General features: G+C 44.2%; 1 pseudogene; it reads left to right on the top strand.

Moving 5' to 3' along the window:
* The first annotated feature begins 28907 nt into the window (after positions 1-28907).
* Positions 28908-45520, top strand: LOC120020608 (annotated as a pseudogene).
* Positions 45521-65833: the final 20313 nt, after the last annotated feature.

The raw sequence follows: 65833 nt of genomic DNA, 5'->3' as shown, positions 1-65833 counted from the left end.
CTAGTGTCACACCCCAGTACTGGTTACAAATGAAAATCCCTACTGTCACACTCCCAGTACCTGTATCAAATAAACATCCCACTACTGTCACACTCCCAGTACCTGGTATCAAATAAACATCCCCACTACTGTCACACTCCCAGTACCTGGTATCAAATAAACATCCCCACTACAGTGTCACACTCCCAGTACCTGGTATCAAAAACATCCCCACTACTGTCACACTCCCAGTACCTGGTATCAAAAACATCCACTACTGTCACACTCCCAGTACCTGCTGTATCAAATAAACATCCCACTACTGTCACACCCAGTACTGGTTGTCACAAAACATCCCCACTACTGTCACACTCCCAGTACCTGGTGTCAAATAAACATCCCACTACTGTCACACCCACCAGTACCTGGTATCACAAAACATCCCCACTACTGTCACACTCCCAGTACCTGGTATCAAATAAACATCCCACTACTGTCACACTCCAGTACCTGGTATGCAAATAAACATCCCCACTACTGTCACACTCCCAGTACCTGGTATCAAATAAACATCCCCACTACTGTCACACTCTCCAGTATGGTTCAAAAAACATCCCCACTACTGTCCAATCCCAGTACCTGGTATCAAATAAACATCCCCACTACTGTCACACTCCCAGTACCTGGTATCAAAACATCCCCACTACTGTACACTCCAGTACCTGGTACACAATAAACATCCCCACCTACTTACTCCAGTACCTGGTATCAAATAAACATCCCCACTACTGTCACACTCCCAGTACCTGGTATCAAATAAACATCCCCACTACTGTCACACTCCTCAGTACCTGGTATCAAATAAACATCCCCACTACTGTCACACTCCCAGTCACCTGGTATCAAATAAACATCCCCACTACTGTCACACTCCCAGTACCTGGTATCAAATAAACATCCCCACTACTGTCACACTCCCAGTACCTGGTATCAAATAAACATCCCCACTACTGTCACCTACCCCAGTACCTGGTATAAATAAACATCCCCACTACTGTCACACTCCCAGTACCTGGATAATAAACAATCGCTCACACGAACATCCCCACTGTCACACTCCAGTACCTGGTGTCAAATAAACATCCCACTACTGTCACACTCCCAGTACTGGTATCAAATAAACATCCCCACTACTGTCACACTCCCAGTACCTGGTATCAAATAAACATCCCCACTACTGTCACACCCCAGTACCTGGTATCAAATAAACATCCCACTACTACTGTCACACTCCCAGTACCTGGTATCAAAAACATCCCCACTACTGTCCACCCCCAGTACCTGGTATCAAATAAACATCCCACTACTGTCACACTCCCAGTACACCTGTATCAATACCTTAAACACATATCCACATGTACAAGTACACGCCAATAAACCCACTGTATCCACCAAATAACACCCACACGTCCCACTACAGTACTGGTACACAATCACATCCACCCAGTACCTAGGTATCAAATAAACAATCCCCACTACTGTCACACTCCCAGTACCTGGTGTCACAGAATAAACATCCCCACACTGTCACACTCCCAGTACCTGGTATACAAAACCTCCACTACTGTCACACTCCATCAGTACTGGTATGTCAATAAACATCATCCCCATACTGGTCACACAACAGTAAACACATGGTAATCAAATAAACATCCCCACTACTGTCACACTCCCAGTACCTGGTATCAAATAAACATCCCCACTACTGTCCACTCCCAGTACCGGTATCAAATAAACATCCCCACTAACTGTCACACTCCCAGTACCTGGTATCAAATAAACATCCCCACTACTGTCACACTCCCAGTACCTGGTCAATAAACATCCCCACTACTGTCACACTCCCAGTACCTGGTATCAAATAAACATCCCCACTACTGTCCACACTCCCAGTACTGGTATCAAATAAACATCCCACTACTGTCACACTCCCAGTACCTGGTATCAATAAACATCCCCACTACTGTCACACTCCCAGTACTGGTATCAAATAAACATCCCACTACTGTCACACTCCCAGTACCTGGTGTCAAATAAACATCCCCACTACTGTCACACTCCCAGTACCTGGTACAAAATCAATCCCACTACTGTCACACTCCCAGTACCTGGTGATCAAATAAACATCCCCTACTGTCACACTCCCAGTACCTGGTATCAATAAACATCCCACTACTGTCACACTCCCAGTACCTGGTTCAAATAAACATCCCCACTACTGTCACACTCCCAGTACCTGGTATCAAATAAACCCCACTACTGTCACACTCCCAGTACCTGGTATCAAATAAACATCCCCTACTGTCCACTCCCAGTACCTGGTATCAATAAACATCCCCACTACTGTCACACTCCCAGTACCTGGTATCAAATAACATCCCACTACTGTCACACTCCCAGTACCTGGTATCAAATAAACATCCCCACTACTGTCACACCCCAGTACCTGGTATCAAATAACATCCCCACTACTGCACACTCCCAGTACCTGGTCACAAAACATCCCCACTACTGTCACAATCCCAGTACCTGGTATCAAAAACATCCCCACTACTGTCACACTCCCAGTACCTGGTATCAAATAAACATCCCCACTACTGTCACACTCCAGTACCTGGTATCAAATAAACATCCACTACTGTCACACTCCCAGTACCTGGTATCAAATAAACTCCCACTACTGTCACACTCCCAGTAACCTGGTGTCACAGAAAACATCCCCACTGTCCACACTCCCAGTACCTGGTATCAAAACATCCCCACTACTGTCACACTCCAGTACCTGGTATCAAATAAACATCCCCACTACTGTCACACTCCCAGTACCTGGTATCAAATAAACATCCCCACTACTGTCACACTCCCAGTACCTGGTATCAATAAACATCCCCACTACTGTCACACTCCCAGTACCTGGTATCAAATAAAATCCCCATACTGTCACACTCCCGTACCTGGTTCAAATAAACATCCCCACACTGCTCACTCCCAGTACCTGGTATCAAATAAACATCCCCACTACTGTCACACTCCAGTACCTGGTATCAAATAAACATCCCACTACTGTCACACTCCCAGTACCTGGTATCAATAAACATCCCACTACTGTCACAACTCCCAGTACCTGTATCAAATAAAATCCCACTACTGTCAACCCAGTACCTGGTATCAAATAAACATCCCCACTACTGTCACACTCCCAGTACCTGGTATCAAATAAACATCCCACTACTGTCACACTCCCAGTACCTGGTATCAAAACATCCCCACTACTGTCACACTCCCAGTACCTGGTTCAAAAACATCCCCATGTATACACTCCAGTACCTGGTATCAAATAAACATCCCCATACTGTCACACTCCAGTACCTGGTTCAAATAAACATCCCCACTACTGTCACACTCCCAGTACCTGGTATCACAATAAACATCCCCACTACTGTCACACTCTCCAGTACCTGGTATCAAAATAAACATCCCCACTACTGTCACACCTCCAGTACCCGGTATCAAATAACATCCCACTACGTCACACTCCCAGTACTGGTGTATCAAATAAACATCCCCATACTGTCACACTCGTCCCTAGTACCTGGTATCAAATAAACATCCCCACTACTGTCACACTCCCAGTACCTGGTATCAAATAAAACATCCCACCTACTGTCACACTTCAACCCTAGTTACCTGGGTCACAAAAACATCCCACTGTCACACTCCAGTAATGGTTATCAAGAAACATCCCCACTACTGTCCACACTCCCAGTACTGGTATCACAGAAACATCCCCACTACTGTCACACTCCCAGTACCTGGTATCAATAAACACCCCACTACTGTACACTCACCAGTACCCTCGGTGATCAAATAAACATCACTATCAACTCACAGTCTACACACCCCCAGTACTTCCCTGTGTATCAAATAAACATCCCCACTACTGTCACACTCCCAGTACCTGGTATCAAATAAACATCCCATACACTGTCACACTCCAGTACCTGGTATTAATAAACATACCCCTACTCTGTCACACTCCCGTACCTGGTATCAAATAAACATCCCCACTACTGTCACACCCCCAGTACCTGGTATCACAATAAAAACATCCCCAACTGTCACACTCCAGTACCCTGGTATCGTGTAAAAAACATCCCCACTACTACCACTCCCAGTACTGGTATCAAATAAAAACATCCCAATACTGTCACATCCCAGTACCTGGTTCAAAATAACATCCCCACTACTGTCACACTCCCAGTACCTGTATCAAATAAACATCCCACTACGTCACACCCAGTACCTGGTATCAAATAAAACATCCCCACTACTGTCACACCACTCAGTAACCTGGTGTAACAAAACATCCCACTACTGTCACATCCCAGTACTGCTGGTTCCAAACAAACTATCCCCAATACTGTCACATCACCAGCGACTCTCTGGTCGTGTCACAGAAACATCCCCAGTACTGTTCAACACTACACCAGTACCTGGTCAATTCAATAAACTCCCCACTGTCACACCCCCAGTACTGGTATCACAGAAAAACATCCCCACTACTGTCACCACTCCCAGTACCTGGTATCAAATAAACATCCCCACTGTCACACTCCCAGTACCTGGTATCAAATAAACATCCCCACTACTGTCACATCCCAGTACCTGGTATTCAAATAAACATCCCCACTACTGTCACACTCCCAGTACCTGGTGTCACAGAAACATCCCTACTGTCACACTCCCAGTACACTGGTATCAAATAAAACATCCCCACTACGTCACACTCCCAGTACCTGGTGTCAAATAAACATCCCCACTGTCACACTCCAGTACACTGGTATCAAATAAACATCCCCACTACTGTCACACTCCCAGTACCTGGTATCAAAAACATCCCACTACTGTCACACTCCCAGTACCTGGTATCAAATAAACATCCCCACTACTGTCACACTCCAGTACCTGTATCAAATAAACATCCCCACTACTGTCACACTCCCAGTACCTGGTTCAAATAAACATCCCCACTACTACACTCCCAGTACCTGGTTCAAAAACATCCCACTACTGTCTACACCTCCCAGTACCTGGTATCAAATAAAACATCCCCACTACGTCACACTCCCAGGACCTGGTGTACAAATAAACATCCCCAAACTGTCACACTCCCAGTACCTGGTTCTCAAAAACATCTCCACTACGCACACTCCAGTACACTGTGTATCAAAAAACATCCCCCACTGTCACACTCCCAGTACCTGGTATCAAATAAACATCCCCACTACTGTCACACTCCAGTACTGTGTCAAATAAACATCCCACTACTGTCACACTCCCAGTACTGGTTCAAAAACATCCCATACTGTCACACTCCCAGTACCTGGTATCAAATAAACATCCCCACTACTGTCCCACTCCAGTACCTGGTTCACAATAAACATCCCCACTGTCACACTCCCAGTACCTGGTAAAAATAAACATCCCCACTGTCACATCCCAGTACCTGGTATCAAATAAACATCCACTACTGTCACACTCCCAGTACCTGGTATCAAATAAACATCCCCACTACTGTCACACTCCCAGTACCTGGTATCAAATAAAACTCCCCAATACTGTCACACTCCCAGTACCTGGTATCAAATAAACATCCCCACTACTGTCACACTCCCAGTACCTGGTATCAAATAAACACCCCACTATGTCACACTCCCAGTACCTGGTATCAAATAAAACATCCCCCTACTGTCACACTCCCAGTACCTGGTTCAAAAACATCCCATACTGTCACACTCCAGTACTGGTGTCACAAAACATCCCCACTACTGTCACACTCCCAGTACCTGGTATCAAATAAACATCCCATACTGTCACACTCCCAGTACCTGGTATCACAAAAAACATCCCACTATGTCACACTCCCATACCTGGTATCAAATAAACATCCCCACTACTGTCACACTCCCAGTACCTGGTATCAAATAAACATCCCCACTACTGTCACACTCCCAGTACCTGGGTCAAATAAACATCCCACTACTGTCACACTCCAGTACCTGGGTTACAAAACATCCCCATACTGTCACACTCCCAGTACCTGGTATGCAATAAACATCCCCACTACTGTCACACTCCCAGTACCTGTTCACAAAAACATCCCCACTGTCACACTCCAGTACCTGGTATCAAATAAACATCCCCACACTGTCACACTCCCAGACCTGGTATCAAATAAACATCCCACTACTGTCACACTCCCAGTACTGGTATCACAAAACATCCCCACTACTGTCACACTCCCAGTACTGGTATCAAATAAAACATCCCACTGTCACACTCCCAGTACTGGTATCAAATAAACATCCCCACTACTGTCACACTCCCAGTACCTGGTGTCAAATAAACATCCCCACTACTGTCACACTCCCAGTACTGGTGTCAAAAACACCCCACTGTCACACTCCCAGTACCTGGTATCAAATAAACATCCCCACTACTGTCACACATCCCAGTACCTGGTCAAAAACATCCACCACTGTCACACTCCCAGTACCTGGTATCAAATAAAATCCCACTACTGTCACACTCCCAGTACTGGTATCAAAATAAACATCCCCACTACTGTCACACCCCCAGTACCTGGTATCAAATAAACATCCATACTGTCACAATCCAGTACTGTATCAAATAAAAATCCCCACTACTGTCACACTCCAGTACCTGGTATCAAATAAACATCCCCACTACTGTCACACTCCCAGTACCTGGTATCAAATAAACATCCCCACTACTGTCACACTCCAGTACCTGGTATCAAATAACATCCCACTACTGTCACACTCCCAGTACCTGGTTTCAAAAACATCCCACTACTGTCACACTCCAGTACCTGGATGTCAAATAAACATCCCCACTACTGTCACACTCCCAGACGTTCACAGAAACATCCACTGTCACACTCCCAGTACTGGTCAAATAAACATCCCCACTACTGTCACACTCCCAGTACCTGGTATCACAAAACATCCCCACATACTGTCACACACTCCCAGTACCTGGTATCAAATAAAAATCCCCACTGTCTCACTCCCAGTACCTGGTATCAAATAAACATCCCCACTACTGTCACACTCCCAGTACCTGGATCAAATAAACATCCCCACTACTGTCACACTCCCAAGTACTGGTTCAAAAAACATCCCCTACTGTCACACTCCCAGTAACTGGTATCAATAAACATCCCCACTACTGTCACACTCCCAGTACATGGTGTCACAAAACATCCCACACTGTCACACTCCCAGTACCTGGGTCAAAATAAACATCCCCTACTGTCACACTCCCGTACCTGGTATCAAATAAACATCCCCACTACTGTCACACTCCCAGTACCTGGTATCAAATAAACATCCCCACTACTGTCACACTCCCAGTACCTGGTATCAAATAAACATCCCCACTACTGTCACACACTCCAGTACCTGGTATCAAATAAACATCCCATACTGTCACACTCCCAGTACCTGGTATCAAATAAACATCCCCACTACTGTCACACTCCCAGTACCTGGTATCAAATAAACATCCCCACTACTGTCACACTCCCAGTACCTGGTTCAAATAAAACATCCCCAATACTGTCACACTCCAGTACCTGGTATCAAAAAACATCCCACTACTGTACACTCCCAGTACCTGGTATCAAATAAACATCCCACTACTGTCACACTCCCAGTACCTGGTATCAAATAAACATCCCCACTACTGTCACACTCCAGTACACTGGTTCAAATAAACATCCCCACTACTGTCACACTCCCAGTACCTGGTATCAAATAAACATCCCATACTGTCACATCCAGTACCTGGTATCAAAAAACATCCCCCATACTGTCACACTCCCCAGTACTGGTATCAAATAAACATCCCCAATACTGTCACACTCCCAGTACCTGGTATCAAATAAACATCCCCACTACTGTCACACTCCCAGTACCTGGTATCAAATAAACATCCCCACTACGTCACACTACCAGTACCTGGTGTCAAATAACATCCCCACTACTGTCACACTCCCAGTACTTGGTGTCACAGAAAACATCCCCACTGTCACACTCCCAGTACCTGGTATCAAATAAAACATCCCCCTACTGTCACACTCCCAGTACCTGGTGTCACAGAAAACATCCCCACTGTCACACTCCCAGTACCTGGTGTCAATAAACACTCCCCACTGTCACACTCCCAGTACCTGGTATCAAATAAACATCCCCACTACTGTCACCTCCCAGTACCTGTATCAAATAAACATCCCCACTACTGTCACACTCCCAGTACCTGGTATCAAATAAACATCCCCACTACTGTCACACTCCCAGTACCTGGTATCAAATAAACATCCCCACTACTGTCACACTCCCAGTACCTGGTATCAAATAAACATCCCCACTACTGTCACACTCCCAGTACCTGGTATCAAATAAACATCCCCACTACTGTCACACTCCCAGTACCTGGTGTCAAATAAACATCCCCACTACTGTCACACTCCCAGTACTTGGTGTCACAGAAACATCCCCACTACTGTCACACTCCCAGTACCTGGTGTCAAATAAACATCCCCACTGTCACACCCCCAGTACCTGGTATCACAGAAACATCCCCACTACTGTCACACTCCCAGTACCTGGTATCAAATAAACATCCCCACTACTGTCACACTCCCAGTACCTGGTATCAATAAACATCCCCACTACTGTCACACTCCCAGTACCTGGTATCAAATAAACATCCCCACTACTGTCACACTCCCAGTACCTGGTGTCAAATAAACATCCCCACTACTGTCACACTCCCAGTACCTGGTGTCAAATAAACATCCCCACTACTGTCACACTCCCAGTACCTGGTGTCACAGAAACATCCCCACTGTCACACTCCCAGTACCTGGTGTCAAATAAACATCCCCACTACTGTCACACTCCCAGTACCTGGTGTCAAATAAACATCCCCACTGTCACACCCCCAGTACCTGGTATCACAGAAACATCCCCACTACTGTCACACTCCCAGTACCTGGTATCAAATAAACATCCCCACTGTCACACTCCCAGTACCTGGTATCAAATAAACATCCCCACTACTGTCACACTCCCAGTACCTGGTGTCAAATAAACATCCCCACTACTGTCACACTCCCAGTACTTGGTGTCACAGAAACATCCCCACTGTCACACTCCCAGTACCTGGTATCAAATAAACATCCCCACTACTGTCACACTCCCAGTACCTGGTGTCACAGAAACATCCCCACTGTCACACTCCCAGTACCTGGTATCAAATAAACATCCCCACTACTGTCACACTCCCAGTACCTGGTATCAAATAAACATCCCCACTACTGTCACACTCCCCAGTACCTGGTATCAAATAAACATCCCCACTACTGTCACACTCCCCAGTACCTGGTATCAAATAAACATCCCCACTACTGTCACACTCCCAGTACCTGGTATCAAATAAACATCCCCACTACTGTCACACTCCCAGTACCTGGTATCAAATAAACATCCCCACTACTGTCACACTCCCAGTACCTGGTATCAAATAAACATCCCCACTACTGTCACACTCCTAGTACCTGGTGTCACAGAAACATCTCCACTACTGTCACACTCCCAGTACCTGATGTCAAATAAACATCCCCACTACTGTCACACTCCCAGGACTTGGTGTCACAGAAACATCCCCAGTACTGTCACACTCCCAGTACCTGGTGTCAAATAAACATCCCCACTACTGTCACACTCACCATTCCCAGTACCTGGTATCAAATAAACATCCCCACTACTGTCACACTCCCAGTACCTGGTATCAAATAAACATCCCCACTACTGTCACACTCCCAGTACCTGGTATCAAATAAACATCCCCACTACTGTCACACTCCCAGTACTGGTATCAAATAAACATCCCACTACTGTCACACTCCCAGTACCTGGTATCAAATAAACATCCCCACTACTGTCACACTCCCAGTACCTGGTATCAAATAAACATCCCCACTACTGTCACACTCCCAGTACCTGGTATCAAATAAACATCCCCACTACTGTCACACTCCCAGTACCTGGTATCAAATAAACATCCCCACTACTGTCACACTCCCAGTACCTGGTATCAAATAAACATCCCCACTACTGTCACACTCCCAGTACCTGGTATCAAATAAACATCCCCACTACTGTCACACTCCCAGTACCTGTATCACATAACATCCCCACTGTCACACTCCAGTACCTGGTATCAAATAAACATCCCCACTACTGTCACACTCCCAGTACCTGGTATCAAATAAACATCCCCACTACTGTCACACTCCCAGTACCTGGTGTCAAATAAACATCCCCACTACTGTCACACTCCCAGTACCTGGTATCAAATAAACATCCCCACTACTGTCACACTCCCAGTACCTGGTGTCAAATAAACATCCCCACTACTGTCACACTCCCAGTACCTGGTATCAAATAAACATCCCCACTACTGTCACACTCCCAGTACCTGGTATCAAATAAACATCCCCACTACTGTCACACCCCCAGTACCTGGTATCAAATAAACATCCCCACTACTGTCACACTCCCAGTACCTGGTATCAAATAAACATCCCCACTACTGTCACACTCCCAGTACCTGGTATCAAATAAACATCCCCACTACTGTCACACTCCCAGTACCTGGTATCAAATAAACATCCCCCACTACTGTCACACTCCCAGTACCTGGTGTCACAGAAACATCCCCACTGTCACACTCCCAGTACCTGGTATCACAGAAACATCCCCACTACTGTCACACTCCCAGTACCTGGTATCAAATAAACATCCCCACTGTCACACTCCCAGTACCTGGTATCAAATAAACATCCCCACTACTGTCACACTCCCAGTACCTGGTATCAAATAAACATCCCCACTACTGTCACACTCCCAGTACCTGGTATCAAATAAACATCCCCACTACTGTCACACTCCAGTACCTGGTATCAAATAAACATCCCCACTACTGTCACACTCCCAGTACCTGGTATCAAATAAACATCCCCACTACTGTCACACTCCCAGTACCTGGTATCAAATAAACATCCCCACTACTGTCACACTCCCAGTACCTGGTATCAAATAAACATCCCCACTACTGTCACACTCCCAGTACCTGGTATCAAATAAACATCCCCACTACTGTCACACTCCCAGTACCTGGTATCAAATAAACATCCCCACTACTGTCACACTCCCAGTACCTGGTATCAAATAAACATCCCCACTACTGTCACACTCCCAGTACCTGGTGTCAAATAAACATCCCCACTACTGTCACACTCCCAGTACCTGGTGTCACAGAAACATCCCCACTGTCACACTCCCAGTACCTGGTGTCAAATAAACATCCCCACTGTCACACTCCCAGTACCTGGTATCAAATAAACATCCCCACTACTGTCACACTCCCAGTACCTGGTGTCAAATAAACATCCCCACTACTGTCACACTCCCAGTACCTGGTATCAAATAAACATCCCCACTACTGTCACACTCCCAGTACCTGGTATCAAATAAACATCCCCACTACTGTCACACCCCCAGTACCTGGTATCAAATAAACATCCCCACTACTGTCACACTCCCAGTACCTGGTATCAAATAAACATCCCCACTACTGTCACACTCCCAGTACCTGGTATCAAATAAACATCCCCACTACTGTCACACTCCCAGTACCTGGTATCAAATAAACATCCCCACTACTGTCACACTCCCAGTACCTGGTGTCACAGAAACATCCCCACTGTCACACTCCCAGTACCTGGTATCACAGAAACATCCCCACTACTGTCACACTCCCAGTACCTGGTATCAAATAAACATCCCCACTACTGTCACACTCCCAGTACCTGGTATCAAATAAACATCCCCACTACTGTCACACTCCCAGTACCTGGTATCAAATAAACATCCCCACTACTGTCACACTCCCAGTACCTGGTATCAAATAAACATCCCCACTACTGTCACACTCCCAGTACCTGGTATCAAATAAACATCCCCACTACTGTCACACTCCCAGTACCTGGTATCAAATAAACATCCCCACTACTGTCACACTCCCAGTACCTGGTATCAAATAAACATCCCCACTACTGTCACACTCCCAGTACCTGGTATCAAATAAACATCCCCACTACTGTCACACTCCCAGTACCTGGTATCACAGAAACATCCCCACTACTGTCACACTCCCAGTACCTGGTATCAAATAAACATCCCCACTACTGTCACACTCCCAGTACCTGGTGTCACAGAAACATCCCCACTACTGTCACACTCCCAGTACCTGGTGTCACAGAAACATCCCCACTGTCACACCCCCAGTACCTGGTGTCACAGAAACATCCCCACTTGTTTCTTTTTCCTGTGTGTCCAGTGGCAGTATGCCTGTGTCCGGAGCGTCTTCAAATGTCTCCTGTGTCCTCAAAAGGTTTTGTCTATTGCGCCGATACACATCCCCATCTTCTGTCCTGATTGTATATGACCGAGGCACAACCTCCTCCAAGACAGTAGCCTTTCTATCCCATGAATCCGGACCCCGAATTCGAACCACATCCTGAGCTGCCAATGGTGGCAACACTCTACCAATTTTGTCAGTACTATCACACTCCCAGTACCTGCTGTCTCAGAAACATCCCCACTGTCACACCCCCAGTACCTGGTGTCACAGAAACATCCCCACTACTGTCACACTCCCAGTACCTGGTGTCACAGAAACATCCCCACTACTGTCACACTCCCAGTACCTGGTGTCAAATAAACATCCCCACTACTGTCACACCCCCAGTACCTGGTGTCACAGAAACACTCTACCAATTTTGTCAAAGTAGCGTTTTTGTCTTTCCTTCAACTACAGGGCCCTGTCCTGCACAGCTGATGGGCAGTCATTCCTGCAGAGAACAGGCAACCTGGAACGCAACTTGCATCCCATTAGGATTTCTGTAGGTGACCAGCCATACTTAGATCAGTCCCACTGTGTGCTGCCTTTTTAAAGAGTCTTTTCACAATTTGCACACCTTTTTCAGCCTTATCATTACTTTTAGGATATAGTGGACTAGAGGTTATATGTCTGATCTCATAATGCTCTGCAAAAATCTTAAACTCACTGCAAGCAAATTGGGATGCATTATCAGAAACCACCACTAGGGAGAGCCCATGCCTAGCAAAACATTATTTCAAATGCAAAATGACAGTCGTTGCTGTAGTGCTGGACAGGAGTGCAATTTCCGGGTAATTTGAGAAGGAGTCGATAGTTAACAAATAGTCCTTATCATTGCAGTGAAACAGGTCGACTCCATCCTTCTCCCAGGCTGTAGTGGGTACCTTTCCCACAACCATGGATTCCTTGGGCTGTCTATAATTACATTTGAGACGTGTCACAATTTCCCACCATTTGCTCAATGTCCAAATTTATATTTGGCCAATAAAGGAAATCTGGCCCTTATCTTACATTTCTTAGCTCCCAGATGTCCTTCATGCACTCTCTGTAGCATCTCCTGATGCGTTGAAGTGGGTATCACCATTCTGTTTGTCTTCAACAGCACACCGTCGACCACTGACAGCTCTGCGCTTAGTGGGAAGTACTGCCAGCCATTTTCCAGATTCTGGATCACCTTGCAAAGATTGGGGTCTTTTGTGGTCTCTTCAGCTATTTTCCTTAGTTGCTGCTCAGAAACAGGAAATGACCATGACCATATCCACCATGACCATATCCACCTGCAAGGCAACCTCCTCCATAGACTCCTGACTGATGCTGATTTGGGTCACCACTGGTGGAGCCCTTGAGAGGGCATCTGCTACCACTAAAGTTGACCCAGGCACATAGGTTAGAACAAAATCATAGCGTTGCAACCTCATCATCATCCTTTGAATATGAGGAGGCGGGTCATTCAGATTCTTTAAAGGGATTGGAATAAGTGGTTTATGGTCTGTTTGTAGAATCAGCTTTGGTAAGCCATGAATGTAACAGTAAAACTTCTCACAGCCAACAACCAATCCTAGGCACTCCTTTTGTATTTGAGCATAATGCTGTTCAGCATCAGTCGGAGAACGGGCTTCCACATATCTTGATGCTCCTGTATCAGCACTGCTCCAATGCCATCTTTGGAGACATCCGTGGACACTTTCGTAGGCCTGTCAGGTTCTAAAGAAGTTAGCACTGTCTCTTCAGCTAAAATGTTCTTTACTATCTTTCCACAATCTTTCATGTTCTCTGTTCCATGAGAACTCTGTCTTGTCCTGAAGGAGTGTCCTTAAGTTCACTGTTTTAGCTGACAGGTTAGGTACAAACTTCTCCAAATAATTGACCATGCCCAAAACACACTGACTGCCTTTCCTATCAGTGGGGTTTGCCATCTCCCTCACAGCTTTGACATTGGCATTATCAGGCTGCACACCCTCAGAGGACAGCTTATCCCCATGAAATGTAATCTCCTTCACACAGAACTGGCATTTAGCCTGGTTTAGCTTCAAACCATGCTCCTGAACCCTGAGCAGAGTATTTTCCAGCCGCTCAATGTGTTCCTGAATGGAGGACCCCAGACCACAAAATCATCCATATACACTCGGACTCCCTCTAATCCCTCAATGACACTTTCCTTGGCCTTGTGAAAGAGCTCAGGGGCAGAGTTTATGCCAAAAGGTAACGTCTTAAAGGAATATCTTCCAAAGGGGGTATTGACTGTACAATGTTTGGTGCTGGCTACATCCATCCTCACCTTCCAGAATCCATTTGAAGCATCCAACTTGGAGAATTAGTATGCACCAGCCATTTCACATACCATATAGATTCCTCCCACTTAGGAATCTGAAAATGCTCCCTTTTGATACATTTATTAAGGTCCTTGAATCCCATACAGACTCTCAGATCTCCATTCCTTTTACGAACATACAGTTGAAGTCAGAAGTTTACATACACTTAGGTTGGAGTCATTAAAACTTGTTTTTCAACCACTCCACACATTTCTTGTTAACAAACTATAGTTTTGGCAAGTCGGTTAGGACATCTACTTTGTGCATGACACAAGTCATTTTTCCAACAATTGTTTACAGACAGATGATTTCACTTATAATTCACTGTATCACAATTCCAGTGGGTCAGAAGTTTACATACACTAAGTTGCCTGTGCCTTTAATAAACAGCTTGGAAAATTCCATAAAATTATGTCATTGTTTTAGAAGCTTCTGATAGGCTAATTGACATAATTTGAGTGAATTAGAGGTGTACCTGTGGATGTATTTCAAGGTCTACCTTCAAACTCAGTGCTTGATCTTTGCTTGATATCATGGGAAAATCAAAAGAAATCAGCCAAGACCTCAGAAAAAAAATTGTAGACCTCCACAAGTCTGGTTCATCCTTGAGAGCAATTTCCAAACGCCTGAAGGTACCACATTCATCTGTACAAACAATAGTACGCAAGTATAAACACCATGGGACCACACAGCCGTCATACCGCTCAGGAAGGAGACGTGTTCGGTCTCCTAGAGATGAACGTACTTTGGTGCGAAAAGAGCAAATCAATCCCAGAACAAGAGCAAAGGACCTCGTGAAGATGCTGGAGGAAACAGGTACAAAAGTATCTGTATCCACAGTAAAACGAGTCCAATATCGACATAACCTGAAAGGCCGCTCAGCAAGGAAGAAGCCACTGCTCCAAAACCGCCATAAAAAAGCCAGACTATGGTTTGCAACTGCACATGGGGACAAAGATCATACGTTTTGGAGAAATGTCCTCTGGTCTGATGAAACTAAAATAGAACCTTTTGGCCATAATGACCATCATTATGTCTGGAGGAAAAAGGGGGACGCTTGCAAGCCGAAGAACACCTTCCCAACCGTGAAGCACAGGGGTGGCAGCATCATGTTATGGGGGTGCTTTGCTGCAGGAGGGACTGGTGCACTTCACAAAATAGATGGCATCATGAGAAAGAAAAATGATGTGGATATATTGAAGCAACATCTCAAGACATCGGTCAGGAAGTTAAAGCTTGGTCGCAAATGGGTCTTCCAAATGGACAATGATCACAAGCATACTTCCAAAGTTGTTACAAAATGGCTTAAGGACAACAAAGTCACGGTATTGGACTGGCCATCACAAAGCACTGACCTCAATCCCATAGAAAATGTGTGGGCAGAACTGAAAAAGTGTGTGTGAGCAAGGAGGCCTACAAACCTGACTCAGTTACACCAGCTCTGTCAGGAGGAATGTGCAAAATTCACCCAACTTGTAATTACAATATACCAATTAAACACTGGAGTGATTGATGTGCAGAAGATGAATGTGCAAGTAGAGATACTGGGGTGCAAAGGAGCAAGATAAATAAATATATACAGTATGGGGATGAGGTAGTTGGATGGGCTATTTACAGATGAGCTATGTATAGGTGCAGTGTTTGAGCTGCTCTGACAACTGGTGCTTAAAGCTAGTGAGGGAGATATGACTCTCCAGCTTCAGTGATTTTTGCAGTTAGTCCCAGCAGAGAACTGGAAGGAAAGGCGGCCAAAGGAGGAATTGGCTTTGGGGGTGACTATTGTGATATACCTGCTGGTGTGCGTGCTACGGGTGGGTGCTGCTATGGTGACCAGTGAGCTGAGATAAGGCGGGGCTTTACCTAGCAGAAACTTGTAGATGACCTGGAGCCAGTGGGTTTGGCGACGAGTATGAAGCGAGGGCCAGCCAACGAGAGCGTACAGGTCGCAATGGTGGGTAGTATATGGGGCTTTGGTGACAAAACGGATGGCACTGTGATAGACTGCATCCAATTTGTTCAGTAGAGTGTTGGAGGCTATTTTGTAAATGACTTCGCCGAAGTCGAGGATCGGTAGGATGGTCAGTTTTACGAGGGTATGTTAGGCAGCATGAGTGAAGGATGCTTTGTTGCGAAATAGGAAGCCAATTTTAGATTTCATTTTGGATTGGAGATGCTTAATGTGAGCCTGGATGGAGAGTTTACAGTCTAACCAGACACCTAGGTATTTGGAGTTGTCCACATATTTTAAGTCAGAACCGTCCAGAGTAGTGATGCTGGAAGGGCGAGCAGGTGCTGGCAGCGATCGGTTGAAGAGCATGCATTTAGTTTTACTTGCATTTAAGAGCAGTTGGAGGCAACGGAAGGAGAGTTGTATGGCTTTGAAGCTCGTCTGGAGGTTAGTTAACACAGTGTCCAAAGAAGGGCCAGAAGTATACAGAATGGTGTCGTCTGCGTAGAGGTGGATCAGAGACTCACCGGCAGCAAGATCGACATCATTGATGTATACAGAGAAGAGAGTCGGCCCGAGAATTGAACCCTGTGGTACCCCATAGAGACTGCCAGAGGTCCAGACAACAGGCCCTCCGATTTGACACACTGAACTCTATCAGAGAAGTAGTTGGTGAACCAGGCGAGGCAGTCATTTTAGAAACCAAGGCTGTTTAGTCTGCCGATAAGAATGCTTGTGGTGCCTTTTTTCATAGTGCCCCCTTGTGTCCTTGTCAACAAAATCTACTGCTGCACTTTCCACCTCCATAGCAGTGTTTGTTGGTATGGAGCTAAATATTTTAATATGCAACTGTGCCATCTCATTCGCAGCAATCTTTCTCTAATTTTGGAGTCATTTACACCAAACACCATCTGATCTCTAAGCATTGATGAGGTTAGGTCTACAAAATTGCATGTCTATGCTTTTAATTTCAAGTCCGTAAGAAAGACATCTAACTTCTCACCTTGCCGTTGAACACGACAACGAAACCCAAAACGTTCATGTGTCTCGTTCTTCTTAGGTGAACGATATGCGTCAAAATAATTCAGTACCAATGCGAACTGTCTCATTTGCAAGCGTGAAGGTATCGAATATGTCGAATGCCTGCGGTCTCGCTTTGGTGAGCAAGAGAGCAACTTTATGTTAATCTGGCTCCTTTTGTAACTCCAATGGCAGACACATAGAGCAAAAACCGGTGCCAAAATGTTTTCCAATTCGCGTCCACATTCCCATCCATGATCAATGACTCTGGTGGCTTGATTACATCCATTGCATTTCCATAAACTCCAACATTCACAGAAACAACAAGATTTTCACTCCTGGTACCGTGTATTACTTTGTTGGTTACAGCGAGCAAAGACGACCGTCAATCATAGTTAACACGTTTTCTATGTTGTTCCGACAGTTGCCACACGTACACAACAGGTATAGGAAAAGAGTGTTGTAAAACATCACTCAAACCCACATCAATGCTGCGGTATATCTCTGAGTTCTGTGCTCAGCTCTTTTGCCGCCAGTTGCTCTCGTTGTATCATACAATGCGTCCATATGGCAGAGGGAGACACATTCATAACTAGAGTGCAGAGGCCTGACCTCTGTCCCGTGATAGATGGAGCCCCATCTGTGCAAAAGCCCACCATTCAGTCCCATGGATTCTGTTTTTCGTCAATATAGCCATGCAGCACACTGAACATCCCCTGTGCCGTTTCATGCTCGGGAATCGTGAGACAGAACAATATGTCCTTGTGAATAACATCCCCCAACATGTATAGTGAACAAAAGTCAATGCATGGGCATCTCGGCTTTCACAGCTAACGTCTATTTAGAGAGCATGAGATGGGGAGTTTTTGAGTCTTTCAGTGAGTGTTTGCTCTTGATTGCTAGCAATAGCATACATCATTTGTTTAACAGTGTTATCTGACAGAGGTATTGATGTGAGTTGCTGTGCTTCTGCCTCCCCACACCTTGTTTTCACCATATCAATTGCGGCCAGTAATATCAAAGTCTCTGCCACAATGTGTGGTTTCATAGCGTAGCGGGCCTAGTCATTCACCTTGGGAATTGTGCAATGGTCAAGTGCAGCCTTTTCCAATGATCTAAGGGTGCTCTCTTTTTAAGGTTAACCATATTACAATGATTTTGAGATACAAAGACAATATTAAAATATATATACACTACCGTTCAAAAGTTTGATGTCACTTAGAAATGTCCTTGTTTTTGAAAGAAAAGCAAATTTTTTGTCCATTAAAATAACATAAAATTGATCAGGAATACAACGTTGTTAATGTTGTAAATGACTATTGTAGCTGGAAACGGCTGATTTTTTATGGAATATCTACATAGGCGTACAGAGACCCATTATCAGCAACCATCATGTGTTCCAATGGCACGTTGTGTTAGCTAATCCAAGTTTAGCATTTTAAAAGGCTAATTGATCATTAGAAAACCCTTTTGCAGTTATGTTAACACAGCTGAAAACTGTTGTGCTAATTAAAGAAGAAATATAATTAGCCTTCTTTAGACTAGTTGAGTATCATTAGCATTTGTGGGTTCGATTACAGGCTCAAAATGGCCAGAAACAAAGCACTTTCTTCTGAAACTCGTCAGTCTATTCTTGTTCTGAGAAATGAAGGCTATTCCATGTGAGAATTTATTTATTTATTTAACCTTTATTTAACTAGGCAAGTCAGTTAAGAACAAATTCTTATTTTCAATGACTGCCTTGTTCAGGGGCAGAACAACAGATTTAGTACCTTGTCAGCTCGGGGATTCGATCTTGCAACCTTTGTGTTACTAGTCCAACGCTCTAACCACTAGGCTATGCTGCCGCCCCAAGCTGCCAAGAAACTGAAGATCTTGTACAACGCTGTGTACTAATCCTTTCACAGAACAGCGCAAACTGGATCTAACCAGAATAGAAAGAGGAGTGGGAGGCCCCGGTGCACAACTGAGCAAGAAGACAAGTACATTAGAGTGTCTAGTTTGAGAAACAGACGCCTCACGAGTCCTCAACTGGCAGCTTCATTAAATATTACACGCAAAACACCAGTCTCAATGTCAACAGTGAAGAGGTGACTCCGGGATGCTGGCCTTCTAAGCAGAGTTGCAAAGAAAAAGCCATATCTCAGACTGGCCAATAAAAAGAAAAGATGAAGATGGGCAAAAGAACTCAGACACTGGACAGAGGAACTCACTAGCCCCTAGTTTAGGAACCCGCTGATCTAACCTAATTTAGCAGGCGTAAAAGTGTATCCATCCAGAGATCTGTATATAATGACGAGATGCTCATGTCGCCACCCTAACAATGGGAGGGTTAGGGTTAACCCTAACCCAAAGGCTGGAAGGCAGGCTTGCCTCTTCCTCTCTGACCCTGTCCGAGCTGAGAAAAAATGGCGCCCATTGTAGTTAGTTACCACGTTTATGCGCTGAACTAAGTTTAATATTTGTTTAATGAAAACTACAACTCCCTTCAGCTCAGCGTCCCAAACAGTTCAAAAAATGTATTTCTCTGGTGAATGATTTGATTTCTCTCTAGAAAAACGGCGCGTTGAGACCACAAAAAAACGAACTAAATTGAACTGACATCGGTCTAAATGCTGTGATTTAGCTAGCTAGCTAACGGGTAGCTCGCTAGTTAGCTAAGTAAACGTTGACGTTAGCTAGCTGGCCAGTAAACTAACGTTATTGCAGAACTGACTGGCTGGCTTGTTGCCTGATGACACCGACCCTACCATTACGCTTGTTTACACTGAGCTGCACTGCAGTTGAAAAGCAATCATGGTTACATTAAAGCTGCAACTTTTTGGGCAACCCGACCAAATTCACATAGAAATATGTGTCCTAGATCTGTCATTCTCATTGAAAGCAAGTCTACTAAACGTATTATCTGTTCTATTTCTATGCTTCCTGTTCTTACTTTCGTTTTTGCATCTTTTTCTTTCGGTTTTGTACACTAGCTTCAAACAGCTGAAAATACAATATTTTTGGTTATGGAAAATATATTTCACAGCGGTTTAGATGGTACAATGTTTCTTTACACTATACTTGCGTGTTTTGTCACATAAACAAAAATCAGGCGAACTATTCGAATTTTAGCAGCCAGGAAATGGTGAAGCAATTTCTGTATAGTGTATCTTTAAGACACTGTGGAGCCAGAGATATGGGTCAGAAAACGTACCTCAGTGCAAGGATAAAATGTGCCACTGTACTCCAAACTAGCCACACTTCTCCATCAAGAAGATTTAAATACTGCTTGTTTTTTGGAAAACTGCCCTTTTCATCCTCATGCTAGCTAGCGGTTGCCACCGCAGCCATTTTGCAATGGCAATGTCAGCCAATGAGCTACTTTGTTGTTCAATGCGACATGCCATTCCATAATGGCTGCTGTGGCTACTGGTAAGTAGGCGGACTGGTAAATAGGTTTTCGGAGATACGGGATGTCACATTCAGCGATGGGAGACCAATCCAATGTACAGGTGTGCTTGCATACTCCCTTAAAAGACCTTTGCTTGAAAAATTTGAAAATAGTACTGTTTGTCCATCTTGAGACGCCGTAGCTAGTATAGAATATACCACAGGAGATTGGTGGCACCTTAATTGGGGAGAATGGGCTCATGGTAATGGCTGGAGCGGAATTAGTGGAATGGTATCAAATACATCAAACACACAGTTTCCATGAAAACGAGTCGTCTATGGTTGAATGAAGACAAATTAGGGCAGACCCCATTTAGTCGACTGTTTTTTTGTTTGGTCGATAAGCTGTTGATCGACCAGGATTTTTTTTTTTTTTGAGCAGTCGCAAGTAGATATTTATTTTTCATGGCACATGAGACACCTATCTGATTTGCACCTCTCTCAGTGGACTAATCCATTGAGGAGGCCTCGGGATGCCATGTTGCAAGAAGGAGGGTGTGGCTAAGATGCACAAGGCACTTCTCTCTCCAGAATGCGCTCTTTGCCGCCATTTTGTTCGCATTCATTGTTTCATAACGTCATTGTGTGAATTGTTTGCCCTGTGATTGTTAGTGTCTATCAAGTCCCCATTAAATATATCACCATTAGTAGTCTGCATTTACCGTTAATTCCCATAATTACAAATATACAATGTTTGTTTGCTTACGGTCATTTCTATTAATGTATTCAATATATATCATCGCAGTAGTTTACCGTTCTCATTGTCGGGATGGACACGTTGTTTGCAGAGCTCACAACCTATGCTACACTTCTGAGAAACATGTTTTGGTTTATTTCATTCCATTTATGAGTTTTGTCAATTTATTCTCCTGTCAATGTTGAGTAAAGACAAGCACCTGATTACGCATATAAACTCAGCAAAAAAAAGAAATGTCCCTTTTTCAGGACCCTGTCTTTCTAAGATAATTTGTAAAAATCCAAATAACTTCACAGATCTTCATTGTAAAGGGTTTAAACACTGTTTCCTATGCTTGTTCAATGAACCATAAACAATTAATGAACATGCACCTGTGGAACGGTCATTAAGACACTAGACAATTAAGGTCACAGTTATGAAAACTTAGGACACTAAAGAGTCCTTTCTACTGACTCTGAAAAACACCAAAAGAAAGATGCCCAGGGTCCCTGCTCATCTGCGTGAATGTGCCTTAGGCATGCTGCAAGTAGGCATGAGGACTACACATGCGCTGCGTATGTATAACAGTTAGGCTCTACACCTGTTGTAAAGTGGATTAATGTGCTTAATTTTAAGAAGTTATTTGGCCACTTTAGTGATACAAACCTTGCCAAAACATATAGGCCTATGGGATATGCTACATTAGGTGTGCGACTATAATTTGAAAAAGTCACAAAAAAAAGACTTGCACTGTTTCTTGCCTTACTGCAAACAAGCTGGGCATCATTCACAAGTGATAATATATCATTCACAAGTGATAGGCTAATATAGTCACCCATCAGACTATTCTTGATTTAATCCTGTCTTTACATATACTAAATAATATTTGTGTGAAATTTGTTTTGATTTAGAATGGATCATTATCATGCACCTGTCTTGAAACAGGTGCAGGGTAAAAAAGAAAAGTATTCTATGCACTTAAATAGCGAATGGAGGATGCTTTTTCGTGGTTCATTTTCATGCCATTCAGGTAGGGTATACTCATGTGGTAAAGAGAAGCAATGTGCTTAATATTACGAAAGTTGAGAAATATATATAGTAAGCATATAGAAAGCTGATGGGATCCTCCTCTTTTTAATAGAGGCCATCACGCAATTGCATAGCCTATTGAAATGTTGCGCAACATGAGGTCATGAAGTGTTTGATTATATTTTTGATAATATTTGCATTGATCTCAGAGTGATTAGAGGGACAATAGAGTACTGAGTACCAGGCAGTTAGAACGTTTGGTAGGCTACTAATGACCATCAGCAGCATCAGAGCTTGGAGAAGCCTAATTACCTAACTATCAGGATAAGGTAAGACCCAGATGTAGATGTGTTGAAGTAACAATGTTTATTACAGCAACAGGGGCAAAGATACAGGCAGTCAGGCTCAGGGTCAGGTCAGGCAGAGGTTGGTAATCCAGAGACGTGGCAAAGGTACAGGATGGCAGACAGGGTCAGGTCAGGCAAGGGTCAAAACCAGGAGGACGAGAAAAGGGAGACTGCGGAAAAGCAGGAGCTGATACAAAAACGCTGGCTGACTTGACAAGCAAGATGAACTGGCAACAGACAAACAGAGAACACCGGTTTAAATACACAGGGCATAATGGGAAAGTTGGGCGACACCTGGAGGGGGGTGGAGACAATCACAAAGACAGGTGAAACAGATCAGGGTGTGACACCTAACCAATTGTGCTATTTAGTGTTTTTTTTGTTGCATTGTTTGTAACTTGTTTTGTACATAATGTTTCTGCCACCGTCTCTTTTGACCGAAAATAGCTTCTGGATATCAGAACATCTATTACTCACCTCGAGCTGTACGAAGATGTTTTATTTAATGAGCCGGACGCGAAGGATTTACTCCAGATACCGGACCAGGCCCAAATCCCCGTCATTCACTTGATGAAAAGACGCCGATACAGGGGACGCAGGTCCAGGTGCCTTGTTAGAATTCGTTGGCGAGTGGGTAACCCGCCTCTACCAGCCGTGCTATTGGCCAAAGTGCAATCATTGAAGAATAAACTGGATGACCTCCGTTCAAGACTATCCTACCAAAGGGACATAAAGAAGAAAAAACTGTTTCACCGAGTCGTGGCTGAACGACCACATGGATAATATACACTTGGCTGGTTTTTGCGTGCATCGGCAAGACAGAACAGCTGCCTCCGGTAAGACAAGGGGTGGCATTCTGTGTCTATTTGTCAATAACAGCTGGTGCACAAAATCAAATATTAAGGAAGTCTCAAGGTTTTGCTCGCCTGAGGTAGAGTATCTCATGATAAGCTGTAGACCACACTATTTACCAAGAGAGTTTTCATCTATATTTTTCGTAGCTGTCTATTTACCACCACAAACCGATGCTGGCACTAAGACCGCACTCAAAGAGCTGTATAAAGCCATAAGAAAACAAGAGAATGCTCAACCAGAGAAAGCGCTCCTAGTGGCCGGAGATTTGAATGCAGGGAAACTTAAATCCGTTTTAACCTAATTTCTACCAGACTGTGAGATGTAGCGATTCACCAATATGTCGTTCCCAGCACTGGGCGAAAAGGGTCAATATCAGGGGATATATTTATCTATATACTGTATATCTGTATATCGGACATTTTATTAGACATAAGGAGTTGACATGTTCCAGATTCAGATGTTAAAGATACATGTGCATTGGTCTGCGGACCCCAAACCGATCTAGCATGCATCGGTCAAAAAAACGTTCAAAAGTTTCTACCTTCCGAAAATATCTAATATTTTGTGACAACTGCTTTGACAGTCATTGATCTGCAAGTCATTTGGCATGCCAAACAACCACAGGCAATATTAGCAGGCTAGTCAAATTGCGCACTGAGCCCAGCTTCATGCGCTGACCAACGGGAGGTAGGCAGCCTGTTCCTAATCTGCGTGGCACATTCAGAATTAAAATGCTACAATGGCTTTCCAGATATTAGGATTTATTCAGTGAGTGAAAATCTGTCATTTGCTAGGTTATTGCTATCTATGCGCTGTTGGAAATTGTGTTTTACCAGAATAAAAGTAAGCTACTGGAGATATACCTGCTGAATGGGGCTTATAATAGATTTTATTTTGATTGTTCAGGTTCACCATCAGTAATAGTTTTGGTAGTTTTGCTTTAAACAATCAGTGTATATGGTAATTTGTTGATATACAGGGTAAAATGTATAATTTCATAATGGGGACAGCAATCACATTTGCGAGATGCACTGCATGACCGAATCAAGAAGAGAAGATCACTCTGTAAAAACTTTTAAATGCTCAAAACCATTCGATCTTGAGATGGGGGGTGAAATCCAAAATTGTGCTATTATAACCGGTGTGAAATGGCCAGTGTTGCCAACTAATTTTCAGGGTACGTTGCTAGAGCAGGTTGATTTGTTGCTAAAAGTTGCTAAATTACGTTGTGATGTCATTGTGTGATAACGTAAAACTGCGTCATTATGTAGAATACACAATAACGTTACTCAAATTGACTGGCCATCTCAGCAAAAAATATGATTTCACATTTGTTCAGGTACAGACTCCCACTCTTTTCTGTACTTCTGGCTGTACAATTTTGATTGAGACATGTTGATTGATGTTGTAAGTTCTGTTCAAGATCAAACATTCGTGACCAACTATATTCATTGGGTTTGGCTTGTCGAACCCGTAATACTACTGCTGCAGTCAGCCAACAATGATTTGCAATTTGCTGAAATTGCTGCTTACCGCTGCTGCCTGTGCACGAGCTGAGCGCCTGCTGCTGACGTCATTCACAATGCACTTTTGCAGCCACGCACGTGTGTTGTGACTGAGTGTGTGACAGAGAAAATTGTGTTTGTGTCATTTAGAAGTGGGGTGCGCACTAATAGCGTTTAAATCGGTGACGTCACTGAGACCTTGAAGAAGTTGTTCCACTTGCTTTGCAAGGGCCGTGGCTTTTGTGGAGCGATGGGTAACGGTGCTTCGTGGGTGACTGTTGTTGATGTGTGCAGAGGGTCACTGGTTCGAGCCCAGGTAGGGTCGAGGAGAGGGACGGAAGAAAAACTGTTACATTGATGCTATTGACCCGGATCACTGGTTGCTGCGGAAAAGGGGGTGGTGATACAAGAAGTCCGCTCAGACAGATCCACCTCAGAGAGGCCCAGCCCATGAGCTCCATCAGCAGCAGATGAATGGACAATGAACGTGTGTGCAACAAATCGAGAGCATCGATTCGTTCTCTAATCAAACCGAGTTGCACCGACATTTTTTAAACTATCGTTCCTGTATCGTATCGGAGCCCATGTATCTAGATATGTATCGAATCGTCTTGAAGGGGAAAGATGCGCGTCCCTAACACACATGTAACAGTATAACTTTAAACCGTCCCCTCGCCCCGACACGGGCGCGAACCAGGGACCCTCTGCACACATCAACAACAGTCACCCACGAAGCGTCGTTACCCATCGCTCCACAAAAGCCACGGCCCTTGCAGAGCAAGGTGCAACACTACTTCTGGGTTTCAGAGCAAGTGACGTAACTGATTGAAACGCTAGTAGCGCGTACCCGCTAACTAGCTAGCCATTTCACATCCGTTACACACACAACTGATGCAGCTGCTAACACACTGAACTGAAACCCCTTGTCAAAACCCACCCCAACAAAGATGAGAATTACTGCCTCCCCAGAGCACTGAAATGAACAGTACCAGTACTCTAACTGTACTTTTGGACACACCTTTATGTACCAGTGTTATTGTATGACAATCCAAAGGTGTTTATTGTAATTGCATTTGATGGAATGAAGAATAAACTGAAAGCTACTGACATTGTGTGGGTTTACGGTCTGCAATTGTAAGCTACATTACAGCACACACGTATTATACAACTCAATAATGACAGTTACGCGCTATAATGAAAGAGCTATTCTATGACAGTGTTGCTGCAATATCTTTACTCTGTGTGTAACATAATGTATCTTCATTATCCATTTTGGAACGGAAATCCTTTTTGCTCCTCAGTAGGCTACCCATCCCGACACCATTTAGTGGACAAACATGCCCAATGAAATTACGAGTTGATTTCGCACAGACTGGATTTCTGTTATTCTATATGAGCATGTCAACCGCAAGAGGAGAGAGAGAGAGAAGGATGCTCCAATGACATGCTTGACAGACTCTCCTACGTGAATGACGCAGCCGCGGCTGTCATGCAACGCTGCTAGGTTTATAATGCGCGAGACGAGCAGTTGCCTAGGTTATAGCGGTAGTATATCCGACAAGGCATCACCAATAGGCGATTGTTTGTATTAATGGGCGTACAATTACCACGATGAAAATAAGACTGGTGTTGAAGAAATGTCGATGAGGCCACGTATTTAGCCTATTCAACGTGATGTCAGAGTTTCCTGTAGGCTACATTTCGCATTTGCCCTTGCATCAACAAAGGACATTATATCGCGACGCTTATCCTGGAATTGTAAATGGATGAGACTGCGACAGCGGGGGAGGCCGGGGGAGGCATGCCCACATCGGGGGCGGGTAGATCGGACCAGATGGATACGGCCGGCCTCTCTCTCAAGCTGGATTCTGGAGACATGGGTTCGTATGGCTGTGCTTTATTATGAGACTAGTTTAATTGACTAAATACATTTGCATGAGAGATTGTTCAGATGAGCTAAACCTGTCAGGAGAGCGCTGGCACCGTTCATTCAGGTTTGGTCCAGCTGTCAATTATGGTTTGTCTCAGTAGACTAAATTATCTGTCAGTTTCCAGACCTAAGAAATTATTTATGGTAATAGGCTTATAACCAACCAAGATGGTCATCCTGCTATTTCTAAAGACCAGGACAAGCTGCCAGCAACATTAATTAATGCAGACATTGAGCATACAGAAGCTGACCTAGTCCTGATTAAAATGTACAGCATGCATTAGTTGGTAGGCAATGTCCAGGGCCTGACTATGTGAAACAGGTCAAGACAAACTGTCTAGTTCCGCTCGGAACCCAATTAAAGGTCATGTCTGCCAGTCTGTGGCATCAGATCACGGTCAATTTCTATCAAAAGGAGAGGGAATCGGGCCTCCACCGTCAAGCTCATGATTGTTAGTGATTTGCAGAGAGTGAGAGAGTGTCTGTCTGTCTGTCTGTCTGTCTGTCTGTCTGTCTGTCTGTCTGTCTGTCTGTCTGTCTGTCTGTCTGTCTGTGTGACTGTGTGACTGTGTGACTGTGTGTGTAACAGACTATCTATATGATTCTTTGATCGTCATCTTCACTGTCTTATTTAATTGTGGGATGTGGATTAACGCAGCCCGCCTCACCTCTGATTCAGAGGGGTTGGGCTAAATGTGGAAGACACATTTCAGTTGGATGCATTCAGTAGTACAACTGATTCCCTTTAGAGATCAAACTAGGCCAATGTCTTTGTCACATAAAAGTGTTACAATTAAAGATGAAACACCAGGAAGCAGATAGAAACGTAATACATGGCGTTGAATTATAAATGAACAAAAATGCCCTGAGCCTCTCTGCCTCTGCTTTACCAGAGTGTACACTGAATGACCAGGAAACAGACTATGTAGAGTGTATAGGCAACAGCGCAACAGTTTAGCCTATATTACAATAATCCTAGGTAGCCTTGAATATAGGAAGAACACCTTGTACCAGATATGTATGTAAGTGAACGCGCAATTGTAATGGAAGAACAGAAAACTGTCTTAGTTCTGCATTGTATTCTAGTCTGTAACAGGGTGTCTATTACAGAACCCAGAACCAAATCTCTCACGTGCGCTGGCCAGCTACTCAATTTTGTTTCTGTCACAATAGACTATTGCATAGTTCCACTGCTATTACTCTGGTATAACAGCAGTATAATGTAACCAGTCTTTATTTAAAGATGATAAGACGAGTCCGAGATGAACTGGAAGCACTATGTATGTATTACAGATTGATGGTTTGGTTCATGTTAACCAAACCATCAAGCTCTACTCCGTCTTCTGTGCTTCCTCTCCGTGAAGCTGTTCAAGCAGAGTTGAACACTGCACATACACACACTTGTGCTTTTCTCCTTTTTCAAACCAAGTATGACGGAATGAACAGTACGGAGTAGGAGTGAATGAATTTCAATACCATGGCAGATTCCCTATTGCACACGGAGTACATGGGAATTGAATGGGCAACAGGGGTATTTGTGTTTGTAGTTGACACGTACATTTGATTTGTACAACATAATTTACTGGTTTTCTTAGCAGCTCTTCTTGCAGTCATTTCCCTATTGCATTTTTACAGTTTCCCATCTGTAGAGAAGCAGCAACTCCCCCAACGCACACACACACACACACACGCACACACGCACACACACACACAGTAGCAGACCATTATCTGCTGTAATCTGCTTATCAGCAGCACTTAGACTAGTGATGGCGCTAGAGACTGGCATCTGGTACAATCCTCATCCAGCAGACCTCTAGCCCCTCTCTCTTCCTCTCTCACTCTCTCTCCTCTTTCGCTTTCTCTTCTATTTTTAGTCGCTTTTCTCTTTCTCTCCTCTTTTCTCTCGCTATAAACCCTCCCACCCCTTTGCCCTCAGAACAGCGCTCAGAACAGCCCTCAGAACAGCCCACAGAACAGCCCACAGAACAGCCCTCAGAACAGCCCACAGAACAGCCCACAGAACAGCCCACAGAACAGCCCACAGAACAGCCCTCAGAACAGCCCACAGAACAGCCCTCAGAACAGCTCTCAGAACAGCCCACAGAACAGCCCACAGAACAGCCCACAGAACAGCCCTCAGAACAGCCCACAGAACAGCCCACAGAACAGCCCTCAGAACAGCCCACAGAACAGCCCTCAGAACAGCTCTCAGAACAGCTCTCAGATCGGCCCTCAGAACAGCCCTCAGAACAGCCCACAGAACAGCCCACAGAACAGCTCTCAGAACAGCCCTCAGAACAGCTCTCAGAACAGCTCTCAGATCGGCCCTCAGAACGGCCCTCAGAACGGCCCTCAGAACAGCCCACAGAACAGCCCACAGAACAGCCCTCAGAACAGCCCTCAGAACAGCCCTCAGAACAGCTCTCAGAACAGCTCTCAGATCGGCCCTCAGAACGGCCCTCAGAACGGCCCTCAGAACAGCCCACAGAACAGCCCACAGAACAGCCCACAGAACAGCCCACAGAACAGCCCACAGAACAGCCCACAGAACAGCTCACAGAACAGCCCACAGAACAGCCCACAGAACAGCGCTCAGAACAGCGCTCAGAACAGCCCTCAGAACAGCCCACAGAACAGCCCACAGAACAGCCCACAGAACAGCCCACAGAACAGCTCACAGAACAGCCCACAGAACAGCCCACAGAACAGCCCACAGAACAGCCCACAGAACAGCCCACAGAACAGCCCACAGAACAGCCCACAGAACAGCCCACAGAACAGCCCACAGAACAGCTCACAGAACAGCCCACAGAACAGCCCACAGAACAGCCCACAGAACAGCCCACAGAACAGCCCACAGAACAGCCCACAGAACAGCCCACAGAACAGCCATCAGATCAGCCCTCAGAACAGCCCACAGAACAGCCCTCAGAACAGCCTCCATTCGTTGGGGCTTGGACTTTACAAGATGTTGAAAGCGTTCCACAGGGATGCTGGCCCATGTTAACTCCAATGCTTCCCACAGTTGTGTCAAGTTGTCTGGATGTCCTTTGGGTGGTGGACCATTCTTGATACACACGGGAAACTGTTGAGCGTGGAAAAACCCAGCAGCATTGCAGTTCTTGACACAAACCGGTGTGGCTGGCACCTACTACCATACCCCGTTCAAAGGCACTTAAATATTTTGTCTTTCCCATTCACCCTCTGAATTGCACACACAATGCATGTCTCAATTGTCTCAAGGCTTAAAAGTCCTTCTTTAACCTGTCTCCTCCCCTTCATCTACACTGATTGAAGTGGATTTAACAAGTGACCCCAATAAGGCATCAGAGCTTTCACCTGGATTCACCTGGTCAGTCTGTAATGGAAAGAGCAGGTGTTTTTAAGGTTGTGTATACTCAGTTTACATTGCTATCTGAGCAGTCTGATTTCTCTTACTAAGTGTTGGCACCAGCCCAAAACTGCACCTGCTCAAGCCTGAGGGAATTGTCTCAAATCGCCTACGTAGGAAATGGGGGATGTGTGTGTGCCTGTGAGCACACTTGTGTGTACAGCATCGCGTGCTTCGTGCGCGTGTGTGCACGCTTGCATGTAACAGCTCTATCCCCTAGTCCGGCAGTGTTGTGCTATTAGACGATTCCCACCTCTACGCAGACGACACCATTCTGTATACTTCTGGCCTTTCCTTGGACACTGTGTTAACTAACCTCCAAACGAGCTTCAATGCCATACAACACTCCTTCCGTGGCCTCCAACTGCTCTTAAACGCTAGTAAAAACCAAATGCATGCTTTTGCATCACTAGCATCACCACCCTGGACGGTTCCGACCTAGAATATGTGGACATCTATAAATACCTAGGTGTCTGGCTAGACTGTAAACTCTCCTTCCAGACTCATATTAAACATCTCCAATCCAAAATCAAATCAAGAATCGTCTTTCTATTTCGCAACAAAGCCTCCTTCACTCACGCCGCCAAACTTACCCTAGTAAAACTGACTATCCTACCGATCCTCGACTTCGGCGATGTCATCTACAAAATAGCTTCCAATACTCTACTCAGTAAACTAGATGCAGTTTATCATAGTGCCATCCGTTTTGTTACTAAAACACCTTATACCACCCACCACTGCGACCTGTATGCTCTAGTCGGCTGGCCCTCGCTACATATTCGTCGCCAGACCCACTGGCTCCAGGTCATCTATAAGTCCATGCTAGGTAAAGCTCCGCCTTATCTCAGTTCACTGGTCACGATAACAACACCCACCCGTAGCACGCGCTCCATCAGGTATATTTCTCACTGATCATCCCAAAAGCCAACACCTCATTTGGCTGCCTTTCCTTCCAGTTCTCTGCTGCCTGTGAATGGAACGAATTGCAAAAATCGCTGAAGTTGGAGACTTTTATTTCCCTCACCAACTTTAAACATCTGCTATCTGAGCAGCTAACCGATCGCTGCAGCTGTACATAGTCCATCTGTAAACAGCCCACCCAATTTACCTACCTCATCCCCTTACTGTTTTTATTTATTTACTTTTCTGCTCTTTTGCACACCAGTATCTCTACTTGCACATGATCATCTGATGACTTATCACTCCAGTGTTAATCTGCTAAATTGTAATTATTCGCTCCTATGGCCTATTTATTGCCTACCTCCTCATGCCTTTTGCACACAATGTATATAGACTAATTTTATTATATATATATATTTTTTTTCCTACTGTGTTATTGACTTGTTTATTGTTTACTCCATGTATAACTCTGTGTTGTTGTCTGTTCACACTGCTATGCTTTATCTTGGCCAGGTCGCAGTTGTAAATGAGAACTTGTTCTCAACTAGCCTACCTGGTTAAATAAAGGTGAAATAAAAAATAAAATAAATTTTAAAAAAACAGTCCTACGCAACTCTTGTTTACGTCTCAATAACACTCGTCATCAGTCAGCCGTCTTCTGAGCTGGCCAGTGAGAGGCCTAATCCTCTTTATACCATAAAACCCACACGCCAAACAGTCTAATGCCTACAAATTCCAACGCAGTCCCTGGAAATGTAGATACTTCTGGAAACCCAATCAGTCATTGTATGATCTGAAACCTTCTGTCTTTTCAGTCTATATTGCACAAAAGAACCGTTGAGCGTATAAGGATGCCAGTGTCTTAGGCACTGACCCACATTTCTCACTTTGCTCCGGAATAACCGAGTGAGGAAGGAGACTTGGAAGCATGGCAACGCGAGACTATGTTGACTCTGATACACTAGTAGTGTACTGTGTAGTAATAGTTGTCCTTTGAGGACAGCTCCTCAGCGTATTACGACTGGCCTCGATCCTACAGCACAGAGTTACCTTGCTACCTGAGTGTTCGATTCTGAAGGTTTCGTTCGAGTGTTCGATTCTGTTTGTGTTCCATCCGAGTGCTCCTCCATCTGAGCGTTCCGTCTTCCCATCAGTTCCGTCCGTGTGCTCTTTCTCCGTTTTCTGTCTCGGGATCGTTCTGAGAGTTATGTCTGTCTGAGTGTTTCCGTCTTGAGTGTTTTTTTCCCCCTTCAGTGTCCCGTACATGTTTCGTGTCCGAGTGTTCTGTCTTTCTCAGTGTTCTGTCTGTTGAGTGTTCTGTCTTTCTCAGTGTTCTGTCTGTTGAGTGTTCTGTCTTTCTCAGTGTTCTGTCTGTTGAGTGTTTTGTCTTTCTCAGTGTTCTGTCTGTTGAGTGTTCTGTCTTTCTCAGTGTTCTGTCTGTTGAGTGTTCTGTCTTTCTCAGTGTTCTGTCTGTTGAGTGTTTTGTCTTTCTCAGTGTTCTGTCTGTTGAGTGTTTTGTCTGTCTGGATTTGAGTCTGTGTGTTCTATCTTTCTGAATGTTCGTCATATATAATTATGAATTAGAACTCTGCGTGACTGGCAAAGTCCTGCCAAAAAGACCCTGCTAGCAAGACGACCTTCCAGAAGCTGATCTGTAGTCTGAAGGTCATTAGCCCAGTGTCATTGCTAGACCTTTAGGTCGATGACTAACGAGATTGGGTCGGCTCTAGTGTGTCCCATTGTTTCGTCTCTGGTGTGTGTGTCTCTCTGTCCTTCTCTCTCACTCATCTGTAAGTCTCTCTCTTTCTTTTCACGGGCCAACTTCCTGGCGCTGACTGTTCCGACGGCTGGCACCCCTCTTAATCCTGTACTATGATTGGCCGCTCACTGCTCAGGGCATCCGGTCTCCTGGGAGACGGTGGTGGTGTCAACCAATGACAGGGAGTTCAGATTAGAGAGCCCGTCGATCCTAAAGAGTCACCTTCCCAGGACAGAGCTGCTCTAGAGATAGATTATATCTACATCAACCGCGGACACCAACTACCGTCAGGTCTGAGTTTTGGGGTGTTTTGGTATTTTGGGGTGTTTTTGGTGGCTCTAACTGGAGTACCGTTTCACGTTCAGGCTTGAGTGACAAAGAGTTGGGTGAGACGTTCAAAAGTCTTCAGGGTAGATATGTTTACGCATACTCAGGGTGTTAAAGATATGAATACATGTAGAAGCAGAATTGTTTCCTGGGTTGTGTCTGGCAGTGCTTGTGTACATATCCATGAAGGATTAGCCTTCATCTACTACTAGTGGATATCCTGATTGAATTTGTCATTTTAATTCTGGGCATCAGTGTTAGTTAACTACACTCTGCTGCATTGTTTTTCTACGCCTGTAAGGATATTTGAGCCTAGAACCAGGTGTAAAGAATCCAAGCGCAGCGTAAGGCATTTGATGGATAGGTCCGTGTGTGTGTTTGTCCAACATGGTGATAGTAGACAAGCTCCGGTTGGGCCATCTTCACTACGCCACTGATACTTTCCAGAGGGAAAACACCTTTTAATAGTCGTGTAGATACAGTGCATGAACACTGATGTGTGTAGCTTTGGTTTCAGTCTTTTAGTACACTGCTGGCAATAGCAGGTGCATACTTTGTACTGGAACCATTTTCCCTGGTTCCTGCATGTATCTAACAGGCCTAAGTCATACATTGATGTTCTCAACTTCTGTCTTCTCTGTTATTCAACAGAAGACGCTGGTCCTAGGAGGTCTACAATAACTAGCGAGGTAAGGGCTAGTTACACACACACACACACACACACACACACACACACACACACACACACACACACACACACACACACACAGACACACAGACACACACACACACACACACACACACACACACAGACACACAGACACACACACACAGACACACACACACACACACACACACACACACACACACACACACACACACACACACACACACACACACACACACACACACACACAGAGCTTTGTTTTCCTTAAATGTCAAATCAAATCAAATTGTATTAGTCACATGCACCAAATACAGTGAAATGCTTCCTTACAAGCCCCTAACCAACAATGCAGTTAAAAAACTATGAAAAATAATAAGAAATAAAAGGAACAAGTAAGTATAGGGCAGCAGCAATGCAAATAGTCCGGGTAGCCATTTGATTAGATGATCAGGAGTCTTATGGCTTGGGGTTGGTAACTGTTTAGAAGCCTCTTGGACCTAGACTTGGCACTCCAGTACCACTTGCCGTGTGGTAGCAGAGAGAACAGTCTATGACTAGGGTGGCTGGAGTCTTTGACAACCTAAAATGACATGTTTTGTGCAGTAAAGCGTGCACTGCCGTGTAAGTAACCCACAAATAAAACGAGTCCCCCCTTTTCTCCCTCAGATGCCGTCCCCCACAGCTCAGGGTCTAGGCCCAGGTCAGGAGAAGAAGATTGGCCACAGGAGAGTAGACGCCTCTGGAGAGACCACGTACAAGAAGGTACACTACTCCTTTCCTCTTCTGCATCCCTTTCTCTCCTTCCTCCCTCATCTTCCCATTCTTCTTCTCTTCTCTTTCTGCTCTCTCCTTCGTTTTATACCTGTTTTCCCTCTCTTCTTGTCTTACCTCTCTGTTTTCTTCCTTCCACTTTCCCCTGACCTTTCTGTACTTCTTTTACTTCTCCTATCTCACTTGTCCTCCTTTCAACCTCTTCCTCCCTCATATTCGTCTTCATGGCTCTATTTAAGTGACTTGGGGTTTGTAACCTGACTGCCTGTGCCCTACAGACCACGTCCTCTGCCCTGAAAGGTGCCATCCAGCTGGGCATCGGCTACACGGTGGGCAACCTGAGCTCCAAGCCAGAGAGAGATGTCCTCATGCAGGACTTCTATGTGGTGGAGAGCATTTTCTTCCCCAGGTGTGTATGATTGTGTATGGATGGCAGATGTGTTTTTAAATGGGGAGGGGGGGGGGTTGTTTGTGTGTGTATGTGTGTGTGTGTGTGTGTGTGTGTGTGTGTGTGTGTGTGTGTGTGTGTGTGTGTGTGTGTGTGTGTGTGTGTGTGTGTGCATAGACACGTAAAACACCTCCAATGTGAAGTGCTCTCTAGTACGATGCCCCGTTCTCCCTCCTGTCTTTCTCTCTTTCTGGCTCCCACCCACTCCCGTATTCTCTCCCTCATCTCACCAGTGAGGGTAGTAACCTGACTCCTGCACACCACTACCCAGACTTCAGGTTTAAGACCTACGCCCCAGTGGCCTTCCGCTACTTCAGAGAGCTGTTTGGGATCCGACCCGATGACTACCTGGTGAGAGACAGTAACCATAGTAAAAACACTACAGATAGTCCTGTTAATATCTAGGTTAAATGTAGTATCCTACATCAGGTGATCATTTGCGCAACATGACATCATTTGGATTTTTCAAGGAAGCATATGCTCCCATATGCCCCTGGCCACACACACTGGAATGCATATTTAATTGGGACCTTGATTTAACTAGGCAAGTCAGTTAAGAGCAGGAGAGATATGCACAGATTGATTAACACACAGGCGGACACACATGCACCCTGACACACATACTGTAAAGACGTGCACATGCACACGTGCACACACACAGTCACTCCAATAACCTCACACTACCTGCACCAGATGGAGATTAGCGTACTAAGACGTTCTTTGTAAAGCTCCAAGCTGATAACAGTAGACACTCCGTTATAGTCTAGGCCAACTCAGAAACAAAGTTGGAGTGTCTGTTTCTATGGGTTTCTATGTACATGCGTGGTTTCACAATTGCAGGAAAATAGAATATTTGACTCACTGTATTAATCCAGCATGAGGAATCCATTCCGCGACATTCTTAGTTGTTCTCAGAAAAAGAGAGAGTGCGTGGGTATGTAATTATCCTCAGTGTGTAGAGACAGAGGATCTTCAATCTCTCCCCTTAAGCCTGTTCCAGCCCCTGTGTTTATCTGGCCTTCCAGACTCCACTTCAGGGAGCTGTAGAAACCCTATAAAGTGTCTAATGAAGGATCATCTAAAGCACCCTATAAAGTGCCTAATGAAGGACCATCTAAAGCACCCTATAAAGTGTCTAATGAAGGACCATCTGAAGAACCATATAAAGTGTCTTATGAAGGACCATCTAAAGCACACTATAAAGTGTCTAATGAAGGACCATCTAAAGCACACTATAAAGTGTCTAATGAAGGACCATCTAAAGCACACTATAAAGTGTCTAATGAAGGACCATCTAAAGAACACTATAAAGTGTCTAATGAAGGACCACCTAAAGCACACTATAAAGTGTCTAATGAAGGACCATCTAAAGCACACTATAAAGTGTCTAATGAAGGACCATCTAAAGCACCCTATAAAGTGTCTAATGAAGGACCATCTAAAGCACACTATAAAGTGTCTAATGAAGGACCATCTAAAGCACACTATAAAGTGTCTAATGAAGGACCATCTAAAGCACACTATAAAGTGTCTAATGAAGGACCATCTAAAGCACACTATAAAGTGTCTAATGAAGGATCATCTAAAGCACCCTATAAAGTGTCTAATGAAGGACCATCTAAAGCACCCTATATAGTGCCCTATATAGTGCCCTATGTGAACCTCTCTCCAGTGTTGGTGCCATTTTATATGTTATCTCTACGGCCCACTGATGTATCCTGTGTGTATATATGTGCTTTCTCTTCAGTACTCTCTATGTAATGAGCCCCTAATCGAGCTGTCCAATCCCGGTGCCAGCGGCTCCATATTCTACGTAACCAGGGACGACGAGTTCATCATCAAAACAGTCAATGCCAAGGAGGCGGAGTTTCTGCAGAAACTACTTCCTGGATACTACATGGTCAGTATGTCACAAGCCCCTCCTTCATTCCAATTAATGTGTGTGTGCGTGTGTGATGGTCACATCTTAGCCCCTGGGGTTAACCTATGTTCAGCTATGACACCAGTAGGGACTGCCGTGGGCTAAGCACATCACAAAGAAACGTCACACGCCTTAAGCGCACACGTCTTAGTAGACACACGGCCAGAGGTTTTATGTCCAACCGACTCACGTCTGTCAGGTGTCTTGGACAGGAGCCGGGAGTCAGGGTCACTGCAGGCAGAATCTGCAAAGGCATGCCTTCTAAATGGTATTATAATAACGTTTTTATAACGTATAGCAAGTTAATCAATAAAGCTTTTGTACAGTATTCTTGTTTTTGTATCAATGTATGGCTTAATGAACATTCATTTCCCAGGCATTTATTAGTTCTACAAATGTTTTAAGGGGAAATATTTAACTAGTCGAACTGACATAACTAAAATCCACTGGATTGTTAGCAATTGATGTAATTCTTCAATATCACAAACTCCAAAAGCAAATCAAGGGGAGAAAAATAGGTTTATTTGAGAAGGACAAATCAAGATGTTATGCTGGGAGGTAGATGTTCAGTCTCCCCTGTCCTCAGCTTTTCTCCCCGGATGCCATTTATAACCCCCCACCCTAGCCTGGGGTTGACCAATCAGATGTCCTTGCAGTACAACTTGGCCAATGGCCAAATAACAAGTATCCTGCTCCCGACTCAATATACAGACCAATGAAAACGTGGCACACGTAGCTCTGAGTTCAGGAGTGACATTCCACAGATTCTAAACAGATGTTGAACTGAAAACCAACTCCTATTGATCGTTAACTCTAGTCCTCTCGTCCTCTCCTCTGCGTTGTGTATTTATCTTCAAAATATTCTTATATACTCAATATGATGGCACCATATCATTTCCCATTGTTGCATGTAAAGAACACTACAATAGGCACAGAATTATATTTTTCTCAGTCTCCTCCTTCCTCTTCTCCCCTCTTCCCCTCCTCCTCTCTCTAGAATCTGAATCAGAACCCGAGGACCCTGCTTCCTAAGTTCTTTGGTCTCTACTGCGTCCAGTCTGGGGGTAAAAACATCCGTATCGTGGCCATGAACAATGTGTTGCCGCGCGCCGTACGCATGCACCTCAAGTTCGACCTGAAGGGCTCCACGTATAAACGGCGTGCGTCGAAGAAAGAGAGGGAGAAATCGAATCCCACCTTTAAAGATCTGGACTTTATATCAGATGTACCGGAAGGACTGACCCTGGACCAGGATACATACAGCGCCCTGCTAAAGACCCTACAGAGAGACTGTCTGGTAAGAGAGGGAGGAGAGGATGAGGAGCAGGGATATGAGGAGAGAGTGGGGGGATAATACATACAGAGCTTTGGTCAAGACCCTCCCTGTCTGGTGAGAGAGGGAGGAGAGGAGGAGAAGGGGAGGGAGGGAGGAGAGGGGAAGGAGAGTAGGGTGGTTTAGGATGGGCTTACAGGGGAAAAGCCAAAAGAGAGATTGGCTTAGAGATGAGGAGAGATTAGACGTGGAAGGAAGGGGAGGATGAAAGCCATTATGACCTGTGTGTCTGTGCTGTCTGGTAGATCCTCCGATCATTCATTCTGACCTTCATTCTCTGTCTGTGGTACTCCAGGTGCTAGAGAGCTTTAAGATCATGGACTACAGTCTATTGCTGGGGGTCCATAACCTGGGCCTGGCTGTGAGAGAGTCCCAGGGCTCACCAGCAGGGGGCGATGAAAAGAAGCCTCAGGCCCAGAGAGCCCTCTACTCCACTGCCATGGAGTCTATACAGGGAGGGAAGGCTTGTAGAGACACATTAGACCACGATGCTACGTGAGTTACCGAGCTAACACACACACACACACACACACACACACACACACACACACACACACACACACACACACACACACACACACACACACACACACACACACACACACACACACACACACACACTCAGTGTCTTGGAGTCCTCTCCCACTAAATGAGACTCTCTCTCTCTCCAGGATGGGTGGTATTCCTGCTGTGGATGGTAAAGGAGAACAACTCCTTCTCTTTATTGGAATCATCGACATCCTGCAGTCCTACAGGTCAATTCCACCAAATCACTCATTGAGTTACTACTGATGTTCTGCTAATCAAAAGGACCAGTACTAATTTAATGATGTATGAATTACTGAGTTATTTTTCTTGTCCTGCAGGCTAATCAAGAAACTGGAGCACTCGTGGAAGTCTCTGATCAGTGACGGGGTGAGTCCAGTTGCAGGTTGTCGTTTATTGTCATGAGTCTTACCTTGGAGGCAGAACTGAGCGATTTCTGTTAGATGGGCCAGCTGCAAAGTCAAAATTGTCTATATCGAGAAAAAACTAATCATAAAAACAAAAATGAGCTTTTCTTTTCTTAATTTAAGGCATTAGGGTAAGCAGTGTGGTTAAGGTTAGGGTTAGGTTTAAAATCGGATTTTATGACATTGTGGCTGTGCCAGCTGGTGACTACTCTACAGAGGTGCCTCCAGGGCAAGATTTATGACAATAAATGCCAACCTGCAGTCTAGTCCTCAGACTTCGGCACCTTTCCTAGGCTTACACAGGCCCGGTAACGAGCTGCTCTACTTACAGCTGCATAATGCAACACAGACAGTCAACAGCATATAGACAGAAAACGTGTCCTTAAACCTTTAAGGAGTAACCTATGGATGGAACGTTAGTCTGGTACTGAGAATGGCTAGTAGGTTATTATTTTAGACTAGACGTTTGAAAAGGTGACATGGACTAACTCTCCCATTTCAATAATTCCCTATGCCTGACTGTGCAGATGTGTTTGATGGTTTGTTTGCTGAGATGGTTTCCCCTTCTCTCTATCTCTCTCAGGATACAGTGTCTGTCCACAGGCCCAGTTTCTATGCAGACAGGTTCTACAAGTTCTGCAGCACCATCGTCTTTAGAAAGAGCTGCTGTGAGTAGGAACACATTACACGACATGCAACAAAGGTTTTATTTGATATTTCAGCTCACAATCTACATATCGAGATTGAGTAATCGATCCATTGAGTTTACCTCTTGACTGCTTTCTCGTTTCTCTCTCATCCATCTCCACCCTCTTTTTCTTGCCTCTCCTCCCCTCCAGCCCTGAGGTCTTCTCCCTCCAAGAGAGGGCGAGGGGGGGCTCTGCCCGCACCCAAAAACTGTGTCCAAACACAGCTTTCCGTAGAGAGAGAGGAGAACCAGGAGAACGAAGACCTGCACCTCAGAGGGGCTCGTGGCTTCCCTCTGCTGGAGGAGGACGGTAAGATGGTTACCACACTCCATATCTATACAGAGGCTGACCTAAGGAAACTGTCTCTCCTGTATGAGCCAAAATGGCCGACAAGCATTTGAGGACCATTAGCTTTTTTCCCACACGGCTATTTGGGTGAAGTGTCATGCTGTGGTGGTAGATTACTAATACTCTATCACAATCATTTCTCTCTTCTCTCCTCTCAGGTCTGAGAGAGCATCCCCATACTCCTCCGTCTTTTGAGGATGCGACCACAGCATCCATCGCTACCACTCTCTCTTCAAACAACTCTCTCCCTACCACACCCTTTGATACACCAGAACACCCACGCTTCAGGTACACACACACACAACACTAGAGAACGACCGCAGCAGCAGCAAGCTAGCTCATTCTCCAACGGAAAGGTTCAGTATTCAGAAGTAAGTGAATTGACACAGTGACCAAAATCAAACTCCTGTTGCAAATATTAAATCAAATTGAATTGTATCTTATTGGTCGCATACACACACAGTTGAAGTCGGAAGGTTACATACACTTAGGTTGGAGTCATTAAAACTAGTTTTTCAACCACTCCACAAATGTCTTGTTAACAAACTATACTTCTGGCAAGTCGGTTAGGACATCTACGTTGTGAATGACACAAGTAATTTTCCCAACAATTGTTTACAGACAGATTATTTCACTTATAATTCACTGTATCACAATTCCAGTGGGTCAGAAGTTTACATACACTAAGTTGACTGTGCCTTTAAACAGCTTGGAAAATTCCAGAAAATTATGTCATGGCTTTAGAAGCTTCTGTTAGGCTAATTGACATAATTTGAGTCAATTGGAGGTGTACCTGTGGATGTATTTCAAGGCCTACCTTCAAACTCAGTGCCTCTTTGCTTGACATCATGGGAAAATCAAAATAAATCAGCCAAGACCTCAGAAATAAAATTGTAGACCTTCACAAGTCTGGTTCATCCTTGGGAGCAATTTCCAAAAGCCTGAAGGTACCACGTTCATCTGTACAAACAATAGTACGCAAGTATAAACACCATGGGACCACGCAGCGTCATACCGCTCAGGAAGGAGACGCGTTCTGTCTCCTAGAGATGAACGTACTTTGGTGCAAAAAGTGCAAATCAATCCTGAACAACAGCAAAGGACCTGGAGGAAACAGGTACAAAAGTATCTATATTCACAGTAAAACGAGTCCTATATCGACATAACCTGAAAGGCCGCCCAGCAAGGAAGAAGCCACTGCTCCAAAACCGCCATAAAAAAGCCAGACTACGGTTTGCAACTGCACATGGGGACAAAGATTGTACTTTTTGGAGAAATGTCCTCTGGTCTGATGAAACAAAAATATAACTTTTTGGCCATGATGACCATCGTTATGTTTGGAGGATAAAGGTGGAGGCTTGCAAGCCGAAGAACACCATCACAACCGTGAAGCACGGGGGTGGCAGCATCATGTTGTGGGGGTGCTTTGCTGCAGGATGGCATCATGAGGAGGGAAAATTATGTGGATATATTGAAGCAACATCTCAAGACATCAGTCACATTGTCAGTGATGTGTACAACCAGGAACTTGAAGCTTTTCACCTTTTCAGCTGTGGCCCCCATCGATGTGGATGGGGGTGTGCTCCCTCTGCTGTCTCCTGAAGTCCATGATCAGCTCCTTCATTTGTTGACTTTGAGGGAGTGTTTTTTTCCTGGCACCACTCCACCAGGGCCCTCATCTCCTCCCTGTAGGCTCTCGTCTTTGTTGATAATCATGCCTACCACTGTTGTGTTGTCTGCAAACTTGAATGAATTAGTTGAGTTAATTCACTAATTCACTAATAATAATGCTTGTGTCGAGGTGCCCGGACATTCATGCAATAAGCAAGCTAGCTAAGCAGATGGCTATGTGACCTGTTAGCAAAGATTACGATACCTAACCCTTTCATATGTAGTGTTAGCTAGCTGTTTGATTTTAAAATTGATGCATTAATGCATACATGGCTGTCTCTGGGAAATGTTATCATTAAAATGTTCACATTTTATTATATTAAATATTGGCCTAAAATATCGGTATCATCATCGGCCCTCTAACACACACACGCTCCTACAGATACACACTCACCTGTCCCTGTTCTACCCCACAGGAGGCCAACCCACTCTCCACGGGACCGTGAGGGGAGGTAAGCATTCTTATTTCGTACCCTTTCAATCTAACACATCTCTTGTCATCTGACCATTCTGACTGTAATTGATGGTCCGATGTCACTTCCTGTGCTGTCCCATGTAGTTTCAGGCCACAGCAGGAAGTAGTGGCGGTGCACGAGCAGACCATCACTGTGGCTGTAGAGGTGAAGAGGGAACCTACAACCAGGTACACACACACACACACACACACACACACACACACACACACACACACACATACGAACACACACACACATACGAACACACACACACACAAGAACCCCCCCCCACACACACACATTATCACCTGTCTGACAGCAGTGTTTCTATCTCTGTCACAGTGTGGTTCCAGAGAACCTTCAGGACTCTAAAGTAACAGAGGAGGAAGTCATCACACAGACCACAGCTGCTTCCTCTACACCTCCTTCAACCCCTCCTCCCTCCTCCGCCCCTCCATCCTCCACTCCTCCCTGCTCAGTCCCACCAGCCTCCACTCTCCCTCGTTCCCTTCCTCCCTCAGTCCCTTCCTCCTCTGCCCCTCACTCTAACTCCACTCTCCCTTCTTCTTCCACTCGTCCTTTCTCCACCAATCAATCATCAGCTCACATCGCCTCCACCCTTCCACCCTCTGCAGTCCCTCCAGCCTCCAACTCTCCCTCTTCCACCACTCCCGCCTCCACCCTTCCCTCCTCCTCCCCCCATTCTTCCCCCCTCCTGCCAAGCACCCCTCCCTCCTCTCTCCCTCCGAGCCCCCAGGTGACAGCAGAACGCTTTTCGTCCAATCATCTGTCTGTCACCTCGTCTGTCAGCCACAACTCACTGGAGGGGGAGGTTCCAGTCTCAGACATCTACTTTGTAAGTCGCGCGCGCGCGTGTGTGTGTGTGTGTGTGTGTGTATGTGTGTAACAATCTTCAGCGTGTGAGTGTAGCTCTGAAGCTCTTGTGGTTTACTGGGGTTTTGGATTTCTTACAGTCGGGCAGTAAGGACAGCGTGGTTGATCTATGAGGGTGAGGGTGTGTGTAGTTTGCTGTCATCGATCATTGATCATTAATCACAAAGTGTGGCTTGAAAGCATGTGGCAATGTTGGTTACTCTCCCTGCAATAAAGAGGTTGGATTGAATCCTGAGACACCACATGCCTGATAACAAACATTCTGCTGAAATAGCAACTGGGAGAGAGAACAGTATACAGTGCTAAAAGTCTCTTTTGTGTTGTGTCGTGTGGATTGCATGTTGGCTTGTGGCATGTGTGTTGCTCATGCCTGGCTGATCCATATTAATCCAGTCATGTGATTCCTTCTTATAATCCCCCAGCCATGGGTTGTCAACAGCAATCTGGCCTGGTGGTTCATTCAACATTATGTTCTTTCCTCATCCATTTTGAATATGTATTATTCCATTCTTCTCCTCATTTTCACTCTCTTCTTCCTCTCTCTCTCCACTGTCCCACCCCACCCATGTTGTCACAACATCCTTCTGTCTCTCTCTCTCTCTTTATGTGTCTCTGTCTCTCTCTCTCTCTCTCTCTCTCTTTATGTGTCTCTGTCTCTCTTGCTCTCTCCGTTCTCCCTCTTTTTCTCTTACTTCCTTTTCCATTTCTCTTCATCTACCCCTCCCCCCCCTGTCCTTACATGTGTGTCTGTGTGTCTTTGTGTATGCACGTGTACGTGTATTATCAGTATGCTGATGGGAGGTATTGGGTGTACTCCCCAATTCTGGGTCGTAAGAAGCTCAACTCAAGCTCTAGCTGCAATGTAAGTCACGGCTGCTGGTTGCACGAGCCATAGTCAGTCGTAGTGTAATGTAAAGTGGTGTAGACTGGTGTCGGCTTCCTTCCCCTGGTTCTGAGCTTCTAGAACCCATCTCAAATCGCCCCCTAACATAGCCCCTTAGGCACTTTAGATCGGAAAAGATTGGACAAGTGTGAGCAAAATGGCAAAACAACTAAACAATTAATACCCAACATAGGGTTAGAGGAGCTATTTAGGACTTGTGGAAGGTCTTCCTCCCTAAATGTGCTTTTCTCTCTCTTCCTCCGGTTTCTGCGTATGCTGACCTGTGTGTCTGCTGCCCCTGCTGGTTGGGTGGTGTAACAACAGAATCAGGAGGACAGGAGCTGGGTGTACTCTCCTCTGCACTACGGCTCAGAGTCCAGACCTGGCTCTGACGGGGAGAGCGAGACAGTAAGTGTGCACTTCGTCAACACCCCTACAGAGAAGTTTCCTTCACTCATACCCTAACTCTAACTCGCCCTCTCTCTCAAATGTCTCTTTCTTTTTCTCAACAGTAAGTTGAGTGGAGTCTCCAATGTAAGCGAATCACTTGAGAGGATCGAAGACTACAGACAGAAGCTGTGAGGCTTTACGAAGCTTCATGAAGCTCTATGAAGCTTCTACGGCATTGTGTAACCCTTGTGGCCCAATCTGCATGTGAAGGCTTGTTTTACCCACATGGATGGAGAAGGATTCTGTGGGAAAACTTAATAAAATGTTATTTCTCTGCTTTGGCAAACACCTTCCTAACATACACGCACGCTAACACACACGTCTTCACACTCATACACCCTAACGTTGTCCTATATAAGTATGCAACAATAATGTTCCCTTTGCCGCAAAATCAACTCATAAACATGAAAGTATGCATAATCTTCAATGGGAGTATTTTGAATAAAACCATATTGCAACCCTTTCCAAACATCAGCTAAGGCTGCCCAGAGAGACCATCGTACAGTACTTTAGTTGGTCTTGTTGTGTTAAGAATGATATTTGTCTTTTGTTACCTGTGCTTGTCTTTTCTTACTGGTGCTTGTCTTTTGTTAACTGTGCTGTAATATCATGAATTGAATATCATGTGTTATATTGTCACGGTCAGGTTTTGGACTCCTATGTTTAAATGTTGGAGAGTTTTGTCTTTTTATGAAGCAAAACCTTTTTTCTTAGTTGTTTCTAATGTTTTGTAGCGTTCACTGGTCTGATGGTGATGGTTTCATATTCAGCTCAATCAATAATGTAAGTTGTGTTAAAGAATCGTGAACATTTCTGTCTGGAGTTGTGTTGGGCTCCGTGTTCTCACAGGGCACACTGAAGTCTTCACAATGGTCATGAAAACCTGAACATTTGATTTCATTACTAGCGCTCTAAAACTATCATTTTGGAAATGTTTTTTTGAAACCATATCTCTGTCATTGTTTTACATTGAAATGTTACATTTGAGTAATTTAGCAGAAGCTCTTATCTAGAGCAACTTACAGTTAGTTAGTGCATTCATGTTAAGACAGCCAGGTGGGACAATCGCATATCATATGCATAGTAAATACACTTTTCATCAATGAAGGGGGGGGAGGGGGGGGGGGTCAAGTGGAAGTGTTGGTTCAGTTGATTTATTTGTTGAATTATTTGTTTCCTCTATTGCTGGGGAATGTAATTGTTTTATATAGATATACTGAACAAATGTGATATAAGATCATATAAGTGTGTTATTATTGTTTACTGAGAAATATTCCCCTGATCAGTTTCCTTTTTTAAATTAATTTTGATCAAATGGGCCAGGGTAGGTGTAATATAACATATAGTAATATATGCCATTTAGCAGACGCGTTAATCCTAAGCGATTTACAGTCATGCTTGCATTTTTACTGATGGGTGGCGCCAGCGGGAATCAAACCCACCACCCTCGGAGTTGCAAGCGACTGAGGCGCACAGGACCGACACAGTGTGTTGAACTTCAGCGTAACTTTAAAAAATAATAATATGATTATCATTATTGTTTAAATACTAAATTATATGAGGTCCATACACTCCTCAGTAGTTCTATAATGTCATTCTTCAGCATCTAAGAAGAAAAAAATATATTTTGTGAATTGTAAATAGTGTGTGTGCGTGGGTGACAAAGAGCCAAAGGGTTGGAGGAAAAGAGGATATTGCACTTTGTCCTGGTCAATAATATAAAACATCAAGGGTAAAAAAAGATTACAAAATTGTTCCAGTCCAGGGAACTTTAAAGGCTATAAACATTACTGTAACATTTAATCAATGTCCATCCTTCTAAGGTGCAATCTGTATGTTATCTGGCCCACTGTGGCAACCAGACAAAGGAAAAAACACAATTGAACTGAAACAAAACACAAAGAAAATATATATAAATTGTCAATGATACTGTACTTGTCAGGTTTTGGCCAAGACTGTTCGGGTTTTGGTCACTAGATGTCCCCATTGCACCTTTTTTGTTTTTCTTGCTCTAATTATTGTTTGCACCTGTAGGTCATTCCCTTGTTAGTATTTAAACCCTGTGTGTTCCTCAGTTCCTTGCTCAGTGTTTGTAGTTAGCACCCAGCCCCAGCCCAAGCCTTGTTTTATACAGATATTTCTCTTGTTGGTTTTTCCAGAGGTTCTCTGGTTTAGTTCTTGTGTATTATTTGAGTAGTCTTTTGAGGTTTGTTTTTCCCTGCTGTTTACCACTTTGTGGAGTTTCTTTTGTATTTTGGAGGATTTCCATTTTGTGCCTCTTGGCTTTATTTTTGGACATTGTGGATTTAGTTTCTTTGCCTGAAGATTTTGTTCTTTTATTAAACCACCATCTCTAGTACTGCTGTGTCTGCCTCATCTTCTGGGTTCTGACGATTATTAGTGACTGTTTCTCGCACCGGGTCCTGACAGAATTCTGTCAGGACCCGGTGCGAGAAACAGTCACTAATAATCGTCAGAACCCAGAAGATGAGGCAGACACAGCAGTACTAGAGATGGTGGTTTAATAAAAGAACAAAATCTTCAGGCAAAGAAACTAAATCCACAATGTCCAAAAATAAAGCCAAGAGGCACAAAATGGAAATCCTCCAAAATACAAAAGAAACTCCACAAAGTGGTAAAAAACAGCAGGGAAAAACAAACCTCAAAAGACTACTCAAATAATACACAAGAACTAAACCAGAGAACCTCTGGAAAAACCAACAAGAGAAATATCTGTATAAAACAAGGCTGGGGCTGGGTGCTAACTACAAACACTGAGCAAGGAACTGAGGAACACACAGGGTTTAAATACTAACAAGGGAATGACCTACAGGTGCAAACAATAATTAGAGCAAGAAAAACAAAAAAGGTGCAATGGGGACATCTAGTGACCAAAACCCGAACAGTCTTGGCCAAAACCTGACAGTACTTGTACGACTTCATCATCAATCCCCCGAAAAGTGTAACCCTTGAAGTCAAATCAATGGCTGTGTGTAAAGTGTTTTGACAAGGAGTTAGAGCTTATCATCACTGAGTAAAAATTAAATAATATCTTGTGTAAGAATTATTAAATTAAATCTCTCACTTAGCAGGATCAGTGGGTCCCCCATGGGACGGTTGAGCTAACGTAGGCTAATGCGATTAGCATGAGGTTGTAAGTAGAAGAACATTTCCCAGGACATAGACATATCTGATATTGGCAGAAAGCTTAAATTCTTGGTAATCTAACTGTACTGTCCAATTTTCAGTAGCTATTACAGTTAAAGAATGCCATGCTATTGTTTGAGGAGAGTGCACAATGTTGAACTTGAAAAGTTATTAATAAACCAACTAGGCACATTTGGGCAGTCTTGATACAAAATTTCGAACAGAAATACAATGGTTCAATGGATCAGTCTAAAACTTTTCACATACACTGCTTCCATCTAGTGGCCAACATCTGAATTGCGCCTGGGCTGGAATAATACATTATGGCCTTTCTCTTGCATTTCAAAGATGATGGTACAATTCTTTTTTTTTAAAAGGTTGGTTTTTTCTTTGTATTATCTTTTACCAGATCTATTGTGTTTTATTCTCCTATATTACTTTCACATTTCCACAAACTTCAAAGTGTTTCCTTTCAAATGGTACTAAGAATATGTATATCCTTGCTTCATGTCCTGAACTACAGGCAGTTTGATTTGGGTAAGTCATTTTAGGTGAAAATTGAAAAAAAGGGGGCGGGTCCTTAAGACGTTCCTTTGAACTTGTTATGGAAAATAATGTCTGATATTTATTTATTTGCACAGGGTTGCAAATACTTGACGAATCTGACCCATAGAGGTACTATATTCAGGGACGACTCCAGGCATAAGAAACATAAGCGGTCACTTAGGGGCCGCTTGGGGACCCACCAAACAATATTGTGTTTTGGGGGGAGTTCAGGGTCTCGACTTACTGTTGAGAGTTAGAATAGTAGACAAGGAGCAATTTCCACATTTGGTTGTACATCCACAGTTTTTCTCGTCACTGACTGTCACTCAATTAGCCATGCTGGCTAACAATGTTTAAGAGTCGATTCAGCTATCTAAACTTAGTAATCATGTCCGAATACTAACCAGGACACGGTTTCCCAAAAGCATCTAAAGGCTAAATTAATCGTTAGACTCTTCGTAGGAGCATCATTAAAACTCTGAGCTGTTTCCCAAAACCATCATTATTAATGTTTCACTTGAAAACGCTTGTAATCTAACACCTGCCTCAGAGCACTTGTAGAACAGGAACGTGTGTCGCTAGACTGCATAAAAAACGAAACAGTAATCGGCTTATTTGAATCATATTGATATACATTTCATGTTCAATCAATTGAGTTCTATTTTGCTACTTGTAGGCTACAGTCTATAATTTGTTTCAATATATTTCATGATGTGTAGCCTAACGTGCACTGTGATGTGCCAAATCGGTGATTTAGTGCATTTTAATTTGGTAAGCATTAGAATAAGCCGACCCAATATTTGCATCCGTATGTGGTAATATCTCTGGAGGTGATCCGTCATCAGTATTGTGAAATAATTCTGATGTTCAGGTAAGATTTGAATGGAAAAAGCTGATCTGAGAGCAGCGCTGCCTTTAGATCCTATCAGTATCAGTACATGCTCCAACAACGCACTTAACATTCCTTCTGCATGGTGTTTTGGGAAACGTTACATTTTCAGCCATTGTAGGAAAGATGCATCTTTAAAACACTTGGAAGCCTAAGTTCCAGGGCTATCAGGAAAGTGGGCCCAGGTATGCAGGGCACGTGCCCAGGGGCCCTGACCTCCAGGGGTTCCCCATTGATTTGATTTTGTTCGTCACTCTCATTTAGGGCTGTTGCGGTGACCATGTTACCACCACACCTGCAGTTGAGTCATGACCGCAGTAAAATTCTATGTGACCATTGAGTCACTGTAATCTCCTTTTATGCACTCTGGACATGTGTTAATCAAATCAAACTTTATTTGTCACATGTGCCGAATACAACAAGTGTAGACCTTACCATGAAATGCTTACTTACAAGCAGCAGTGCAGTAACACAATAAAATAACAATAAAGAGGCTATATACAGGGGGTACCGGTACCGATTAGTTGAGGTAATTTGTAATGTAGGTAGGTGTGAAGTGACTACGCATAGATAATAAACAGCGAGTGGCAGCAGTGTACAAAAAAATGGAAGGGGGGGTCAATGTAAATAGTCCGGTGGCCATGTGATTAATTGTTCAGCAGTCTTATGGCTTTGGGGGTAGAAGCTGTTAAGGAGCCTTTTGGTCCTAGACTTGGCGCACCGGCAGGTCTAGGTCAGGTCAGGTCGCTAATGGTCTGGTTCTCAGGGCTCTATTGTCCCTCTAACCACTCTGACATCAATACAAATGCAACTGAAAATCACATCAAACACTTATCATCAAAAAAGTATGTGCTTTTAAACCTCATCTCACTGTTTGAAGAAAGAACATGAACAACAGGTTGAAACTGAGTGGAAAACATGGTCATTGTGGATGTTGTTTCAAAGCCTAACTCAACAGAATGGACAGTGCTTTCTAAGGTGATGATAAAATCATAACACAAGATATGCATATTAGAGCTTACAGTTACTTCTACTGGAATCTTCTATAAATAAATAACTTTAACTTACGGCTCTCTTCTGATGTCGGTAACAATTCTGTGATGTCCATCACTCCAGTGGGTAGCTGGCTAGCATCACTCTGGCTGGTAGCTAGCTCCATCAATTGAACTCACGGTAATCCCGAAGGCGAAAATGACACATCGGTGGTATGGAACAATCGTCTTCCAGACCTAGCACGTCCTCTTTCTCCCACGATACTCCGACAGAAGTTACTTTCTGAATTTGTCTCCTCTACTCGTTATTATTCTCTAACTCTCTCCTCCTTTTGCAACACACTTGCCCACACACTCACTCGTGCCACCTCTCCCCAGGACCTTTCAGAGCCGGCGGTGATGTCACCTGCCTCATAGTAGTCTTGGAAAGTCCCTGAACAAAACGGCAAAAGCCATATCCCTAGACTCCGCCACATTCCCCCCTGCAAAACCCTGCCAAGCCCGAGTACCTCTGAACACAGAAAACAACAATTCACATGCTTGACCTTGCAGTGCACATTAACTTCTACAGGTTTCAAGTTTCGGTATCACAGGATCAGGATAAAACATAGCCTTCCTAAACCTCACAGGCAATGCACTCCTAGAGCTCCTCGTTGACCGTCGGGGACCCTCCAACGCCTCATTCACTGTGTGCATGCTTTCTTCCTCCTCAGGGGGTGCCTCCTCTTCCCCTGACATCAACTCAGGCTCTTCTATGCCTACTTCCGTTTGCAGCACCTCTGCTGGCACATCCACATGACCGTCCTGGGGCAGTGCTCTCAACATGTCATGCATCGTACGATTTAACCTTTCACACTGACCATTTCCCTGAGAGTGGTAGGGGCTACTGCGACTTTTACCGATACCATAGAGATTGCAGAGTTCCTTGATCACATTGGCCTCGAAAAACCTCCATTGGTCAGAATGCAATCTTGCTGGACAACCATAGTATTTGATCCAATACTCCAACACAGCATTAGCCGTAGTGTGAGCTGTCTGGTTCTTTGTCGGCACTGCTATGTTGAACTTGGTAAACATGTCTGTTAAGACCAAGACATTCTCAAATCCATCTGTTGTCCTCTCCAACAGTGTGAAGCCCATGGCCACAACCTCTCTTGGTGCCATCACGTTGCTGCAAGTCATGCATTCCCTTTGCATGGGGAACACATCACTATCCAAGGCACAGCGTTTACATTGTTTCACCCATGTCTGGACAGTCTTCAGCATACCAGGCCAGAAGTAGCTCTTATGCATTGCCGCAGAGGTGTTCCTTTCTCCAAAGTGACCTCCATGGTCGTGCAGCGCTTCATACGCCTGGAACTGCAGTGATTCTGGCACTACCAACTGCCACATTTCCTCTCCATCTCTAGGATCTAGGAGCCTTCTGAAGAGAACCCCTTGGCCTTTCTCGTTTGCCTAGAAGAACCCTGGCAGACTCCTGAATAGCTAATTAAAGGGTTACCCAGACCCCTATTTTTACTCTGCTGCTACTCTCTGTTTACTATCTATGCATAGTCACTTTAACCTGTTTGGCGTGCAAGCCCGACGTCGGTACACTTATGACAACAGCCAGCTCAAAGTGCAGGGCGCGAAATTCAAAATATATATTTTTTAAATATTTAACTTTCACACATTAACAAGTCCAAGACACCAGATGAAAGGTACACATCTTGTGAATCAAGCCAACATGTCCGATTTTTAAAATGTTTTACAGGGAAGACACAATATGTAAATCTATTAGCTAACCACGTTAGCAAAAGACACCACTATTTTTACTCCATCAGTAGCTATCACAAATTCGACCAAATAAAGATATAAATAGCCACTAACCAAGAAACAACTTCATCAGATGACAGTCTGATAACATATTTATTGTATAGCATATGTTTTGTTAGAAAAATGTGCATATTTCAGGTATAAATCATAGTTTACATTGCAGCTACAGTCAGAAATTGCACCGAAAGCAGACAGAAAAATTACAGACACCAACGCCAAATAACTAAATACTCATCATAAAACATTTCTGAAAAATACATAGTGTACAGCAATTGAAAGACAGGCATCTTGTGATTCCAGACAATATTTCCGATTTATCAAGTGTTTTACAGCGAAAACACAATATAGCGTTATATTAGCTTAGCACAATAGCAAACATAACAACAGCATTGATTCAAGGCAAAAATAGCTATAACGTATAAACCACCAAAATATATTAATTGTTTCACTAACCTTCTCAGAATTCTTCAGATGACAGTCCTGTAACATCATATTACACAATGCATATAGAGTTTGTTCGAAAATGTGCATATTTAGCGGCACAAATCGTGCTTAGACAATGAGAATAGTGTCCATAACGTCAAGCAATCTGTCCGGCGCCATCTTGTAAAGGCACCTTTTCTTATCGAATACTATTCATAAACTTGACTAAAAAAATACAGGTTGGACAGCAATTGAAAGACAAATTAGTTCTTAATGCAATCGCTGAATTACATTTTTAAAATTAACCTTACTGCGCAATACAGGCTGCGATAACGCAAGGCTACACTGCAGGAAATGGCGTCTTATGCATTTGACATTTTTCAACAGAACAATGAATTATCAGCATAAATAGTTCTTACTTTTGGATGAACTCCCATCAGAATCTTGGGAAATGTGTCCTTTGTCCAAAAGAATCGTTGCTAGGTTGGAGAACGTCGTCTTCAACGTTGCAATTAGCAGTAAACAATAGCCATGTGGGCCAGAGATACCCAACTTCCTAAAACGTCACGAAAATAAATACCCGAAAATCGCAATATACTGACATAAACTGATATAATTCGGTTTAAAATAACAACATTACGATGTCTTCAACACCTATATCGAATAAAAACAGAGCCGGATATATCTAGGAGCTAATACGGGAGCTTCTAAAATGACATGCCAAGACCCTTCCTGCGTCAGAGCGAAGAGTGGAAAGATGGGACACTTCGGTTCCAAGCAATTTATAACCTTTGGGACCTACGTAGAAACTCCATTTCAACTCTCCCTATTCGCTGACACCCAGTGGAAGGCGTATGCAGTGCATCTCAACCAATAGAGGACAGGCAAATTAATAGCATTCTGACATACACATAGGAAAATTGCTCTAAGTCGAGTTCTGTTTCATATTGTACTAGCAAGAATTGAGTACGAGGCCTTTTTGAAATGGGCACCTTTTATCTGGCTACTCAATACTGCCCCTTGAGCCCAAAGAGGTTAACTCTACCTAAATGTACATATTGCCTCAATTACCTAGACTAACCGGTACCCCCGCACATTGACTTTGTACCGGTACCCACTGTATATAGCCTCACTACTGTTATTTTACTGCTGCTCTTTAATTATTTGTTATTTGTTATTTAAATGTTTCACTTATCTAGGTTTTACTTAACACTTATTTTTCGTAAAAGTGCATTATTGGTTAAGGGCTTGTAAGTAAGCATTTCACTGTAAGGTCTACACCTGTTGTATTCGGTGCATGTGACAAATAACATTTGATTTGATTTGATTAGCGTAGCCTACCAAACATGAGTAACAAATGAACCAGCAGGAAAGTGGCCTCCATTCGCTTATTGGAGTGCATATGGATAGTTTTTTCTCTTGCCTCTGTTCCTGCCCATTTGATAACGGACCATTCTAAATCAAAACACATTTTACATATTAGTAAAGACACGATTAAATTGAGAATAGTCTGATGGGTGAAAATATGATGAATTGATGAGAGAACAGCGTGTGCAGCCTGAGGCAAGGAACAGAGCGCAGGCTCTTTTTTTCAACTTTCTAAAATGATCACTGGCCTATAGTCCATCAAGCAGCCCATATATCGTAAGATTTCTAAGGCATTCTAAGGTTCGTATCATCCACAACTAAAGTCGCCAAATAACTTTAAATCTAGCATATAAGACCTGTTTCAAACAATCAATTTTATGCTGAACATAGTCACTTCATATGCGCACTCTCGCTCTCGAATGGGAAACATATCCTTTCTATTTTATTCAGGTAAGTTCAATTATATCCTTCTTACTATAAAATCATATAATATAAAATAATGGCACGGGATGGGGCGTGGCGCATAACCAGATAACATTCAGTACAACTCATATTCTGTTCTTCTGAAATACCTGTTCTTCATATCATAATGTTTCTTTAGACCTGCCTAAAATAAATAATGGATTTATTGTGGTGGTGTACATTCAATTGATTTATTTTTTAAATGTAGATGGACCAAAGGCGTGCATCAGTAGCTGCTATGCATGGAGGCCTGGAGATGCTAAATGTGTATATGTTCATTAATGGTCCATGAGATCGCCAGTCTTTTGCATGACAATAACCATCTCAGATATAATTAACATGGCATAAGTCATGGCAAAATGTGTAGAATTGCAGGACATTTGCTGTAAAACTGCAAATTGTTCTCTCTGCCCCATGGCAAAATATGTCAAATTGCAGAAAAACTGGCTTTAAAACTGCAACAAACAAAAAAACTCATGGTAAACTGGGCACAATTGCAGGAAATTAGATGCAAAATTGCAAAAATTCTCTGCGCTGGCAGAATTTGCAGAATAGCATGCGTTGTAGAATTGATACATTTTATCTCTGCCCCATGGCAAAAGGAGTAGAATTACGTGAAATGTGTTCATACAATTGCTAAATGTTCTCTCTGCCCCATGGCAAAAGGAGTAGAATTACGTGAAATGTGTTCATACAATTGCTAAATGTTCTCTCTGCCGCATGGCAAAATGTGTAGAATTGCAGAAAACATGCTTTAAAACGGCAACATTTTCTTTTTTTAACTGACCTGCAGTAGTTCAAGATCATTTCACGGGGCATACAGGATACCAATCTGTGTTAGGGTAGTTTTGCCACTAGGTGGCAAAGTTGTACCGTTTAGGAGAGTTGAGTTTATTGACATTACTGCAACTCTATTGCAAAATTCGATTGAACAATTGTTTTTTCATTTCCCATACAGTATGATGATTTTCTGCTTGTGTTCTTGAGTGTTTGTGTGTGTTTTCTGATTTGCCCTTTTTCTTGTTCCCTGGAGAGACTTTCCTTTTCCATTCTGAAACCTTGATCACACACACACACACACACACACACACACACACACACACACACACACACACACACACACACACACACACACACACACACACACACACACACACACACACACACACACACACACACACACACACACACACACACAGGAGAGCACACACAAAGCACAGTTTGATGGTGTATTTCTTTAGTGCCAAAATAAAATGTCTGCCTTGGGTCGATATGACTCAACCTCACTCAATCTAGAGGCTTGTTTATAATCTCAGGCAGCACACACACATTTCTATTTCTGTTTTATGTTTTCCTACAGTACTCTCCACCTCTACCACAGAAGGGGAAAACAAGAGCAAAAGATGAAATCCATGAGATATGTGTGTGTGTGTGCGTGCGTGTGTGTGCTTACATACATGTACCTGTTTTCCTACATTATCAGGACCCCAATGTCCTAACATTTCACCCGAATGTCCTGAAAAGGTAGGAAAACCAGAACCTTTTTGAAAAGTCTGGACTTTTTTCAGGTCCTGAATGCTATTATAAGCTTAAGGGTTAGGTTTAGATTTTTTGGTGTTAGGGTTAGGTTTAAGGTTAGGTTTAGGTTTATGTTTAAGGTTAGGTTATGGGTTAGGTTTAAGGTTAGGTTTATGGTTCCGGGTTAGGGAAAATAGGATGGCGCCAGAGAAGATGGCTGATGTTTTTCCATGCTCTTTACCAAATGTGTTTTTTTGTTCGTTTTTTCGCAACATCTTTTTTTTAACTTATTCTGTACATAATGTTGCTGCTACCGTCTCTTATGACCAAAAATTACTTCTGGACATCACAACAGCGATTACTCACCACGAATTGGCAGAAGCTTTTTTCTCCTTTGACTAATCCGACAAGCCCGACGTGAAGGACATACTGCTTTCCCGGGAACAGGCCCCAGATAATAGCCACTTTAATAATGTTCCATATCTAGCATTACTCATCTCGTGTACAAACTGCACTCCACACTATTCTACGGTATCTTAGTCACTTTTAAATTGTGTTTACATATTGCATCACCCATTTCATATATATATATTTATATACTGTATTGTATTCTATTCTACACCACTGACTGCCATCTCCAGCACATCAGACGCTGCTGCCTATAGACATAGATTAGGAATCAGTGGCCACTTTAAGGAAATGAAACACTAGCCACTTTAATAATGTCTCCGTGTCTTGCATTACTCATCTCAGATGTGTAAACTGTACTTTATACTATTCTACGGTATCTTAGTCACTTTAAATGTTTGTAAATATTGCATTACCCATCTCATATGTACACTACCGTTCAAAAGTTTGGGATCACTTAGAAATGTCCTTGTTTTTTAAAGAAAAGCTATTTTTTGTCCGTTAAAATAACATCAAATTGATCAGAAATACAGTGTAAACATTGTTGATGTTGAAAATGACTATTGTACTTGGAAATGGCAGATTTTTTTATGGAATATCTACATAGGCGTACAGAGGCCCATTATCAGCAACCATCACCCCTGTGTTCCAATGGCACGTTGTGTTAGCTAATCCAAGTTAATCATTTTAAAAGGCTAATTGATCGTTAGAAAACCCTTTTGCAATTATGTTAGCACAGATGAAAACTGTTGTGCTGATTAAAGAAGCAATAAAACTGGCCTTCTTTAGACTAGTTGAGTATCTGGAGCATCAGCACAGGCTCAAAATGGCCAGAAACAAAGCACTTTCTTCTGAAACTCGTCAGTCTAATCTTGTTCTGAGAAATGAAGGTTATTCCAATGCCAGAAATTGCCAAGAAACTGAAGATCTCGTACAACGCTGTGTACTACTCCCTTCACAGAACAGCGCAAACTGGCCCTAACCAGAATAGAAAGAGGAGTGGGAGGCCCCGGTGCACAATTGAGCAAGAGGACAAGTACATTAGAGTGTCTAGTTTGAAAAACAGACGCCTCACAAGTCCTCAACAGCTTCATTAAATAGTACCCGCAAAACACCATTCTCAACGTCAACAGTGAAGAGGTGACTCCGGGAGGCTGGCCTCCCGTACATACCCCCAACCAGAAGCACTGAGCTAAAGGCTACCGCTTTCAAGGAGCAGGACTCTAACCCGGACGCTTGTAAGAAATCCCGCTATCCCCTCCGACGAACCATTAAACATGCAAAGCATCAATACGGGACTAAGATCGAATTGTACTACACCGGCTCCGACAGTCGTCGGATGTGCCAGGGCTTGCAAACCATTACAGACTACAAAGAGAAGCACAGCCGAGAGCTGCCCAGTGACACGAGCCTATCAGACGAGCTGAACTACTTCTATGCTTGCTTCGAGGAAAATAACACTGAAACATGCATGAGAACACCAGCTGTTCCGGACGACTGTGTGATCACGCTCTCCGTAGCCGATGTGAGCAAGACCTTTAAACAGGTCAACATTCACAAGGCCGCAGGGCCAGACAGATTACCAGGACGTGTACTGCAAGCATGCGCTGACCAACTGGCAAGTGTCTTCACTGACATTTTCATCCTCTCCCTGTCCGAGTCTGTAATACCATCATGTTTTAAGCAGACCACCATAGTCCCTGTGCACAAGAACACTAAGGTAACCTACCTAAATGACTACCGACCCGTAGCACTCACGTCCGTAGCCATGAAGTGCTTTGAAGGGCTGGTCATTGCTCACATCTACACCATTATCCCAGAAACCCTAGACCCACTCCAATTTGCATATCGCCCTAACAGATCCACAGATGATGCAATCTCTATTGCACTCCACACTGCCCTTTCCCACCTAGACAAAAGGAACACCTATGTGAGAATGCTATTAATTAACTATTGCTCAGTGTTCAACACCATAGTGCCCTCAAAGCTCATCAATAAGCCAAGGACCCTAGGACTAAACACTTCCCACTGCAACTGGATCCTGGACTTCCTGACCGGCCGCCCCAGGTGGTAAGGTTGGGTAACAACACATCTGCCACGCTGATCCTCAACACAGGGGCCCCTCAGAGGTACGTGCTCAGTCCCCTCCTGTACTCTCTGTTCACTCATGACTACACAGCCAGGTACGACTCCAACACCATCATTAAGTTTGCCGATGACTCACCAGTGGTAGGCCTAATCACCGACAACGACGAGACAGCCTTAAGGGAGGAGGTCAGAGACCTGGCCGTGTGGTGCCAGGACAACAACCTTTCCCTCAACGTGATCAAGACAAAGAAGATGATTGTGGATTATAGGAAAAGGAGGATGAGCACGCCCCCATTCACATCGACAGGCTGTAGTGGAGCAGGTTTTGTGAGCTTCAAGTTCCTTGGTGTCCACATAACCAACAAACTAACATGGTCCAAACACACCAAGACTGTCGTAAAGAGGGCACGACAAAACCTATGCCCCCTCAGGAGACTGAAAAGATTTGGCATGGGTCCTCAGATCCTCAAAAGGTTCTACATCTGCACCATCGAGAGCGTCCTGACTGGTTGCATCACTGCCTGGTATGGCAACTGCTCGGTCTCTGACCACAAGGCACTACAGAGGGTAGTGTGTACGGCCCAGTACATCACTGGGGCCAAGCTTCCTGCCATCCAGCACCTCTATACCAGGCGGTGTCAGAGGAAGGCCCGAAAAATTGTCAAAGATTCCAGCCACCCTAGTCATAGACTGTTCTCTCTGCTACCACACGGCAAGCGGTACCAGAGTGCCAAGTCTAGGTCCATGAGGCTTCTAAACAGTTACCAACCCCAAGCCATAAGACTCCTGATCATCTAATCAAATGGCTACCCGGACTATTTGCATTGCTGCTGCTCTTTACTTACTTGTTCCTTTTATTTCTTATTATTTTTCATAGTTTTTTAACTGCATTGTTGGTTAGGGGCTTGTAAGGAAGCATTTCACTGTATTTGGCGCATGTGACTAATACAATTTGATTTGATTTGACATTTAAAGAAAACAAAGCTGTGTGTGTGTGTGTGTGTGTGTGTGTGTGTGTGTGTGTGTGTGTGTGTGTGTGTGTGTGTGTGTGTGTGTGTGTGTGTGTGTGTGTGTGTGTGTGTGTGTGTGTGTGTGTGTGTGTATGTCATTGTAGGTGTGTGTGTGTGAGTATTTAATATTTATTAGGCTCCGCAATGTTGCCGAGGCATTTAGCAGACGCTCTCATCCAGTGCGACCCACAGCCAGTGGGGTCGCTCTAAGATAGCCAGGGGAGACAATCACACATTACAGTGGTATTCAACCACGTATCACATACATAATACAATGCAAAATACAATACAAAATACATAAAGGTGTCTGTGTGTCCCTGTCGTGCCATAAGGTGTTCTTTTATCAGTTTTTTTTATCTGTTTGTATTGCAAGCTTGAGTCACCTGGGGTGGCAGAGAGTTCCATTTAGTCATAAGTCTATTTAATACTGTGTGTTTCCCAGCTTGGGTTCTGGACCTGGGGACTGGGAAAAGACCTCTGGTTGCATGTCTTGTGTGGTACCGATGAGTGTCCAAACTGTGTACCAACTGCTTGAACAGACAGTTTGGTACTTTTAACCCATCAACACCTCGCACAATGACCAATAGTGATGCAGTCAATCTGTCCTAAACTTTGAGCAAGGAGAGATTGACATGCATGTCATTGACATTCGCCCTCTGTGTACATCTAAGTGCAATAAGTGCTGCTCTGTTCTGGACCAACTGCAACTTGCCTATGTACTTCTTTGCCGCACATGATCACACAACTGGACAGTAGTCCAGGTGCGACAATACTAGGGCCTGTAGGACCTGTCTGGTTGACTGAGATATCAAGAAAGCAGAGCAATGCCTTATCATGGACACACCTCTTCCCATTTTAGCAACCATTTAGTCTATATGTTAAAGGACCATGATAGCTTGCTATCTAGGGTAACACCCAGCAGTTTAGTCTCCTCAACTTGCTCAATTGCCACATGATTCTGTAATAGATCTAGATGAGGTTTAGGGTTGAGCGAGTGATTTGTCCCCAAAATTATGCTTTTAGTTTTTAAGATATTTAGCACCAGCCTATTGCTAGTTACCCATTCTAAAACTGACTGGAGCTCTATGTTAAGGCTGTCAGTTTTTATTTTACTGTTGCAGCCGATATGGATACTATTGAGTCATCAGCATACATGGACACACAAGCTTTATTCAAGGTCAATGGAAGGTCATTAGTAAAAACAGAAAACAATAATGGCCCAAGCCGGCTGCCCTGCGGTACACCACAATCAAACAAATTTGCATTAGAGAAGAAAACCCTCTGTGTTCTATTGGATAGGAAACTCTCAATCCATGATAAGGCAGAGGATGTTAATCCATAACACCAACGTTTTGTCAGCAATATGTTATGATCAATTAAATCAAAAGCTGCACTGAAGTCTAACAAAACAGCTCCCACAATCTTATTATTATACATTTATTTCAGCCAATCATTAGTAATTTGTGTCAGTGCTTAGCATGTTGAGTGCCATTCCCTATAAGCATGCTGAAAGTCTGTTGTTAATTTGTTTACTGTAAAATGACATCTATTTGGTTGAGCAAAAAAGCGAAAAGTGAAAGTAATGGTAGATTGGCCTCAACCTACGTCCAGGGTGCAGTTACAACGTTTCCTGGGTTTCGCTAACTTCTACCGCTGTTTAATTCGGGGCTACAGCACCCCCATCTCTGCACTCACCTCTCCCAAAGTACCGTTCACATGGTCTCCAGCTGTCGACAGAGCCTTTGTGGACCTGAAGCATCGGTTCACCACCCATCTTTGTCCATCTGGACCTGTCCCATCAATTTGTGGTAGAGGTTGATGCTTCTGACTTTGGAGTTGTTGCCATCCTGTCCCAGCAATCTGCCCAGGACCAAAAGCTTCATCCCTGTGCTTTCCTGTTCCATCATCTCAATCCTTAAGAGAGGAACTACGGCTTGGGCAACCAAGAACTCCTGGCGGTCAAGATGGTGTTGGAAGAGTGGAGGCACTTGCTGGAAGGAGGAGAACAGACATTCTTGGTCTGGACCGACCATAAAAATGTGGAATATCTCTGTATAGCCAAGCGCCTTAACTCCAGGCAGGCCCGGTGGGCTCTCTTGTTTACAAGATTCAATTTCACCATTTCCTACCGCCCTAGGTTCAAGAATGTGAAGCCTGACGCCCTCTCCCGCCTATACAGTTCCTCTGCCACACCCTCGGTCTCCGAAACCATTCTCCCTACCTCATGCCTTGCAGCCTCAGTGGGTTGGGGGATTGAGACCCTGGTTCGCAAGGCACAACATTCCCAGCCTGGACCTGAAGGCGGCCCGGGCTAACCGGCTGTTTGTCCCTAACTCAGTCCAGTCCTGGGTCCTGGAATGGGCTCATTCCTCCAGGCTGACCTGTCATCCAGGTTCCCGCCATACCCTAGCATTCCTCCGACAACGTTTCTGGTGGCCCACAATGGTTCCTGAGGTCTCTGCCTTTGTCGCCGCATGGACAGTGTGTGCTCAGAAAAAGACTCCACGGCAAGTTCCTTCTGGCCTTCTTCAGCCACTACCGGTCCTTCATCATCCTTGGTCCCATATCTCTCTGGACTATGTCACTGGGCTTCCCCCGTCTGATGGCAACACCGTCATTCTGTCGGTGGTGGATCGGTTTTCAAAGGCTGCTCATTTCATCCCTCTCCCCAAACTTCCCTCTGCCAAGGAAACGGCCCAGCTCATGGTGCAGCACGTCTTCTGGAACCATGGATTCCCGGTGGATATGGTTTCTGACCGGGGTCCTCAGTTTTCGTCTCAGATCTGGAAGGCATTCTGCACCCTTATTGGGGCGTCGGCCAGCCTATCCTCCAGATTCCATCCCCAATCTAACGGCCAGTCGGAACGAGCTAACCAGGACCTGGAGACCGCCCTAAGATGCCTGATCTCAAGCAACCACACTACCTGGAGCCGACAACTGGTCTGGGTGGAGTATGCCCGGAACACCCTTCCCTGTTCAGCCATGGGACTCTCCCCTTTTGAGTGCTCCGTGGGATACCAGACTCCACTCTTCCCAGAGCAAGAACCGGAAGTCAGCGTACCCTCGGCCCAGATGTTCATCTGCCGCTGTCAATGTACCTGGAGAAGAGCTCGGGTAGCACTTCTCAAGTCCAACTCCAGGTCTCGTCGACAAGCGGACCGCCGCAGGTCTCCAGCTCCGCGCTACCGCATTGGGCAGAGGGTATGGCTGTCCACACGGGACCTGCCCCTTCGGGTAGAGTCCCACAACGGTCCCCCCATTTCATTCATTTTCCTATCTCTGGAGTCCTTAGTTCCCCTGCTGTCCATCTCTTGTTACCCCGTACCTTCCATATTCACCCTACTTTCCATGTGTCTAGGATTAAGCCCGTGTCTCACAGTCCTTCGTCTTCTGTCAGTCATTTGTCTTCCCCAGCCCCCCCCCCCCCTCCCCGTGTCATTGATGGCCATCCGGCTTACACTGTAAAACGCCTCCTGGGTGTTCGACCACGGGGCAAGGGTTTCCAGTACCTGGTTGACTGGGAGGGTTAATGCCCGGAGGAGAGGTGCTGGGTTCCCACTAGAGACATCCTGGATCCAGCCCTCATCACCGACTTCCACCGCCAACACCCCGATCAACCAGGTATGCACCCAGGTAGGACGCCAGGTGGCGGTCCTAGAGGAGGTGTACTGTCGCACCCTGATCTGGTTCACCTGTCCTCATTATTGTCTCCACACCCTCCAGGTGTCGCTTATTATCCCCGGTGTATTTATCCCTGTGTTTCCTGTCTCTCTGTGCCAGTTCATCTTGTTTGCCATGTCAACCAGCGTTTTTCCTTGCTCCTATTTTTCCCTGGTCTCTGTTTGTTTCTAGTCATCCTGGTTTTGACCCTTGCCTGTTCTGTCTCCGAACCCGCCTGCCTGACCACTCTGCATGTCCTGACTCCGAACCCGCCTGCCTGACCACTCTGCCTGATCTGACTACCAGCCTGCCTATCCACTTGTACTGTTTTGGACTCAAATCTGGTTTCTGACCCCTGCCTGGCCTGACCTCGAGACTGCCTATAGTCTGGTATTGTTTGGACTCTGACCAGGTTTATGAACTCTCGCCTGTCCCGGACCTGCCTTTGCCTACTCCCTTTGTTACAATAAATATTGGCGCTCAACCACCTGCCTCCTGTGTCTGCATTTGGGTCTCGCCTTGTGCCCTTATACCGTTATGCATGAATATGAAGGCTCAGCATTTGTTGTTTGCATACATGCCTAAATTCACTAATCTTGTCAACAAAAACGTGGTTGTCAATATCAAAGGGTTTTGTTATGAATGAGCCATCAGCCTCAATGAAGGATGGAGCTGAGTTAGCTTTTGTGCCTAGAATTTCATTTAAGGTACTGCAGAGCTTTCCACTATCATTCTTTATATAATTTATCTTTGTTCCATGGTATAGTTTTTTCTTATTTTTGTTTAGTTTAGCTACTTGATTTCTCATTTGACTGTATGTTTGCCAGTCTGCTGTGCTGCCTGACTTATTTGCCATTCCCTTTGCCTCTCCCCTCTCAGCCATACAGTTTTCTCAGTTCATCATCTATCCATGGGGATTTGGCAGTTTTAACAGTCAGTTTCTTCATGTGCCTGTCAGTAAGCGGAAGAAGCAATTTCATAAATGCTTCAAGTACTATGTCAGGATGTTCCTCATTACACATTTCAGACCAACAAATATTTTTCACATTTTCAACATAGGAATCAATGCAAAACCTCTTGTATGATTGTTTATACACAATTTTATGTCCAGTCTTTGAAAATTGTTTTTTTTCTAGATTTTGCAATTATATTATGATTAATACATCCAATGGGTGTGGATACTGCTTTAGAGTAGATTTCTGCAGCATTAGTAAAGATGTGGTCAATAAACGTGGAGGATTTGGCTCCTGTTCTGTTTGTAAATACCCTAGTAGGTTGACTGATAACCTGAACCAGGTTGCAGGCACTGGTTACAGTTTGAAGTGGACAACTTGATGAAAGCCAGTCAATATTTCGATCACCCAGAAAATATACATCTCTGTTGATATCGCATACATTATCAAGCATTTCACACATATTATCAAGATACTGACTGTTAGCACTTGGTGGTCTATAGCAGCTTCCCACAAGAATGGGCTTTAGGTGAGGCAGCACTTGACATCAGATCATCTTTAAACTTTACACGAATATGACTCTGAGTGTGTGTGTGTGTGTGTGTGTGTGTGTGTGTGTGTGTGTGTGTGTGTGTGTGTGCGTGTGCGTGTGCGTGCGTGTGCGCGCGCGTGTGTGTGTATGTCATTGCGGGTGTTAACTCAGCCCTGTCTTGCCATAATGGAATCTCTGATGGACAGGGATCACAGGCTGCTGGTCCAATCTTCTCCTTTAATGAAAACAAGATTCCTATTTCTCTTCTCTCTTTCTCTCGCTCCCCCTTTCTCTCTTTTCATCTCTTCTCTATCATAGATTCTAACTCATGTTTTGTTGAGAAAGAGACATAAAACATATTGTTGGAAAGCAAGGAAGAAATATGATGGACGCCTTCTAAGAAAGACAATAAACCCTACATGTAGAAATTGCTAATTATATGGTGCAGTAAGTCAATGAGTCTGGGAAGAAAATACACTGAATGCCCATGAGGCTTTGTAGAGGCATGAAAAGTATG

The sequence above is a fragment of the Salvelinus namaycush genome, chromosome 25 (assembly GCF_016432855.1).
Source record: "Salvelinus namaycush isolate Seneca chromosome 25, SaNama_1.0, whole genome shotgun sequence".
NCBI lineage: Eukaryota > Metazoa > Chordata > Actinopteri > Salmoniformes > Salmonidae > Salvelinus > Salvelinus namaycush.
Note: the sequence above shows the minus strand (reverse complement) of the source record. Positions and strands in the feature narration are given on the sequence as shown.